General features: G+C 44.5%; 2 protein-coding genes across 4 annotated transcripts; one reads left to right on the top strand and one right to left on the bottom strand.

Moving 5' to 3' along the window:
* Positions 1–5796: 5796 nt before the first annotated feature.
* On the top strand, positions 5797–24778 carry MASP2 (MBL associated serine protease 2). Its single transcript, XM_056865389.1, has 10 exons — positions 5797–5973; positions 7286–7463; positions 8310–8441; positions 15417–15613; positions 17077–17224; positions 18431–18549; positions 19638–19716; positions 21719–21856; positions 22340–22414; positions 24003–24778. The coding sequence occupies exons 1-10, from the start codon at positions 5815–5817 to the stop codon at positions 24776–24778; spliced, it is 2001 nt and encodes a 666-aa protein (XP_056721367.1). The 5' UTR covers positions 5797–5814.
* A 3907-nt stretch (positions 24779–28685) lies between these two features.
* Positions 28686–33438, bottom strand: TARDBP (TAR DNA binding protein). 3 transcript variants are annotated; one of them, XM_056865393.1, is made up of 6 exons: positions 33189–33438; positions 32665–32828; positions 32198–32338; positions 31064–31234; positions 30088–30205; positions 28686–29100 (listed from the first exon to the last, which is right to left on the bottom strand). In XM_056865393.1, exons 1-6 carry the CDS (start codon positions 33424–33426, stop codon positions 29078–29080), a joined length of 855 nt encoding a protein of 284 aa, XP_056721371.1. In that variant the 5' UTR covers positions 33427–33438; the 3' UTR covers positions 28686–29077. The 3 variants fall into 3 exon arrangements, with proteins under 3 accessions (XP_056721371.1, XP_056721370.1, XP_056721369.1); XM_056865392.1 differs by having other exon boundaries at positions 28686–29161; XM_056865391.1 differs by having other exon boundaries at positions 28686–30205.
* Positions 33439–71685: the final 38247 nt, after the last annotated feature.

Consider the following 71685-nt stretch of genomic DNA (forward strand, 5'->3'; position numbering starts at 1 on the left):
GAAAAGCCGGATTCTGGCTTGCCTTCAGACCTGGTAGCAATACTACATTTTCTCTACCAACTCAGCCCTGGAGAAAGTCGATTTTTATATCTAATACATAACTAATACAAACCGAGTAATATTTTTCAGACTATCAAAGGGAGCCCCCCACCAATATGCAGAGAGCTGGACCTTGTCTGTGGGTGACCCAGCTGTGCCGTCTTCCAGACTGGTTTGGATCCAGCAACCCCTTGATGTAAGGAGTGCACATCTATGCCACATTCTCCCCCCCCCCCAAAGTCCCCTTTGACCCCCAGGAAAGACTGATTCTGGGTCACAGCACCCACATGGGCTCACTGTGCCCTCTCAATGTTTCTACAAACTCATCCTTTGCTGATTTTGCTAGTGGTCAAGAGTGATGGTTTGGAATGGTGGACTCTGATCTGGAGAACCGGGTTTGATTCCCGACTTCTCCACATAAGCAGCGGACTCCTATCTGGAGAACTGGGTTTGATTTCCCACTCCTACACATGAAGCCAGTTGGGTGACCTTGGGCTAGTCACAGCTCTCTTAGAGCTCTCTCAGTCCCACCTACCTCACAGGGCTTCTGTTGTGGGGAGGGGGAGGGAAGGTGATTGTAAGCCGGTTTGATTCTCCCTTAAGAGGTAGAGAAAGTCAGCATAGAAAAACCAACTCTTCTTCTTCTTCAGTGCAACTACCCTACCCTGTTAGTCTATGTGGGCCCTACAGCCCCAGGAATCAATTTCCCAGGGTCAGAAGGGACTGCCAGGGGTTGGGATATGAGGCAAAGATCCACAACAACCAGTATTTCCCACTGACAGGCTGCTGGTCCCAGCTTGGTGTGCCTCCACGTGCCCCCTTCATTTTAAAAGCATTGGCTCACTCTTTCCGCTCCATCACCTGACCTGGCACAAAAGAGTTATCTGTTCTTGTTTCACGGCTTCAAATAACTTCCCCCGGCCCTATTTCTCCCGTTCTGGTGTTGCTTCCCACATTCGGGTTGCTCATTCTACATCCTGTCTTTTCAATGTCTAGCGAGCTTTTTGATTTGAAACGGAGAGCTCCTTCTCCTCCTCCCTTACATTTTTCTCCCTTTACTCTCCCGTCACTCCACCTCCCCTGCATTAAAAAAAAAGTTCAACAGCACAGCAAGCTTTGGTAATAAATCTGCAGAAGTTAACAGCCCTGGAACATTGGAAGTAGCCCTACCTGCCCACACAAAGCTACGTTTGCAGCCCGAAGGCACCCTGCAAACCAAGCCAGCTCTCTGTGCATTTTCAAAATGTTTCCATGGCCCGTTTGTTCTTGATTGCAGGCCACTAGATTTGTTGATTCTCAATTGCAGCAGGAGAGTCGGAACAAACAAACGGCTTGCCTGTCATGTCAACAAGTCTGAAGCTGATGAAATGCAGCTCGACAGCACATTGTAAGGGTCCCACTCCTCAGAGCCAACATGGCACCTGTTCACTCCAATGCCATCCATCCTTCCTCAAGAGCTGCTTTTCAAAATGTCAGGAACAGCCTTTTGGCTTGGCAACCAGACCGGTGTCTCCAGTTCAGGACACCTGCCAATCCGCAGAAGGGGAGTATCTCCTGCTGGCTTGCTCATTTGTTTCGGGATTTTTGACTTTGGGCTTGAAACACTCATTAGCACTCCTTCCTGATCTCGGCACCAGCTGGCACTCGAACTGAGAGTTTCCTGTTTTTTGTGCAATGGTGAAAATAAGAACGTAGAAGAACCCTGCTGGATCAGACCAGTGGTCCATCTAGTCCAGCATCCTGTCTCACACAGTGGCCAACCAGTTCCTCTGGAAGGCCAGTAACAGGGCATAAAAGCCGAGACCTTCCCCAATGTTGCCTCTCAGCAGCCATGTTCAGAGGTTTACTACCTCTGAATGTGGAGGTTCCCTTTAGTCACCATGGCTAGTAGCCACTATTAGACCTATCCTTCATGAATCTGTGGGGACAGAATTAAGGAGGAGAGAGCCATGTGTACTGAAATATGGAAAAGTTATCCTAGGAACTTTCAGGCCAAGCCTATTAAAAATACTGTTTGCCTCCAGGTGAAATCCTGTGCAGGCCTACATGAGAGTAAGTCCCACCAAACTCAGTGAGCCCTGCTCCTGCAGAAACACACACAAGATTAGGCCACTTAGGAGAGGAAAGTCCAAGTTTTCCCCTTTAGCATTGCTCTTGGTCTTCAAATTCTGCTTCTGTTTGCTGCCCAACTCCTCATCTGAAGTGCAGTCCCCTATTTTTAATTTCCAACCACTTCTCAAAATGTTTCCACCTATTGAAAAATAATAATTTGAGTCTCAGAACTGTGAGCTGCTACTGATTTGTGGGTGACAGGCGGCACTGGCTGCCTCTGGGAACAGACACCTCAGATAACGAGGGCTGACGTGATAAGACGGCTGGGTAATTACAGGATTTCTGGGCACAGTTCATTTTCAGATGAAGAAAAGAAGAGCCAGTATCCATCAAGGCAAGCTGGAATTCCTCACCCTCGAACCTTCTGAGCATGTGGGTGTGAGGAACCACGGTATGTACAAAAGATTGCAACCAAGAAGCTAGAAATGACAATCACTGTAAGATTTTGGGATGGCGTGAAATTTCGTGAAGCTGGGGTTTGCAGGTTCATTTCAAGCGAGTCTTCCCTGCAGGGTTTCTCAGTTGCTTGAAGAAAAGACAAAATGACTTGCATATAGTAAAAAGCCTACACAATCCAATAAGGTTTGGGAGTGACTGGCAATTCCCTGTTCAAAAACAGCAGGTAGGAACCCAATCAACCCTGCCTTTCTTCTGGCCCAGTTCCTTGTCCTGGCACGGCTTTCCTCAATTACCACTGTACAGAGCTATGGTGGTGTCTCAAGAGGAATACTGCGTGCAGTTCTGGCCACCATATCTCAAGAAGGATAACGCAAAGCTGGGAAAAGCACACAGGAGGGCAACCAAGATGATTTAGCCAGCGTGGAGTAGTGATTAAGAGTGGTGGACTCTAATCTGGAGAACCGGGTTTGAGTCCTCACTCCTACACATGAAGCCAGCTGGGTGACCTTGGGCTGGTCACAGCTCTCTTAGAGCTCTCTCAGCCCCACCTACCTCACAGGGTGTCTGTTCTAGGGAGGGGAAGGGAAGGTGATTGTAAGCCATTTTGATTCTTCCGTAAGTGGTAGAGAAAATCGGCATATAAAAACAAAGCACCAAAACTGTAGCCCAAAATATAATCAAGTATAAAAAGAAACAAAATAGAGAAAATGTGCTGCTCCCTAGCAAAGGCCTTACTAGATCATAGAGCATATATCTTACGTGTATAAGTTCCTGGGTTCAAATCCTGACATCTCCAGCTAAAATAAAAATGGACGTCAGAGTTGGGGAGAAAGCATTGTGTGAGATCTGTCTGCAAGATCTGAGTGCAAGAGAATGGTTGCCAGTAAGAGGAGGCATTATTTGGCTAGCTGGACTGATGGTGTGAGACTTTATTGAAAGGGTCCATAGTTCAGGGGCAGAGCGTGCACTTTGTATGCATACCGTTCCAATAACTCCTGTGCCAGGATCTCTACTAGCAAGGCTGTGAAGACCAACAACATCTGGCCACTTGGGAACCGGCTGCCAGCAGAGATGTCATTTGCCTGCTTATAGCAGGAGGCCTCCTGGTGAACAGGCCCTTTGTGTGTCTAAATGGCTGCCTTCCCCACGTTTAAACACAACGCTGTAAGAGGGCCTGGCACCAATTCATGTTTTTCATAGCAGGAAATACCCATTTAAATATGCGTTCACTGCTCACAGTTGCTGGTGCAGGGTATGAATTCTGCCAAACCCTGGACCAACTTTTGTTTACAGCGGCTGCTGAAAAGGAGCCAGGATTCTCAATCTATTTACACATATTGCCCAAGAGTGGGGAAGACCAAGTTGACAAAGGGGAACTAATATTGCTAAAGGTTCTTCCCTCCCCTTTCTCCCCCACCCCACACTCTCGCTAAAGCAATCATGTCCTTCCCAGGGCCTGACCTCAGCTCTCTTCCTGACTTCACTTCCTATACTACAAGGTCTTATTGCCCAAGAGCTAAGAATTCAACACACGATCACATCCCCTTGTCTTTTTCATTTGTAAAGAGAGAACGAATGGACTGAAGCACGCTCATGTTCGCTGGTCGCGCCGATCAATCGTGCCTCATGGAACTTATCGGCCTGCCAGACTGAGGGGAAAGGACGAGATAAAGATTGGAGTTCAAAATACAGACAAACACTGCTGAGCCAACGAAAGGACAGCCCTTCCCAACAGAACAAATATAGCTGGGAGAGCAGCTGCGTACCAAAATCTTGGTGGAGTTCTCCTGGGATTCTTACAATGATAAGGTGGGTACTATCCAAGATGCCCTCCCCCAGGGAATCAGGGACCTTTCTTCTGACTCTTTCCTTCTGTTTCCAGCCATACAATTTACCGATATGTATATGACTGCCCCTAAAATATTCAGCCATAAGGTCATTGCATCCCCCCGGCACATTGTGTGTCTGTGTTGCTCAGACTGGGCTTCAGAGGGGTGATATGCAGATAGTCTCATGGAGCAGCTAACTCTGGTGGCTTCCTGGTTCCATCCAAACCAGCAATAGACAGAAGCTCCATGCACACAGGCAATATTTCTTTTATTACGAGATGTTGAGGATGAACAAGGGATGAATGTCTTCTTCATTTCCTGCCTGGGAATAGCTGTGGGATGCATGGTACAAATGGTCACTGCAACACTTTTAGTGCTTTACCTGCAATATCTCTTAGATTCTTCTCTGGAGGACCAGCTGTCCCAAGTTACCTCAAAATTTCAGTGCAAGCAATGTTTGGGTGGAAATTCTGAAGATTTGTCTCTCCCTTTATGAACCGGCGCTCAAGTTATGTTTCTTTAACTGGCTTATAGTCCCCACCCCACACACACACACATATGATCCCTCTCTGCCTGAGCCTTCTTAGTTGTGGCACCATTGTTGTGATCTGCTGAAAGAGAAGAGTGACGAGGATAATCAGGGGCCTGGAGACCAAGCCCTATTAGGAAAGGCCGAGGGACTTGGGAATGTTCAGTCTGGAGAAAAGGAGGTTGAGGGGGGACGGGGGTTGCTCTCTTGAAGTATTTGAAGGGCTGTCACTTAGAGGAGGGCAGGAAGCTGTTCCTGTTGGCAGCAGAGGATAGGACTCACAAGAATGAGTACAAATTGTGAGTGGAGAGGTACCGGCTGGATATTAGGAAAAGATGTTTTACAGTGAGTTGTTCAACAGTGGAATTAGCTACCTAGGGAGGTGGTGAGTTCCCCCGCCCTGGCAGTCTTGAAGCAGAGGCTGGACAAACACTTGTCGGGGATGCTCTAGGCTGATCCTGCATTGAGCAGGGGGCTGAACTAAATGGCCTGTATGCCCCCTTCCAACTCTATGATTACAAGAGATAAGGGGGGTTTCTTCACTGCTGACCTTCCAAAAGAGGTGTATGAAAATGTCAATAGATGTGACTTTTCAGCAATGGTTTGGGGTACGTAGCTGGAGAATTGGTGCATGTGGGGAAGGGTGAAATAATTTGGGGTCTTGGGGGTTAAGTGGTATGTTATTATCAGGATTGTGTGTTTATTGTTGTGGATACCTGTCAGGTACTCTTTTGCGAGTTGCCTTGAGAAGGAAAGGTGGGATACCTTTCAAATAAATGGGGGGGAAATGCAAATAAGCTTGGCCCAGTAATCAGCATGAGCTTCATTTTTCTTTTCCACAGGATTTGTCTTTTCTTAGTTGCCTTTTGCCATGTGGTGCTCAGTGACGTTGTCCAACTACAGAAAATGTATGGGAGGTTTGCGTCTCCTGACTTTCCAAACATATACCCCAACAGCAAGGAGAGGACGTGGAACATCACCGTGCCCGAAGGCTACACCATCCGCATCTACTTTACCCACTTCAACCTCGAGTTGTCTTTCCAGTGTGAATACGACTATGTGAAGGTAGATGTAGCTGTTGTGAGATAAGTGGGATGTTTCACGTGGCCATTGAGCCAATCCACAAAGTACATCAAGGGCTGCTGTAGATCTGGAAAGCAACTGGTCTCACACCCATCCTAGTCAACTTCCAGAGGAGAACTTGCAAAGGGCTCATGTTTAATCTGGTGACTCAGTTCTTGCATATTCATCTTATCATGAAAGACTTGGGGGGGGTGGGAGAATCCCACATCCACCAAAGCACTTCTAGAAAAAATCCACATTCTTTAATCACCCACAGAGGACAAAAAGGATGTACTAAGATAAATTGGTCCCAAAGGGCCAGAGGTCTTCAAGGAAACAACGTAGAAGTCCAGCTTCCACAAGGACTCAAGTTCAAGGCCCCTTGAACTAAGAGGACAGATAAGGCCTTATTTTTGCCATCAAGTCACAGCTGACTTACGGTGACTCCCATAGGATATTCAAGGCAAAAGACATTCAGAGGTGATTTGCCATTGCCTGCCTCTGCATCACGACCCTGGGATTCCTTAAAGACTAACAAAATTTCTGATAGGGTATGAGCTTTCGTGAGTCATGAGTCATGAAAGCTCATACCCCACCAGGAAATTTTGTTAGCCTTCAAGTTGCTACTGGACTCTTGCTCTTTTCTACTGCTACAGACAGACTAACACGGCTACCCATCGTCATGTATCTCCTGGTATTCCTTGGAGGTCTCCCATCTGAATACTAGCCAGGGCCAACCCTTCTTAGCCTCTGAGGTATGACAAGATCAGGCTAGTCTGGGACTATGCAGGACAGGGGAGATAAGGCCTAGAATTGCTCATATTGCCCTTTGAGAAGTCGACCGGCTGGTGCCATTTACAGACGGAAAAGGCATCAGTGGTGGAAACTTGAAGGACTATCCAGCTCACCAGTTAAGATCTGCCTCTCAAGCCCTGCTCTATGTGCCCCCACCTTCAGAGGAGAGGTAGGTGGCGACTAGACATAGGGCATTTCCTGTGGTGGCCCCTCGCCTTTGGAATTCCCTCTCCCTTGAGGCTCGCCTGGTGACTACTTTACTTTCTTTTAGGTGCTAGGCTAAAACACATCTTTTCACCCAGTGTTTTAATTAGGGGTTATGTCTTATCAGCTTTTTAATTGGTCTGCTTTTGTTTCATGGATTGTTTTTATGCTGCTTGTGTTCAATGGCTTGTGTTTTAATACTGTGGCCTTTAATTTTAAGTTGCCTCGAGCAGGACTCTGAACAGGCAACGTAGAAATATTCAATAAGTTACTGAATTCCACTTCACCGCCACCAACCTTCTTACCTGCATTACAGATGCAGTCTGGAGGGAAGGTCTTGGCTACCCTGTGTGGTCATGAGAGCACTGACACGGAGGAAGCCCCAGGAAACAAGACGTACCACTCGTTTGACAACAACCTCGCGGTGACCTTCCGATCGGACTACTCAAATGAGAAGGGGTTCACTGGCTTTGAGGCTTTCTACGCTGCTGAAGGTGAGAGGTGAAAGAGGGCTTTCCCTTTTCAGGACCAATAGGAGGAGCAGGCATGCTGACCCTCCGCTATGCTCTGTCTAGATCTTGTTGCATGTGAGTCTTCTGCAGTGTAAATGACACGAACAGAGACTCTGTGCTTGAACTAGTGTGAGTTATCATATTGACTTACCGGTATTCTTTAGATAATAGTTTTGAGTTCTCTCTTCTATTAGATCACTTTGGTGGGATTGATTTTTATTTGGGCTGGATGGGTATTTTTAACTCATGAACCATCTTGTGAATATTTAGAACATGGTAGGAAAATAACAACAACAACAACAACTTGAACTTGCCTAGATTTAAGATCCACTTACAAACTATGTTTTACTGCCAAAAATCAAAATATGTATTTAAATGCACTATCCTATTTTGGTCACCTTATGAGAAGACAAGAGTCACTGGAAAAGACAGTCATGCTAGGAAAAGTTCAGGGCAGCAAGAAAAGGGGAAGACCCAACAAGAGATTGAGTGACTCAATAAAGGAAGCCACGACCCTCAATTTGCAAGATCTGAGCAAGGCTGTCAAAGATAGGACATTTTGGAGGACTTTCATTCATAGGGTCACCATGAGTCAGAAGCGACTTGATGGCACTTAACCCACACACATTTAAATGCATTACTAATCCTGTTTAAGGAAAATAAACCAGATTTCAACATTATGCCTTCACGTATTCACATTATCAACCTAGGTATTGTGCTTGCAGCCACCTAAGGTATTGTGCTTTCTGTAAATCCTGCCCCACAAAATAGCTTCATCTCACTTTGGGCAGGATAAATGTAACCTTCTCTCCCTTTCCCCTCCCTCAGATATTGACGAGTGTCAACAGCTGGTTGACAGCGAGCCAATTTGTGACCATCATTGCCACAATTACCTGGGTGGTTTTTATTGTAGCTGTCAAATTGGCTACGTGTTGCACAGAAACAAGAGAACCTGCAAAGGTGAGTCTGTCCCATGAAAAATGGCAACACGGTTTCTGATGAGAGTGTCAAGGAGTGCAGAATCCAGCATCCTTGACATCTCAGGTTTCATTACCCCCCTCCCCCAAAAAAACAAGCTCCTGCTCCTTATGGCTGCCATTATAAGGTGCAAAACATTTAGGGTGAAGTTACATCTCTGGAGGTTGGAGAAGGGGCCTGGAGATTTCCTGAAGTCTGGGATGAGGTGCCAGTTCCCCAGCACAGCTTTTGGTGATGAACAGAAGCAAAATCAGTTGTATAAAAGGATAAAATAAATGAGAATAAAATTCAGATTTCGACCAGGGTAGAATTTCAGATACCCCAGCTCAGAATGTTATTCTTTTAGCACAGACCATAACCCAGGCTAAAACCTTTGGACCCCAATTTAAAACCATGATAAACCCCATGGTTGCATGCAGAATGCTAGTGGTTACTTTAGCTTGGTGTGAAAGGAAGATGGCATCCCATTTGGGACTCTTTGTGTAGATTTACGCATCTAACAATTTATATGCTTGGCTTCTGCTAAAGAATCATGGGACGTTTAGCTTGTTCAGTGTACTGATTCTGTCACACAATCCCAATGCCACACATTCAACTACAATTCCCAGGGCACTTTGGGTGGGGAGGACTGCATCTTAAAGTCTTAGTTGAGACTGAATCATAGATCTGAGGTTTTTATTTATTTGTTTGTTTGTTTTGGCACTCATTCTGGAAGGCAGATATTCACTGGCCTTTTCTTTTCGGTCCCTCTCTCCTCCCTCCTTTATTTTCCAGCGTGAAATAAATATAATCGCTTCTTCGCAGCTTAGGCAGAGATGGAGATAGAAGCGCCAACACTCAATGCTGAGCCGCCCATCGCTTCCCGCTGCAGTTAAACAGAGGGCTATGCTTGATCAGTTGGCTAGCTTGCCTCGTTCCCCTGCCTTCTAGTCTGCTTCCTGCAGTTAATAAAAAATATGGCTTTACTTGCTTCTTCCCCAAGCTTTATGGAGTCTGCAATATTTTTACTTTGCAGCCCCAAGAGTAAAGTGAATTACCGATAAGGAGCACAGGTTGGATAACGGAGCTGTTTTGCGAGGCCTTGGAAGGGAGGGAGGAAGGTACAATCATAGAACCACAGATAAGGGTTGTGTCATAACTTGGGTCGACAGCCTCAAAATTAGGATAGGATTGGAATAGGGTTGCCTCCTACTCTATTTCATTCTGGGCCTATAGTCTCTTTTACTTAGGGTTGCCAACCTCCAGGTACTAGCTGGAGATCTCCTGCTATTACTACTGACCTCCAGCCGATAGAGATCAGTTCACCTGGAGAAAATGGCTGCTTTGGCCATTGGACTCTAGGGCATTGAAACCCCTCCCCTCCCCAAGCCCTGCCCTCCTCAGGCCCCACCCAAAAAACCTCCCACCGGTGGCAAAGAGGGACCTGGCAACCCTACTTTTATTTCAGCACGTGTCAGAGTTATATACCGGTACTCCAATTTACCAGAGAGACGTCATTCTCTGGGCAGCTAGAAATTCTTGAGCAAATACTCCAGCTCTTTGAGCATGTACTCCGCATGAAGGAGCCGTTCTCAAGGCCTGCAGTTCAAACCAGGAATAAACCTTGGCTTGACAGAGATTGCCACAATATGCTTAGGGAAATCCGCAGATTATACAGGGCTTTTAGGCGATCCAGTTCTGAGAGATTATTGACCTTCCTGGTGGCAATTTAGAAGAGGCAGAGGCCCACTCTTCAACCAGCGTGGCTCCTGATCAGACCCCCCACAGATGCTATTTGTATTTAAAAACTGCTGGGAAGGTCTGACTCATGAAAGCTTCGGCTGGAACGGATTTTGTTAGTTTTATAATGTGCCGCCGGACTCCAGCTTTATTTTGCTGCTGCAGACTAATGCAGCTGCTCATCTGGGAAGGTCTATGACTGGATCCTCTCAGTGAATCATCTAAACCCTAACTTAGTGGATTCCCAAGTGCACAGTCATTGCTTAGTGCAAGGACAGACCAGGCCTCTAACGATGGAGTTTGTCATAATTTCCCTAATATTCTCCTTGCCGTCACCAGATATAATCTGGCAGCAATCGTCATCTTCCACATAGGGTCTAAAAACAGGACAGATTTAACTCTTTTATATGCAAAAAAAAAAAAGCCCAAAAGAAGCTTTGCTTATCTTTGCACACAAATTTCCTGGCTTTGCAAATCCTTAACAGATGTTCTAAGTCCTGTTCTCGTAGAGGACTAATTCAGGGGCATGCAAAACTGCTTCCCGGTTATTCCCCCCACCCCCGGGATTACATTTTAATCCAGGAACTGTGTGTGAGGTACCAGTTGCACCAATATCCAACTAAGAGGGAGAGCAACTTATGGGTGGAAAGAAATGGCACCGCTAGCCCTCCTCACGTGGTTCCTGCTTTTAAGTGCTTAGGGGAGCAATAAAGGGCCGGCATTAGCATACTCTGGTCGGGCAGCTGCTGGGGCCCATGGATTTTGGCAGGGCCCACTGCGGCTGACTCCCTACTCACTAGGGTTGCCAACCTCCAGGTACTAGCTGGAGATCTTCTACTATTACAACTGATCTCCAGCTGATAGAGATCAGTTCACCTGGAGAAAATGGCTGCTTTAGCAATTGGACTCTATGACATTGAAGTTAGGGTTGCCAGGTCCGTCTTTGCCACCAACTGGAGGTTTTTAGGGCGGAGCCTGAGGGTGGGGTTTGGAGAGGGGAGGGGCTTCTATGCCATAGAATCCAATTGCCAAACGGCCATTTTCTCCTGGCGAACCGATCTCTACAGGCTGGAGATCAGTTGTAATAGCAGGAGAGCTCCAGCTACTACCTGCAGGTTGGCAACCCTTATAGAAGTCCCTCCCCTCCCCAAACCCCGCCCTCCTCAGGCTCTACCCCGAAAACCTCCTGCTGGTGGCAAAGAGGGACCTGGCAACACTACTACTTACACATTTCCTCTGATGCCTGCACTCAAACCCTTCCAGTGCCTGCTTGTGAGCGCTTTCTCATCAGTACTCCCGGTTGCATATGCGGCCTAGCCCTGCTGGAGAAGTAGGGTTGTCAGGTCCCTCTTCGCCACCATTGGGAGGTTTTTGGGGCACAGCCTGAGGAGAGTGGGGTTTGGGGAGGGGACTTCAATGCCATTTGCCAAAAAGTCCAATTGCCAAAGCGGTCATTTTCTCCAGGGGAACTGATCTCTATTGGCTGGAGATCAGTTGTAATAGCATGAGATCTCCAGCTAGTACCTGGAGGTTGGCAACCCTATGGAGAAGCGCATGCGGGTGGTGCACAGAGAGTCAGCATTTATAGTGGCCATGGCAGTGGGGCTTCTAGCTGTACCCACTAGTGTGGGCATCTGTGACTGCAGGTGATGATAGAGCTTGAGGGTGGGCAGAAGGATGCACAGGCATGTGGGGGCAACATGGATGGGTGGGCAAGAAGGAGGATTAACAGTCTGCCCCCAAACCTGGAATTGCCCGTGGAGCAATACATTATCTCACTATAAGGAATTGGCCTCATGCTACTGTCGGTGAGATGAACTGAGTCTAAAATGCCATTTCAGACTGCAGGTGTTTAAATGCTTCCCCCAGTAATGGGGGGAAAAACCTCTTCGTAAATAGAAAAATACAATGTCCAGGCAAAGGACATTAGGCTGTTTGTTTTTTGTTTGTTTTTTCTGATAACTTTTTGCATGCATGGAGGGATTTATTTTTAAACATGGGAAAACATTTACATGCAGTCGCCCTCTACCTGCACTTTGAAATGGTAAAGCCATGGAAGCTCTCCGTTTATTTCCATTCTCAGTACCTTTCAGTTGCTCAGTAGTAGGATTTACCGCTTCTTCTTAATTTCAGACCTAATGATCCAGCCATCAGGAGTTCACAAGTTGAGAGGGGCTCATTTCCCCAAGTTCAAGTCTCTAGCGGGCAGTGAGCTGTACCTCGAATAAAAATATAGACCCAGGCATAATTGAATGCCCCTAAAGCCCAGGCGGAGTTTACAGCCAAGGGCTTCATGAAAAATGACCCCATTCTGCTTGTGCAAGCCATCTTTTGACATTTTTTTTATAGATTTCTGTTGCTTGCAGATCTGTGAAATAAAAATACAGACCGTAATAAAAGCAGCTCCCTGTGGTCACATATAGACAGATATTAAATGGCAAAGAAGAACCTGTTCTAAAATGTTCCATTGTTATGATCGCAACTGGAACATTTGTTCTCAATAGCCACAGTGCATTTCCTCCCCTTACCGTCCCACCCCAGCTAACACATTCGTTGTGGCAAAGGAAGTAGACAAGCTGGAATGTGTCCAGAGGAGAGTAACAAAGATGGTGAGGGGTCTGGAGACCAAGTCCTATGAGGAAAGGTTGAAGGAGCGGGGTATGTTTAGCCTGCACAGGAGAAGACTGAGAGGTGATATAACCCTCTTCAAGTACTTGAAGGGCTGTCATATAGAGGACGGTGCCGAGTTGTTTTCTGTTGCCCCAGAAGGTCAGACCAGAACCAACGGGTTGAAGTTAAATCAAAGACGTTTCCGTGTAGACATTAGAAAGAATTTTCTAACCATTACAGCAGTTCCTCAGTGGAACAGGCTTCCTCAGGAGGTGGTAAGCTCTCCTTCCCTGGAGGTTTTTAAGCAGAGGCTAGATGGCCATCTGTCAGCAAGGCTAATTCTATGACCAAAGGGGAAAGCACAAATCCCGAGGCCTCCGACATGTGCCAGCTAATGGAGTATCTGTGGACAGAGAAAACAGAGTTGCACTTATCTGTAACTTCTGTTCATTGAGGTCTACAGCAAACAAATTGAGCCCACGCTGCACTCTTAAATGGCACCACCATGCTCTGTAGCACCAAAGGTGGAACGGCAAGGACTGGCTGTTTAGTTGGGAGGAGATGGGATAAAAGAATAGGCTCTAAAAGAAAAGTGGGGTAACCCAGCTAGCATCACTCTTTCCCTTCTGTCCGAGTTTAGATTGGAAAGCAAATTGTTAAGACAGGAAACCGGAGGGGAGCCTTGAAAGCGAAGTGCTTTTCAGATTTTGAGTCATCTGTGATGGCAAACAAATATTCCAAGGGTGGATTTCAAGGTTTTATCCTCCTCCATAAATTAGTTGAGGAAGCATGCTGGTGCGATCTCCCACTGGCAGTGAGCAACACCCGGGCCCAGTTAGAACCAAGCATGTCAAGAAGCAAAGATCCTCCAGGCGCTCAGGAACTGACTGATCCTGCCTGTTGTTGCCCGCAGGAGCAGCTGTGGCTCCAGGCATACCCAGCAAGGGTTACAGGGGGATTTTGCCAAATGAAGATAATTTCCACTCCTACGTGTCTGACAACCAAGAAAGCAGCCAAAACTGACAAAAGGAAGTATTTCTTCACACAATGCATAGTTAAATTGTGGAATTCCCTGCCCCAGGATGTGGTGATGGCTGCCAACTTGGAAGGCTTTAAGTGGGGAGTGGACATTTTCATGGAGGAGAGGGGCATTCATAGCTACTAGCTTTAAGAGGGGAGTGGACATATTCATGGAGGAAAGGGGTATTCATGGCTGTTAGTTAAAATGGATACTGGTCATGCTGCATACCTATTCTATCTAGTATCAGAGGAGCATGCCTATTATATTAGGTGCTGTGGAACACAGGCAGGATGGTGCTGCTGCAGTCTTGTTTGTGGCTTCCTAGAGGCACCTGGTTGGCCACTGTGTGAACTGACTGCTGGACTTGATGGGCCTGGGTCTGATCCAGCAGGGCCTCTCTTATGTTCTTATGTTGGATACTAGTCATGGTGCATACCTATTCTCTCCAGAATCAGAGGAGCATGCCTAATATATTAGGCACTGTGGAACACAGGCAAGATTGTGCTGCTGCAGTTGTCTTGTTTGTGGGCTTCCTAGAGGCATCTAGTTGGCCACTGTGTGAACAGACTGCTGGACTTGAGGGGCCTTGGTCTGATCCATCATGGCCTTTCTTAGGTTATGAATGACTCATGACTTGGAGGCTTTGGGAAGGAAAGAGGCAGGTGGCTATGATCAGAATTGTGGCACGGCCTGAACATGTAAAGAGAAGGCTTTTGTTTAGGTGCAAGGACATCTGCAGTGTACGTGTTAAAAGCAGCTGGATACACAGAGGGATCTACAGCTATGAACAGTTTAAAGCAAGGATTGGCCGCTGTTGGCCCCCTGAGCAAGCAAGGGATGGACTACTTTCTTCTGTGGAATGGCTAGGGCATGTGGAGAGCTTGGATTCAACAAATGACTGACAGAAGGCACCCAGTGGCTTATAAAAGTGTGAACAGTATAGGGAGGGTGAACATTTACTTCCTTTTGCATAATACTAGAACCTGGGGGTCACCGACTAGCAATAAGTTGAAGTCCTCCTTCACCTAACATATTATTAACTCATGGAATTTACTGCTATATATGTAGCAACAGCCTCTAGTTTAGACAGCTTTTAAAAGGGGATTGACCAAGTCAGGGGAAGACAGATCCACCCACAACTGCTCAGTGATAAATGGAACCTCCACATCCAAAGGTGGTATACTCCTGAATAGTGATGCTAAGCTCGCTTTTAATCATTACTGCACAACAGTTTTCCCAGCAAACTTTTAGAAGTTTAGTAACTATTTTTATTATTGTTTTTATTGTTTATTGTGGGTGGATCTGTAGCATTTTTTGCTACCTATGAGTTATTTGTGCAAGTACAAGTGAAATAATTAATATTGGAGATTAGCCAAGCCTTTCAGATCAAAAGTAACAAGTTCATTGAGTTTTCTTACATAGAACAGGTTTCCCTCCCCTCAGCCAGCCACCTCTGAGTTTTAAAAAAATGGTGGGAATTCTGGACTGAGTAAATATGCATATATCCCTAGAAGTCTGGCACAATTTTGGAGAAGTCGTTTAAGGAAGTAAAAAAATGGGCACATTTGCATTCCTGAAGATAACCGCGTTTCCCCCCTTCCTTTCAGCTGACTGTCTAGAAAAGGTATCGACAGCAAGATTTGGAGAATTCTCCAGCCCACATTACCCCAACCCGTATCCAAAACTCTCCCACTGCAATTATGGCATTCAAGTGGAAGAAGGCTACATGGTCATTCTGGAATTTGTGGGGAAATTTGAAATCGAAACCCATCCGGAAGTGCCATGCCCATATGACATCCTCAAGGTCAGTTGGATTTGCATTCCAGGTCTGTCTAACGTATGTACTAGAGCCCAGACATCTCCTGCCCATTGGACACTCTTATCAACTACTACAAAAGATGGCATTCACAGGTTTTATGTGTGTGTGTGTGTGTGTACATACACACACAGAGAATACTCTGCCCAATATTTCTTGTGCATGTTATGATCTTATAGTAGTCTGGTGTGTTATGTGTTAAGTGCCATCAAGTTGCTTCCGTCTCATGGCGACCCTATGAATCAAAGTCCTCCAGTAGTCTGGTACCAAGGTTAAAGTCGGCCAGACTAGGACTGGGGATATAAACCGGTGTTGTGTAGTGGACAAAATCAAGCAGTCCCTGATTCAAACATTTCCCAAACTATAAACGAAGTGGCTACAGGCAAGTCACTCTCTCTCAGTTCTTACCTCATCCCCATTTTGCACTATAGGGTACCGGATTACTTTATAGTGCAACTGTAAGGATCACAAAGGAATGTATAAAAATACTTAAATCCACTCTGTCATGAAGATCAGTGGGTGACCTCGAACCAATCCCTCCTCCTTAACCTACCTCATAGCATTGTTGTGAGAATAGCACAGAGAGTGGGAAACTGGGATCCTTAAAGGTCAGGATATGAGAGAATGTGTCCATAGTGCCAGCAGAACACAAAAAATATTTGGAAGGGAAGAAAGGATCGCACCAACTGAAGTCGTTTGATGGATCTCTGTCGTCCAGGTCTAGTCAATGGCGCCAACAAGAGACAGTCACGTCCCTTCCATCTGCTCTCTTAAGGATCACATTTATCCTGATAAATTCTTTTATTTGATTTTCCAATCATTTGTTGCCCTGAATCACTGATTAGAATTTCTTAAATCAGTTATCCTCCTCCTCCAAGGAAATCCTTCACTTTGCCCTCTAATTGGCCTTGGGATTCATTACCTGACTCAAGAAGAAGAAAAAAAGAATTGGTTTTTATACCCTACTTTTCTCTACCATAATGAGCCTCAAAGCAGCTTACGATCACCTTCCCTTCCCTCCCACCACAACAGGAGCCTTGTGAGGTAGGTGGGGCTGAGAGCTCAGAGACAACTGTGATTGGCCCAAGGTTGCCCAGCAGGCTTCATATGGAAGAGTGGGGAATCAAACCTGGTTCTCCAGATTAGAGTCTGCCACCCTTAACCACTACACTACGCTGGCTCCTGTCATTACAACTGAGCTCCAGCCAACAGAGATCAGTTCACCTGGAGAAAATGGCCGCTTTGGCAATTGGACTCTATGGCATTGGTCCCTCCCCAAACCCCACCCTCCTCAGGCTTTGCCCCCAAAACCTCCTGCCGATAGGGAAGAGGGACTTGGCAAACCCTACTTTAGGTGCCAAGCAGGGTATAAATGTTCTAAATTAATAGTCACGCCTCATGTTGCAGGAGGGGCACAGCAAGGGTTTACGCTCTTCCTTTCTTTTCTTCAGATTAAGACACCCAAGGCAGCATTTGGTCCATTCTGTGGGGACAGCCTCCCTCCAAAAATCGAAACACGCAGCCACATTGTGGATATCCAGTTCACCACAGACTCGTCTGGAGCTCACGCTGGATGGAAAATCAAATACACAACTACAGGTAGGTCATTTGGAATGTGCAGAAGGCAACGGTGGAGCTCGGTGATTTCCAAGGACAGATCTCAAGACTCCTTTCTCACGTGCAGAATGGGGTGACAGAATCACGAGGTTGTAGGGTAGACTGCCACACTTCGGACCGCAGGTGAGGTGAAGGATATTGCTTTCGTATGCGTCATGTACAAAAAAAAATGCCCCTGCTAGTCAAAAATAAAATGGGGGGATCACAAAGCTCCAGAGGTATAGGATTCTGAGGTGGGTGGAGCCCTCCTTCCCCCACAGCCAAGATACGAGTGGTTTAAATAGCCCCTTGCTGATCCATATTGGATTTGCACCTTTGCTTCCTTATTATCCTCATTATCCCAACAGGATTCCAGTTACTACTTTGTCCTAATAACGGTACACAAAATTTGGTTTTAGGAGGAGGGTCAGAGGTGTCTGGCTGTATTCCTTTTCTGGAGACAGTGTTAGAAGAAGAGTTGGTTTTTATATGCCGACTTTCTCTACCACTTAAGGGAGAATCAAACCGGCTCACAATCTCCTTCCCTTCTCCTCCCCACAACAGACACCCTGTGAGGTAGGTGGGGCTGAGAGAGCTCTAAGAGAGCTGTGACTAGCCCAAAGTCACCCAGCTGGCTCCATGTGGAGGAGTAGGAAACCAACCCGGTTCACCAGATTAGCATCCGCCGCTCATGTGGAGGAGTGGGGAATCAAACCTGGTTCTCCAGATTAAAGTCCACTGCCCCAAACCACAGTTCTTAACCACTACACCACGCTGGCTCTTAGGGTAGTAGTTCTACAGCCTAGAGAGCCTTGTACGAAATAGTAGGATACATCCCAGTGTACGAAACCCACACCTCTGCAAGGAACTATTGGTGTCCAGGTTGGGAAAGAGGTAAAGGAGGTTCAGAAGCGAAATAGAAACTTTGAAGAAGTATGACAAACGCTGCTCTAAGGGAATTCTTAGCACCCTCTCTGAACAAGAGTTCCCAGGATTCTCCAGGGCAAGCTACGACAAACCAATCTGTTTGTAATGTGAATAGGAGGGCCATACATTCTCCTAGCAGCCTGCTATGTTAAAGCTGCAAAACTATCACAATTCCATTTCCATGATCAGCAGGACACACGGGAAAGACAGCCTGTGGCATTTGGTGTGCATACAGAGTTCTGAGTCCACTTTCTCAAATAACAAATGTTTCTCTCTCTGCAGCTTTGCCGTGCCCCATCCCTCAAGCGCCACCCCATGGACGGATCCAACCAATACAAGCAAAATATTTCATGAAAGAGTCTTATAGTCTCACCTGCAGTGTTGGCTATGCACTCTTGGAAGTAGGTAAATCTAAAGCTCCTTGTTTTTCTCATATATACTTGTGGATTGCATATTTACTAAATGCGCCAAAGCAGTCATTCTGAGAATCAATTTCTCTCTCAGAACTCTTTCCACCACCACCCAGCACAAGTTAACATACCCAACAGGCGGACAATTTCAGCCTTGAGTGGGCATGGGAGAATGATCAATGGCATGACAAGACCCTCTTGGATACATCCAGAATTAACTTTACTCTACATGTGAAAAGTATTTTTAATTTCTCATAACACCTAGAAATATAGGCTCTCCTGACAAACAGTTACACCTGAAGTTACCTTTTCCCAGTGTGGCCCCCACCTCACGTTCCATGGAATTGGGCAAGAATTGGGCGGCAGAGGTAAGGCCCAACATCCCTGACAACCCACACCTTTCTCTCAAGAGTCCATGCTCTCACCCCAGCACCTGGGTGGCTGTCGGGAAGACAGCAAACTAGTCGCAAGACAGCACAGCCATCGCCGTGATGGTGGTGACCTTCTTCCCCTTTCTCCACAGCTGGCTTGCTCTCCTCCTTGGCACCTGCTCTCTCACCTGAGCTATTGTAACTCATGCTGAGAGGGAGAGCAGGAAGGCAGAGAAGGAAGCTCCTTCTCCCTTCCCCTCATTCCAGAGACCCAAGAATGGGCTAAGGTTCAGCAGCAGTGGAGACAGATTCCAGCATGCTCAGAGGTACTCTGGTAATTAAGACGTAATTAGGTATTTAATAGCTACATCTTACATGATTGTGTGTGGTTTGGCAGGGTGGTGCACGGAGCATGCAGGAGTCGTGTGGCTCTTCCAGTGGACAGTCAATGTGAATATGGCTCTCCGAGAGCCTCTGGTATAGCAGCTGGATTTCCGCCCTTCTCGGCTCCAGAAACAGCTAGCTCCCTCAGCCTTATAATCATCGTTATTGATAACCAGCGGCAAAGGCACATTTACAGACTGTACTAACCATTTCCCCCCGCTGAGGAACATCCATTCGGGCTGTCAGCCCCATGATTGTTTTCAAGGGGAAACAAAATTAATGGATTTGTGTTTTCCTTTCCGTTCCCCCCACCCAACACTACAGAATGAGCTGATTGTGAAATCCTTCACAGCGACATGTCAAAAGGACGGATCCTGGAATAAGCCAATGGCTCAGTGTACCAGTACGTCAATGTTAACAGATCTTTGAGGAGGGGGGAATCTTTGCATTCGTGATAGCTAGTTAGATTACCAGTTTAATCATTTCTTGTGGGGATCCATATTGTTTGACACCATGAAGCTCTTTCATTTTAGAAAAAGTAGGAAATGTGGGGAGTAAATGCATGTTTGAGCTGAAGCAGAATGAAACTCGCTTTAATGGGAATGTTCTGTGGCAGCTCAGACCAATGGGTTCCCTGGCTTAGGTGCGACAACACTGTTAAGAAGCTGCCACATTCAGTGCCCTTATTAGCTGCATGGCAGTCAGAACCTTTATTAGCCACATGGCTGTCAGAAGTTCAACCTGTGCAGCTTTTCCTAGCATGGAAGTACAACTGACAGGGAAGATTCACTTCTCAGGTTTCTATTTGTCACATCTGGTAAAAGAGCAGGAGCCTTGATGAAAGGAACTAAAGAAAAAATGGCTACCCTAGAAGTATAGGGAAAGCTGTGATGTGGCCCCCACAGTAAACTTGTCATGCTGGGCTGTCTGATGGCTACAATCCCATTGTTTAAAAGCAAAAAGTTACTACCCGCTATTAGAGCGGAGACATTTCTTGAAGGCTGGCGAGTCCCCTTGCTCAAGTTCCCATCCTCGCCCTGGCCTCTCTCCTCATCTGCTTGCTTCTCATTATCTTGACCTGTACTGACTTGACACCATTTTACATTCCACTTGCAGCCCACTTCAACAGCCGGGTCAATGGCTGACAAGCAATACACAGCTGGCCATAGTTGTCTGTATAGCTGAGACCACAACCACAGCTCACACACCCCTATTTTGTGTTTCACTCCCTCGCAATATAACGGATTTACCAACCTCAACATCCTAGCACCATCCTAACACACACACCCAATTACTCTCTCCAAGATTCCTACCTTATGCCAAGAGCCACACACATAACAGTGTATACTCCGATTCCTTCACCTAATCCCATTCCACACCAATCTGCGATGTAGTAAGGGGAACTGTCTCTAGCTTAGTTAAAATGAGATTAAACAAATTCACAGAGTATCAGCTCACTGATGGCTATTAGGCACAGGGGCTAAATTAAATCTACACCCTGAGGTAGAAATCTTTTGAAAACCAGTTGCTGGGGGGCAGCAACAGAGGACGGTTCAGTTTCTTTGCACTTTCTTGACCCATTTGGATGGCCATTGTAAGGGAACAAGATACCGGTATTAGACTGGATGGGCCATTGGTATGATCCAGCAAGGCTTTCTCAGGTTATATCGCTGATGAGCAGGCAGAGTTCCCAAACTGGGGTTGGGGGGGGGGGAAATAACCTTATCCTAGTGGCACATTCCATAACAGTTTTATCTACGTGGTGCTAATATCCTGCATCGGATGCTGCCAAGAGCTACTGGGACATTAGTCACAACTTAGCTGGTGTGCCAGCAAAATATTCTGCTTTAGGTCACAACATTAGCACGCCTTACAGCTCAAGCTGTTGCCATCCCTCTCCACCATAAATATTTCTCTGCCAGAAGAATTACTTAAGAGGAATTTTACAGGAACAAGTTGCAGATCATAATTTTTAAAAAGACACGCACACTCAGGATTTTCATGGCTGAAGTCTGCTGGCTTGACTGAAGCAGGCCCCCATGTTCACACGCACAGCACTGACACACAGCCTGCACTGATACTCCAGCAGTGAACATGCATACTTCAATCTGCCTTGGAGGGGATGCGCATACCCCCCCTTGCAAAACACAGGCACATCCACTCCTGAATACTACTTCTCATGTCTCCATTTGGTGCTAGTGTCAAACTAAAAGTCCACATACAGTAGGCGTGCTTGGCAAATACCCCACGGCAAAGGGTGAAGGTACGAGAATACGCTATTACCAGCACGATGCCATGTTGCATCATTGTAGGGGGAGACTTCCTGAACACCAGTGACTCTCTTCAAGATTTCTCTCACCCAGTCTTGCAGGGTATTTTTTTCAACAGTTGCTCACTCTTTCCAGTTGTGGACTGCGGGCCGCCAGAGGACATAGCCAGTGGTACCGTTGTGTATGCCACACAAGTCGATGTTAACATCTACCAAGCTGTGATTGAATATAATTGCGAAGATTCCTTCCATGAACTAAAAGCAGGAAGTTCTGGTAAGAGGATCCTTTCACAGATGATGCACATGTACACAGAAAAAGCTTTGACAAGTGGTACTTGTTTCCAATTCAATATACATGGGATCTAGTTGCAAGGATATCATATTTACTAACATCCCTTTGGTGAGAAGTGATGCTTTCTTAATTCCAGTGAGGTGGATGAAAATGGTTTAACGACATGTATTCTGCTCCAAGCTCCTTGGAGAAAAAGCAGCATACCAAGGTGGTCAATTTTAAATGTTTGGCGGGAGCAAGACATAGCGAGACCATAGACATGGCTCAAGAACAAAAAGCATTGTTTGCATTAGGGGACTTTTGAGACAGGAAGATGGTATTCACATGAATTGCACACCAGACACAAATGGTAAGAAGATAGAGGTGTAAGGAGGGGTTGGATCTCACACTAATTTGTAGCAACCAGCCAGACTTTGTGGCACTGCTTTGCAATTGCCAGTTATGCTGACTGAATTTTTTATACAGGTCGCTACAGGTGTGCCCATGATGGCTACTGGAGAGATTCCAATGGGAAGAAAGCACTTCCTGTCTGTGCGCCAGGTAATGTACAGAACAGATAAGCCAGGCAAGGCCACCTGCTTCAATGATTTTGTTACAATTGACCAGAACACAGGTATTATTCATTAACAGGAAGAATATTCCAATATTGAATGATAAATGCAAGATTTAAAATATCGTCTCACCCTTTGTGCTTTCTTTCCATGGGACTGTCTTTCATAGGATAAGAGGGAGGATTAGATGAACCGCTCCATCCTTTCCCCACCACAATTCAGAAAACAGTACTGGAACTCAGGGCCACTAATGGGCAGTAGATTCAAGACAGCCAAACAAGAGAACATCACACAACAGTTAATTAATTTATGGACCTGACTGGCACAAGATGTAATTATGGCCACTAGTTTAGACTGCTTTGAAGTGGGGTGACATAAATTCATAAAAGACAGGCCTAGCCTGATGAACCTACAATTTCACAAATGCATCTAATACCCCTGATAAACCTACAGTGCAGTCCTAGTTATACACCCTTCTAATCCAAAATGGCTTCTAAGCCAATCACTTTGCATCTGACAAAGTGAACTTTGACTGGTGAAAGCTTATACTCCAGAAAAAAATTTTTAAAAGATATTTTATTAACATTTTCAAAAGAAAAGATAACAAACATATACATACACTTCCATTCATACATCTTGCGCTTACTTCAGGAATCAATATCATAAACATTATTCTATTGTCATGATATTTAAACATTACTGAACTTGTCTAAGTTTATACTCTAAATTTATCTTTATCTATAACTTGTTCAAAATATATGACTATTATTTTCTATCTCTTTTAAATTTTTATTCTTTCTAGTTAGCATATTCAAAATAGCATTCCTATTTCTTCTGTGAGTCATCGATCGTTCTTTCTTTCAGGATCTTGGTTAGTCTGGCCATCACCGCAAATTCTTCCATTTTTTGTTGCTACTGTTCTAAGTCTGGAACAGTCTCGTTTCCATGATACTTCCATGATTAACAAAAAAAAAAAACCTCCGGAAATTTTTTGTTGGGCTCCTAGGTGCTACCATCTTTGAATTTTGCCCACTGTCCTTAGAAGGGTGCAATTCTATTCTATTCTATTTCTCATAGCCATTGATATACTAAAGTCCTGACATATCTCCATGTTGTAAATGCTTGTACAATAGTCAAGTACACACCCCTCTTAGGATGTAATTAAATGTTGTTGGGGAAGGGGATGATATACTTGAATACTCCAGATCACATTTCATACTCATAAACTGCCATCCCAAACAGGTAAGACAAGGGTCCCTCCTACCTGATAGGGTGAATGACAATGTGTGCGTTTTGTTTTATAGGTGGGGGTGGTAACAGAGAGAGGATCATGCTATCACCCCCTGCCCTAACTGTACATTCTAGCTGTATCTGAAGAAGTGAGCTGTGGCTCACGAAAGCTCATACCCTGCCAGAAAATATTTTTGTTAGTCTTTAAGGTGCTACTGGACTCTTGCTCTTTTCTACTACTGCAGACAGACTAACACGGCTACCCACTGTGAATTATGTACATATTTAGGGCTTGGTTTGGAAATGTAACTTTTAACAAGAGCCTAACACTACAATTCTTCCTTTAGTCTGTGGTGTCCAACATTCGAAACCTCTGAAACGCATATTTGGTGGAAAGAGGGCAAAGCCCGGGCAGTTCCCTTGGCAAGTTCTGATTACCGACAGACAAGGAGTAACAGGGGGTGGCGCCCTTTTGTACGACAACTGGATTTTAACAGCGGCTCATGTCATCGCCGATCCAGCAGAGGCCTCCTCCCTGACCCTGAAAATGGGTATGGTGAACAAACGAGCCACTCTTCACCATCAAGCTGAGGCAGAATCTGTTTTTGTCCACGAAGGATTCAGGAACGACGGCATCAACTTTGACCACGATATTGCTTTGATTAAACTGAAGCACAAAGTTCCCATTAACGCAAACATCACTCCCATTTGCTTACCAGGAAAGGAAAGTAGATTCCATGTGAACAGGAGTGATAATGGAGCAGTAGCTGGCTGGGGAAAAACAGAGAAGGAGAGGCCTTCCGTTTTCCTGCTATACACAGAGCTAGATGTTATTGACCCAGAGAAGTGCAGAGAAGCATTTGCAAACAAGAGTATTGGGGGAAGGCCGCTTGTATTGACCGAAAACATGTTTTGTGCTGGCTATGACCAAGGGGGAAGAGATTCTTGCAGTGGGGACAGTGGAGGGGCATTAATTTTTTTTGATTCTCAGACCAGGAGGTGGTTTGTGGGTGGCATCGTCTCCTGGGGTATGGAATGTGGTGCGGCACACCTATATGGTGTGTATACTAAAGTGACCAACTACATCTCATGGATGGAAAACATAATTGTACATAATTCTTGACTGTGACTTGTAGGATGCTCCATTTCAATAAAGAGAATTCAAAGCCTTCTTTTGATTTTTAAATATATAAAGCAACTTGTCTCTTTGCTAATCAAAGTAGTTGTAACCTTTTAAGCCCAATGAAGTCAATGGGCTTAGAAATCTGCTTAGGATAGCACATTAAGTGCATCTACTTGGGAGTGAGGCCGATAGAACTGAGACTTTATTCTGAGGCCTGGTTCACATATGCAGGAAAGTTGAGGTGACAAAATGTACTGGATCTTTTTGGACTTGCAGATGGAGGATCACATTTTAGAATGCTTCCCTGTTAAACTCCTTGCAAACAGAAAACCAGTTCAGTAAACAGAAGGGGAGGCCTTTATCCCCGTGGTGCTACTTTTCTGTCTGCTTAGAATTTTGATGAAGGAACATTTAAAGCTTCTGAGAGCACCATGGCTCAGTGATAAGAGCATCTGAGGCCCCAGGTTCAATCCATCACCTCCAGCTAAATGGAGCAATGGTATAAGGCAGATACACGTGACTGTGTGAATCCAGCACAGGCAGTCACAAGCAATGCAGCCTATTCAACCACTTTATCTTCACACTATTCTTCCACTTATGCAAGCTAGTAAATGCACGAAAGGTTGAGTTGAAAAAAAATTCCATGTTCAGTCCTATGAAGGTTTACTGAATCCTGCAGAAACCAGAAAGTCCTGTGTACACAAATCACTGTAGCAGATGCAGGACAGAAACCTTTTACTAAAAGATTGCGTATCAAGGTATAAGTATCGTTCTGTTTCTCTTATCCACCTGTTTCCTTTTAATTTATTTTTTTAAAATAGCTGGTCTTTTAAATGTTTTTTCCTCTCTTCTAGCAAGGCAAACCATCTCTGCGTCTCACTGGCCTTGAAAGCCCTTTGTTGGGGTCACCATGAGTTGGTTGTGACTTGGTGGCACTATACACACACATTCCACCAAGGAAATCGTCATGGTATACATACATAAATGCACTGAGCTTGTGATTTCAATTAAAGTATGCTTGATATTTTTCCCCAGATGTAGGGCATGAAGAGAAGAACAAGGAATCTAATGGTGCCATAACAATGAACCAAATGTTATTCCAGCATACTTTTACGGACTTCTTCAGATACAATGAACTAGGAGTAGCCTATGCTTGACAACGAATCTCATTCCTTTCATAGTATATTTCAACTTTTATTTTTCACATGGAGGGAGGAAATCAGAGGGTCTTACTGATCATATGCAAAGTTTTAAACACCAGCTGGCTTTCAAAACCCATAGGGCACCACAGAACAATTACACAAGAACTGCCCTAATGACCAGAGTAAATTGCCACCCTAGACCAGATGGAAATGCTAAATCTAGTCCCTAAATTCACTTGTAGCTTCTCCCAAAGACAGAGAGATGCTCCAAGACTGAAAGGGGCATTTACTTGACTAACCAAACTACCATTAGCAGAATTACCTTGCATAAAAGCCCATAATCTCTCTCCCAAACAACAGACCTTTGAACTCATGTAGGTCAGGAGTTTTGTTAACATTCTTCTACAGCCAATTGTAAGAAGCAAACTTAAGTCAGGTCTGGATTTTTATAAAATTCACAGACGTGGCTACCAAAACTTACTCTAACTGCGCCACTTCTGTAGTAAATGTAGATCCCTCTATGAACTTTGAATAATAATAATAAATATATATGTATATATATTTTATCCACTGTTTTGTTCTTACACGCAGGCAGTACTGACAGCCAAAGAATACAGATGTATGCAGCTCAGAGGAATAGGACAAAGACCCCCCTCCCCCAGTGGTGCTGTTCAATCAGCTGTAACATTACATTTGCAACTGCTGAGACAAAAGTGCTCCAAGCCTCAATCACACCCACGCAAATTTAGCCTGCAAGAGGAAAATTGTCAACATTATATCTATTTGAATAGCACAGACTCAGTAATTAAGAGATGCTCAGCAGGTAACCAAAACATACAACACACTGGCTCACATAGGGCCTGTTAAATCACTACACTGTTTATTACTAAATGAAGCTCATTAGCAAGATAATCCTTCTAGCAGTGTTAAACTGACTGTGTTCCTGATTTCCCCCATTTTAAATCCCATTAGTGCAACAGATACAAGTCTACTGAAAGTCAAGGCAAAACAAGACTCCAGACACTCAAGTTATAAGAACACCTTTTATTAACTCTCTTTGAACACTAAAAAATTATTATAGACTATGAATAATGTTTGAAAACATTTCTAATACACACAGGGATTTGAGGGAGGGGATATTAGGACCCTTCATGCTCTAGCAGCATTAAAAACATCACAGTGGGTGCTCCCCATTTGGCCCTAGACTCAAAAGACAAGCTTGAAACAAGTTACTGAAACCATGCTCGTGATGTATAAACTTACCCTCAAGATCCTTCCCGAGATGACAGAGTTTAGCCTTTGGAGATCCGAGAATACCATTTTAAGTGTTACTCAGCAGCCGTAGCTGGTATTAGTGCAAATGCTAAAATGCAAAATTCAGATGGTACAGAGTTTGGCAATGGATCTGATTTAGGTGCAGAAAAAAAAGCATCTTATGAAAGGATATTTCTTCTCGGAGTAGCCACAGATGGTTTTACAGTGAGAAGCAAGTACTGGGAGTGGGCTTTAGCATTAAATAGCAAAGCTAGTCAAAGCACCCCACAACAATTTAAGAGTCTACGTGTGCTAATATTTCTTTAAGAAAAAACAGGACTCAGCCTTAAAGCTTGAGATCCAAAGAAAAAGAGGTAAACTAGCCACCCAGGACACATGGAAGATGCCACTTTCCACAATCTGCCAGGTGAAAGTTATAGATTTGTATCTATAGGTATAACAATGGGATCACCAAGATGCTGGAACTTATCCCACAAATCTTTAGGTCTGCTAAGTCCATAATCTTGCCACCCCTTCTTCCTTCAGACAAACTTTTCTTTCTTCAAACTTAAGTCATAAGTGCTTTGCCAACTGGCATTCTTTAGGGTGCCAACATTTGGGAAAGCGGCTCTCCTCCATACTCACTGTCACAAAGGGCGATTAACACTGTACCACCAGCTCGGCCATCTAAGCAGAATGCACTAGACGGCAGCAATACCATTTATGTTTAAATGCAATTTTGGTTCTTGCCTCCAACACTCACTAGTGGGAGAGAAATCACTCACCAGGGGAGGGCTATCTCATTTGGTAAAACCAGATTTCAGGTATGTATATTACTAAATACTACAAAGACGGAACTGCCATCGAGTTACTGGTATCAACTGCATCAGTAAAAGATAAAACATAAATAGCAAAGACATTTTACAGCTAGCCCAACTTAAATTAATTGCTATGAACTCTTTGCACTCAGGGGGGGGGCTGTCAAACACACACACACATATTACTTAAATCAGTTTTATTTAAGAATTTCCTACATTGACAAATCTTATAAAAAGCACCCAAACACAGAACTGCAGCAAACAGCATTCATATGGATATCTTACAGGCAGAGAAAACTTCCACCCAAGGGAACCTCCGAGCTTGGGACTGAGCTTTGCTACCAAAAAAAAAAAAAAATCTCCACAAAACACACCTCAAGCTGGGTGTTCCCATCAAAAGTCCATCTTCAGATCACATTACCACACTTACAGAATCATTAACAGAAAAGAACACACACCATACAGCATTCACAGCAGAGTTGACAACGGAGGGGGAAAAATACAGATATTCATTTCACTTAACACATTCAAATAATCGATTAACTAGGTAAAAAGCCCCCCATTTAAGTTCTTCCAGATCGGGATGTCCTTTGAATGCAAGAAAAAAACACTCGTACGTCCGCTCCCAATGCTCTCCGCACACTCTCTCACCAAAGCCACAGGATCGAGGGACATCGCGCCAAGAAAAAAAAATTTTGTTTTTGTTTTTAAATCCCATTAAGCATCACCAGGTCTCTCTCTGCATGCGCCTCCTCCTTTTTCTCGCACATACCAAGCCCTCACATGCCTCGGCACCACCAATCCAATACCACACAAGGTTTTCAAGAGTTCAAACAAGCCTTCCGGTTCCATCTCACAGCCTTGCGTTCATAGCGTTGAATACGACTCCATGAAATAAAAGAGTAGCGGATAAAAATGGAACACCCACCGTCTTAAGACGAAGCATGTGCAGTGTGATGAAGGAGTCTTGGATGAGAAAGCATGGAGACAGAAGTATTCCTAAGGCAGACTTTTTTAAAAAAACTGCACTGCTTTCAATGAAGTGCTTCTTCCATAGACATTTGAAATGAGATGAACTGCAAGGATTAAATGAGGTCTTCATACCGTACTTTAGTATGAGGAGGGGAGACAGTGTTAAAAGGAAAAAAAGCCGACACCAACATTGCATTCTCCACACAGGACATTTGGGGGGAGGGGGAGGGAGAGAAAGAGAGAGAGAAATTCTTATGGCAGGGGATCAAATTAAATTTTAAAAGAAAAAAAACTAACAAGGAAAGGATGCAGTCTCTGGAAAAATGGCTTCCATTTTTGAAACATGCAAAGATCTCAGCTGACTAGGAAATGAGGAATCTTTTTTTTTTTTTTTTTACAAATTCCTATCAAATTGCAGTGCGTTCGTTTACCCATCAGGCAAACAGCAGTCCACTTCCAATCACTCAATACCCCAACTCATATATTCCAACTCATTGTAACAAAACCTATAAAACTCCATTTAACCTTTTCTTTTTCCCCTCCCCCCCTTACAAAAGAAAATATGTCAAAAATACTGTTCAAATATACTACACGCTGAACAACTGATCTGGGATTTTTTTTCTTTTAGTATATGCATCTTATAATATACTTACCAGAAGCTCTAGAAAAAAAAATCTGATTTCCCACCACAGTCAGTATTGGATTGCCTACATTCCCCAGCCAGATGACTTGGAATCCATGCTTGAGCCAAAACCTCCATTAAAGCCACTGCTAGAGCCTGCGTTGGATGAGCCCCACCCGATTGCTGCACCAGAGTTAGAGCCTCCGTAGGAATTGCTCCCTGAACTGAAGCCCTGGTTCTGCTCCCTCTGCATGTTGCCTTGTGGCTGGCTGTTCCCAGATGGCCCGGACTGGTTCTGCTGACTTGCTAGCATGCCCATCATCCCCCAACTGCTCTGGAGCGCTGCCTGAGCTGCCGCCATCATGGCAGGGTTGATACTAAAGGCTCCAAAGTTCATCCCACCCCCCATGTTACTGCCCTGGTTGTTTCCCAACCCTCCACCTCCACCTCCTCCCCCCCGGTTAGGAAATCCACCCTGATTCCCAAAGCCTCCTGGATTACCACCAAATCTTCCACCTCTTTCTAGTTGTCTACTGCTATTATGCTTAGGTTCAGCATTGGATATATGGACGCTGATTCCTTTTATGATCAAGTCCTCGCCACAAAGGGACTGGGCAACCTATAAGAAATAAGGTAGGCAAATGAGTACCTTTGAACAGAATAAAAGCAAAAAAATCTAAAAGCAGAAGCAGCAGCCATCAGGTCTAGAAGGCTTAACATTAATCGAACAGTAGCATCTCCTGAATATCACTGCTCCCCTCCTTGCAAAGGGAAACACAGTTCTCGAATATCTCAATAAAATAAACATTCATATTAAGTATACTGTGCCTCCAAGAGTTGCTGATTAATATAAAAAGCAGTTTAGCATGTTTCACAGAAGCTCAGTTGCTCACAAAGCTTCATTTAAGACTTCTAGATTAGAAAGCACTCAGCTACTCTTACCAGTCAACATTTAATACAATTTACTGCTCTCTTAATTACTGCCTTGAACAGATTTGCCAATAGTCACTCAGCTGGTCACCTGTGGCAAGTGACTTTTCAGGCAACCAGGCAGGGAATTTGCCCACCCCTTCCAGTCAATTTGCTACAGATGATTAACACAGATACCTGAGGGCACTTTTTGGACTAACAATTTTTCAGGACTAACTTGCAAGGCTGACCTTTCGCTTTGTTCCATGACGGCAGTGAGATGCAATTAAGGCCTGCCATGCTGGGAAGGTATTTGCAATACTAAGAAAGCAACTAGCAACTGAGGGTACTCCAGGGCGTAGCTTTTCTGGATCAAAACCTGGCTTAGGGTAAAAGTGCTCATGTACATGAAAGGAGTATTAACTGATCTGTGATTTGTCTGGTATCTCTCAGGCCAGTTGCACCCACATTTTACAAGCAAACAAAGGAAAACAGAAAACTTAACAAAAATATTAGGAACAAGTTGCCTCAAGTTTCAGGGAATAACTAAATGGATAAAGATGGATACCTGATCATCGGCAAATGTAACAAAGGCAAAAGCTCTGAACGGTTTGGGGATGAAGACATCAACCACTTCTCCATATTGCGAAAAAAACTGACGAAGCTCATCTGCAGTCATGTCGTCGGTGCAACGCCCAACAAACACCTTCCGGCTACGCAAAGGTTCATCTGGACTTTGCTGGTGCCAATGCGGAACAAGAGACTTTCATTAATACAAAAAGCTGTTTTGTCTGGCAACTGTAATAATCAAATGCAAGCACACACACACACACGAGATAATACAAATTTCCCAAATGAGAGCGTGAAAGCTAAACATGGAAATCACGGCAGACTCTGGAATGGTGCCTTCCGAATCTTAAATGTGTAGCATGACACATTAGAAACAGAACAGCTGTGGGGCTAGATGGATTGCAGGTCTTACCAAAAAATGGAAGCACATAGAAACAACATTTGGAACAGAACTTGTACTGAGCTTATAACACTCCCCTTCTGTGCTTCAGTTATATATTTTGAGAAAGGAATGTAAGGGCAATGCCATTTAACAGCATTTCACCCACTTCTAGATAATTTAAGTAAAAGTAAAGGTCCCCTGTGCAAGCACCGGGTCATTCCTGACCCCTGGGGTGACGTCACATCCCGACATTTACTAGGCAGACTTTGTTTACGGGGTGGTTTGCCAGTGCCTTCCCCAGTCGTCTTCCCATTACCCCCAACAAGCTGGGTACTCATTTTACCGACCTCAGAAGGATGGAAGGCTGAGATAATTTAGTACTACATATAAATACTGTCATGGTACTTAGAATTTCAGCCAAAGCACACATCTCTGAAAGTTCTACCTGGAAGCTTTTAAGTGACCAGGACCAAAGATCTACTTTAGCCATGGCTATTGAGACTGATTTGCCCTTTTCTTTTAAACAGTAGCTCTTCACGGTACATCACAATCTACTTTTGAAACTCCCCTCATCTTAAGTTGGTCATGTGGCATGAAGAGCTGCGGTTGGATTAATTGCCCAATAACTTGGATCCCTGCTATCATTCAAAATTGTAGTGTTTCTCATTCTTGGCAATCAATTAAGACAAATATTTGACAACAACCTGGCTTGTACATTAGCAAAAGGCTCTACCAAGTCACCCAAAGTACCTTAGAGTTTGGAAGTTTGCAGTCACACCATCTTCCATCTATCATGTGTCGCTGAGACATGACTTTCACCTGGGTTTCATAGTCTGTAAATCGTACAAACCCAAACCCCTTTGAATGACCGGTTTTGAGATCCTTCTTAACCTGGAAATAAAAGATTTGACTGTTAAGAGCTATAAAGGAAATAAAAACTGGCATTTGTGAGTTGATGCCACAATATTTCTTGTAAAGATTAAAGATGTGTAAAGATTTTGTTTGATGTTCATACAAAGCTTTCATGACTCAAATTGGCCCACCCTGCCTATACAGCATGCTTTTGACATCCCCCCCACAAAAAAAAAACAGTAAGGACGTGAAAAGTTTCATTGCTGAAGTGGGGTATTAAACACTTGGACTGCTCCTGCTTAAGAAGCTTCTGAGCTCAACCGCTGAAAAAGCCGAGACTTCTCACATAAAGGAAAGCCAAATACCTGCACCATGAGAACCTCTCCAAATGTACTGAAATATTCCTTCAGATCTAGTTCAGTTGTTTTCCACGGCAGTCCCAAAACGATGAGATCAGAGGTTTTCTGCACTGCTCGCTTCACTTTCACAGCTGATGAAGCATCTGTTTCATCCATTTTCCGCTTATTGTCTGAAGAGAGAAAGAGAGGGAAGCCTATCACCAGAATACTTTCAAAAATGAACTTAACAAAATAAAGCAAAGGCCTTACAGGAGACAGTTCATTTTTAAAGTTTTGTGCTGTCAAATCCTAGGCATGTTTACTCAGAAGCAAGCCCTGTTATGTTCAAAGGGGCTTACTCAAAACATAAATGTATACAAGATTGTTGTCTTAGTATTTATTAAGAGTAGAAGATATTCACTTCTATACCTGTATCTTCACCATTGAACAAAGCATTATCATCCATCCAAATAGATTTTTATGTCCAAACTTCAAACCACAATTATTCATTGATAATATTTTATCCATTTAAAATGATATGTAACACACACCTTTGGGATAGTTAACAACATAAACCAGATTTCCCCAGCCATTATCTGGTGCATGCAGAATTCCTTCCACTAATCGGACTCCTCTCATACATTGAGACACAGGGTTTCTGTAGCGCAGACCACAAGCCCCTGGGAACTGAGCAGTGACTGTAGATAGCAACACAGTCCCATCATCCTCTGAGGGGATTTCAATGGGTTCTTCATTCTCATCCTCGGTGACCCGGATGTACTCCGACATATCTGCCGTGAGGTTACTAATGGAATAAAAATATTAAAGGAAAGATGTGAGCCATATTAAAAGAAATGATTGGCTGAGATTGTAGCAGTATCTAGTCTCTCTTCGTGTGCCCCACATTCCATTTAGAGAAACTACCAAAGGTCTTGAAATGAAAGGGCTGCTTTTTTAAAAGTAATACCGTAGCTGATACTTTACTGACTACTACATACATTCCTCAGCACATAGGCAGAAACCCAAAAGGGAGGCATGAAGGAACCAGCCTGAACCTTTTGTTTGTCCTCAGCATATGGAATTTAGAGGATTTGGAAGTGCTAATTACCTATTCATGGATTTCTCTAGTCCTTTATAAAAAGCCATATAGATTACTATCATCACATCAGGCAGCACTAAATTTCTTAAAAGAATGTGTTGCATGTGTAATCCAATTTACCCAAATAGTAGCTGCATCTATAACACCTCTTCTGAGCAGGGCAAAATAGAAGTTTCCCCTCGGAGCAATGACAGGAGGAATACTGCCTCAAAACATGGAGGTTGCATTTAACTGTCACAGCTAAAAACCTAAAATTCAGAACCTAACTTCTGCTGAAGAACAGGCTGCAACCTGTTGAGAAAAGGCACTCTGCCCAAAAGTGCTTCTTCTTCTTCTTTTTTATTATAATTGCACATGCTCCTGGGCTGTGCCTTGGCATTCCACACCAATGCTGGACAGTTCATGCCCTTGGTCAAAATCAGCTTTGACAAAGACACAACACAGCCTTGCCCTGGTGTTTGCTCCTCCATCTGGCAAGCAGAAATACACGGCTTCTGAACACCAGCGTTAAGAACTCAGCTGGATCAAACTAAAAGGTCCAATATATGGATTCTCATAGTTGCTCACCAGCATCTCCCAGGAAACATGAACGCAACATACACTCCCACAAACCCCTTCTGTATTCAGAGGTAGACTGCTGCTGTAACTGGAATTCTTTTTAGTTATCAGGGATAAGGGCTGTTGGCAGACAAATTTGTAGAGAAGATACTTAAAGTCATAAGTCAGTGGCAATAATTTCCATAATCTCAATAAGCAGTTGTGCAAAGAATTGCTCTTGTAAGCCCTGAATTTACCACTCTTCAATTTCATGTGGAGGGTCAACTTAGCTATGACAATATAAGATGAGCCCAGCTGGAGGAGACCAAACGCAGGTCCATCAAGTCCACCACCCTGTCTCCAACACTGGCTAACCATTTTCTTTATTACGTTTTAACCCCACTGTTCTTCACAGGAACTACGGGTGGCCGACACTGTTCTTCCCCAATTATACCCTCGGTACAATTCTGCGGGGTAGGGTTAGGCTCAGCAACCGGAAACTCAGTCAGGACATGAAGGCAACAGCCCCTATCCCCTGTTGTTTTTTCTCTCCAGCATTTGGCATTCACACATATTCAGCTTCTTGGAAACCTTGGATGAAGGTTCCATTCAGCTGTCATAACCAGTACCAGCTAGTAGCTAAGAACAAGACTGGTTTCACAAACAAATTCTCCATCTCGTCCAACATGCGGTTTCCAAGAACGGCCAGTCAGATGCTTCCAGGTTTCCAAGAAGGAAACCTTCTTGCGATTTGCTACCAGAATCTTGTGTTTACAGCTAGACTGCCTAAACATGGAGGTTCCAGTGAACCGCCACAGCTAATAAGCATCTAATACAGGGTTTCCTCAACCCAGCACCTGCAGACACCATGATAGAGAGGCGCCATTCCTAATTATGTTTATCATCGTCAAGATTGCCTTGGGATTGCCTATTCTCTCTAGTATCAGAGGAGCAGGCCTATTCTATTAGTTGCTGTGGAACACGGGCAGGAGAATGTTGCTGCGGTTGACTTGTTTGTGGGCTTCCTAGAAGCACCTGGCTGGCTACTATGTGAACAGGCTGCTGGACTTGATGGGCCTGGGTTTGATCCAGCAGGTCTTTTCTGATGTTCTTATGCATACTGGTCTATTCTCTCCAGTATCAAAGGAATATGCCTATTATATGAAGTGCTGTGGAACCCAGGCAGGACAATACTACTAGTCGTCTTGTTTGTGGGCTGCCTAGAGGCACCTGGTTGGTCACTGTGTGAACAGACTGCTGGACTTGTTGGACCTTGGTCTGATCCAACATGACTTTTCTAATGTTTTTATGAATACTGGTCATGATGCATGCCTATTCTCTCCAGTATCAAAGGAATATGCTCATTATATAAGGTGCTGTGGAACCCAGGCAGGATAATGCTGCTGCAGTCATCTTGTTTGTGGGCTTCCTAGAGGCACCTGGTTTGTCACTGTGTGAACAGGCTGCTGGACTTGAGGGGCCTGGGTCTGATCCAGCAGGGCTTTTTTGATGTTCTTATGAATACTGGTCATGATGCATGCCTATTCTCTCCAGTATCAAGTGAATATGCCCATTATATAAGGCGCTGTGGAACACAGGCAGGAGAATGCTGCTGCACCTGGTTGGTCACTGTGTGAACAGGCTGCTGGACTTGAGGGGCCTGGGTCTGTTTTATGTTCTTATGAATACTGGTCATGATGCCTGCCTATTCTCTCCAGTATCAAAGGAATATACCCATTATATAAGGTGGTGAGGAACCCAGGCAGGATAAATGCTGCTGCAGTCGCCTTGTTTGTGGGCTTCCTAGAGGCCCCTGGTTGGCCACTGTGTGGACAGGCTGCTGGACTTGAGGGGCCTGGGTCTGTTTTATGTTCTTATGAATACTGGTCATGATGCCTGCCTATTCTCTCCAGTATCAAAGGAATATACCCATTATATAAGGTGGTGAGGAACCCAGGCAGGATAAATGCTGCTGCAGTCGCCTTGTTTGTGGGCTTCCTAGAGGCCCCTGGTTGGCCACTGTGTGGACAGGCTGCTGGACTTGCTGGGCCCGGGTCTGTTTTATGTTCTTATGAATACTGGTCATGATGCCTGCCTATTCTCTCCAGTATCAAAGGAATATACCCATTATATAAGGTGGTGAGGAACCCAGGCAGGATAAATGCTGCTGCAGTCGCCTTGTTTGGGGGCTTCCTAGAGGCCCCTGGTTGGCCACTGTGTGGACAGGCTGCTGGACTTGCTGGGCCCGGGTCTGATCCAGCAGGGCCTTTCCGATGTCCTTCTTATGTTCTTATGGGGAGGGGCCGTGGCTCAGTTTGCAGAGCCTCTACTTGGCATGCAGAAGGGTCCCAGGTTCAATCCCCGGCATCTCCCGTTAAAGGGGCCAGGCAGGCAGGCGATGCGAAAGGCCTCCCGCCGGAGACCCTGGAGGGCCACCGCCAGTCTGAGCAGGCAATACTGGCTTTGATGGACCTTGATGGTCTGATTCAGTACGTGAACCAAAGATTCAGCATAAGGGCAGCCTCGTGGGAGATAGGCCCGGAAATCCTATCTGGCCCAGCGCCGCGGCCCTCCGCCCGGGCCAATCAGGAGGGCCCCAGGATCCGCGAGCGCCTCCGCCCCCCAAGGAGCGCACCCCGCCCAGCAACAGCCGCCGGCGCCTGGCGTTCACCGTCACTCAAGGCCGCCGCTCCCTCGGTGGACCCGCGCCTCTGCCTACGAGCGCGGGCCCCGTCCCCTGAGCGCGACGCGCGCCTTCCCTCCCTGGCCTTCTCGCCACACGCTAGGCCCGGCTCTCCTCTCCTCTCCCGGCACCAGCGCCGCACGGCTCCGGGCCCGGACCGAGCGGAGCCGCCGTCCCCGCCCGCTCGCCGTGCTTACCGGTGGCGTTGGCCCCGAGGGCGTCGGTCACAAGCGGCGGCAGCGCCCTACAAAGGCTCGGGATGAGCTTGCCTGTCGCGCCGACAAAATGGCGGCACCCACCTTCGCTCAGAAGCGACAGGTTAGGGCGAGCCTTACTCGACCCGCGGGGGGGGGTCTCTTAAACGGAGTAGGGTTTTTGTTTTTTAAAAAAAGACGTTACAGAAGAAGAAAAAGCTCAGGAGGGAACGCTATCAGTGTTGCTTTGTGCGATTCTTTCTTGCTAGGATTTCTCCCCTCTCATTTTAGGAAAAAAGGATATTTGCCTAGGGATGGTTTCCCCTCACGCATCGACCGAGAGTGGTACGGTCTGCCCTCCAGCGTAATGCGCGTGCGTCGGAAAGGATGAGCTAAGAGAGGGGAGGGGAGGAAAAGAAGATCGTTGAAAGCGCGTCGGGGGCGTGCGCATGCGCCAAAAACCCTTTTCCCCCCGCCGGCGATATGGGGGGGGCATGAGGGGAGAAAGGGCGGGAAAATCCGTTGCCTGGTTCCAGAAGCCGGAGTCTGAGGAGATTTCGAAAAGTTGTTTTATTTTCGTTTGGTTATTATTGCCTCCTGTTCGGCCAGTGTAGTAACCCAAACGTCAGCTTCCCTGTCTGCTTCAGGTCAAAGCCCAGCCCTCAGTGAGCTGCGCATGAGATCAGTGCCTCTGAGAGAGTGCAGAGGGCGGTCCCATACACACACACACCGCCCCGCAGCTGCTCGCGGGGCTTGCTGACAGATGGCCATCTAGCCTCTGCTTAAAAGCCTCCAGGGAAGGAGAGCTCACCACCTCCCGAGGAAGCCTGTTGTTCCACTGAGGAACCGCTCTAACTGTTAGAAAGTTCTTCCTAAAGTCTAGACGGAAACTCTTTTGATTGAATTTCAACCCGTTGGTTCTGGTCCGACCTCCTGGAACAACAGAAAACAACTTGGCACCATCCTCTCTATGACAGCCTTTCAAGTCCTTGAACATGGTTCTCATGTCCCCTCTCAGTCTTCTCCTCTTCAGGCTAAACATCCCCAGCTCCTTCAACCCTTCCTCATAGGACTTGGTCTCCAGACCCCCTCACCATCTTTGTTGCTGTCCCAGCTTGTCTACCTCTTTCTTAAATTGCGGTGGCCACAATACTCTAGGTGAGGTTATGTTCTTATGAGAAGGACAGCGAGGGACAGAGGTGGCGCAGGGAGCCCGGAGAGAGCCAAGCCCGAAGCTGGCAGGTGGCTGGCAGCACAAGAAGCCGCTGAGGCAGCTGCTGCCACAGCTGCTACACTCTGCCATCCATCCCTTGCCACTGAGTGGGGAAGAAGGCTTCAGCAGCAGATGGCAGCCTAGCCCACAGCAAACTGGCAGCCTTCTTGTGGCCTTCCATGCCTCAAAAAGGCAGGGGGTGGGGAATAGAGAGGGAGAGAAAACAGGAAAAGGGGACTTTTAGGGTGCTGTCACATATGCCAAACAATGCATTTTGTATTCACTTTGCAGCTGGATTTAACTGTGGCCTTTTATGCAGGGACGTTTCCCCGCGGTCACCCCTGGTGACTGCTTCAGGGCTTTCTTTTGATTATGCATGCCTTTTCCGCTCGTCGGAAGTCGCCTCAAGAACATAAGAAAAGCCCTGCTGGATCAGACCAAGGTCCATCAGCCTGTTCACACAGTGGCCCAACCGGGTGCCTCTAGGAAGCCCACAAGCAAGGCGACTGCAGCAGCACCATCCTGCCTGTGTTCCACAGCACGCCTCACTGTCCCCGCGTCTTGTGTCCTTGTTTTCCGGAAGCTGTTTTAGCCAGAATCTGGAAAATGTGGGCAAAACGTGGGGAGAGCGAGGTGGCTTCTGACGGGCGGAAAAGGCATGCATAATCAAAAGGAAGCCCCGAAGCAGTCGGCAGGGGTGACCGTGGGGAAAGGTCTCTGCATTAAAGGCCTGTGTGAAATGGCAAAATCCACTTGCAAACAATCATTAGAGTGCGTTGAAAGTGCATCATTCAGTATGTGTGAGAGTGCTCTTAGGCTTTCTCCTCAGGGAAAGAGCTCTTTTTCTTGCAGGGGGCAGTTCCAAGGGAAGCAAGGCAAGCCAGCAGCCTTCTGGCAGCCCTCCACACTTGGGGGGGGGGGGTGTGAAAGGGAGAAAAGAAATGAAAAGGTGATTTTTAGGCTTTCTCCTTAGGGAAGGAGTTCTTTTTCTCACAGGGGCAAGGGAAGCAGCAGTCAGACATTACATGGGAAAGGGAACTCGAGGGCAATCTCTCGCTCTGCCACAAAGCATGCTGGGTTGCTTCATGGCCATGCCCCTCTTCTTGCAGTATGGCCCATCCTCACAGGACTATTGTGAGGAGCGAGATGCAAAAACCGTTGCACAGCGGAAAACACCACCGACAACTTGTGAAACCAAGGCTTTTGTGACTCTTCCCCGCCCCCCCCCCCCCGCCTTGCTCCTTTAAAATCAGACTGTTCTTATGTCTTGCAGGTAAGCTGAATGCAGTAAAACTCTCCTCATGGAGTTGCCAGATGAACCTTCTCCCCTGTCGCTATGTCCCGTGATTTTTTCTTTTTGTGGACTAATGGACATGGCCTTTAAGCCCTGTTGGATATGGGACTTCCAAGTACACCTGCTTAGAATTGTTACCAAACAGTGCAACCCTAAGAATGCTTTCCTGGGGGAGGGGTAAGTAGGATTCTGAGTACACCTGGTCAGGATTGCACAGTTAGTCACTCATCAGACAAAAGTGCTAAAATTTATTTCAGGTCAGGTAAGAATGGGCAATCCCCAGTCTTCTTTTTTTAAGTATGAAGAAGAAGAGTTTGTCTTTATACTGCGATTTCCTCTACCTTTAAGGAGTCTCAAACTGACTTACAATCACCTTCTCCTTCCCACAACCGATACTTTGTGAGGTAGGTGGGGCTGAGAGAGATCTGAGAGAACAGTAGCCCAGGATCACCCAGCAGGCTTCACGTGTAGGAATAGGGGAACAAACCCGGTTCTTCAGATTAGAGTCCACCGGGCTTAACCACTATACCACATAGGATAGTTAAGCATAAGAAAATACCCTTTTAACTCCATTGAATGAGGAGATGCGCTGCTAGGACAGGCTTCTCTGTGATATGACCAGTTCTCCATAACTGAGGTAGAAGCAGGCTGTGATAACATTGAATATAACTTCTAAGGAATTTTGGAATGGAATCTAGTCCAACTCTTTTAAGTACTACACCACACTGCTGTCTTGGAGGGGGTGGCAGAGAAAAAGCAGGTTGATTTAGTCAATGGCCACTCAGGTGGGTGAATGGCTAGTTTCTGATTGGGATGCCAGAAAGGACCCAGTTGGAATGAGATTTATCCATGCTTCTTACCAGCAGTATAAGAGCAGAATACCTCTTTGCTGGGAACTTTCATTGAACCACAGTGCTTTGACAGGGAAGAAGGCAATGTTTCCCCCCCTTCCCTGTCATCTCAGTCTAGTTTGGGAAGAAAGCTTGCTTCTATGTTCAAATGTGTATTTTTATTTATTTAGGACATTTTTATGCCACTTTCCCACCCAATTTGGGTGCCCTAAGGTGGCAAATAATCAAACCCGCTAAAACAGCCTTTTAAAACATTGCATCCCTGATTATAATTTTAAGAGAGTGTGGGTGATGCTTGGGATTATGCACCAAGAATTTATGTGCTGCACGTGCACAATCATACACACAGAAACACAACTGTGTTTGAGGTTTCCTACAAGTTTATTGATGGAACAGATGGCTGGAGCTACCAGCAGCAGCAGAAAATAGTGTCAGTTTCAAAGAAGAACCTGACTTCAGGAAGTTTGGGAAGGAAAGCAGTCTGCTGCTTGAAATACATTAAAGGGCGTTTTCTGATGCAGGCTAGCTCTCTGGATGTAATAAATCTTCCCATTTTGTAGTTTATAATGATAAAACTATAAAACAATCAATTAAGAGCCTTTCCCTGTTATTTGTTAAAATCAATCTTTTTTATGTCCCCAGATAACTGCCTTTCCATGTTTCTGTACATTATTATAAAAATATCAGGATTACGGATGTTAAACCCCCTTCATCATCAACTCATCAATCAAGAAAGCCTCATTAGCTGCAAGTCATGTATAGAAGGGACATCTGTAATGCTCTGTCAGGTGTTTTTTTCTTCTTCAAATAACCATCCTGCTGAAAATTCTGTAAAGCATTCATTGCTCGGCTGATGGATTTTCTGTAATCCCAGTTATCATGGGAGAAGTGGGTAAAACTGAGTGATTTTTCTTTCTACGGGCCATTATGCAAAGGCAGTATTTTTTCCAATTTCCTACCTACTTGGGTTTGGAAACTTTTTGGAAACCTTTTTGCTCTCTTAACGATCCTTAGCGTATTTGTCACAGAACTCCCCAATACTGCGGAGAATTCTGAGGAATATTCTAGCCTGAACATTCATTTCATGTGAAGTATTGGCCAGAACTGTTAGGACTCACCTTCGCACTGCCTGAACTGAGAATGCAACTCAAATTTATGAGCTCTGGTTTGATTTGAAAGTACATTTTAACAGTGTTGCCACACTTGAGATGAAACTATAGCCCCCCTCCATCATATTAACGAAATCTGATAAAAATATTATTTTTGCATTAGCAGGGTAAAAATGGCATATAGCATAAAACGCCCCAAGTAAATGAAAAGTTGGGCAATTTGCCTGTCATAGAAGTGGGAATCTTTTGGATGGGGAGGGGATCTGAAAAGCACCCCCTCCTGGTCAGCAGACAAATCTGTGTCCCCTCACTCCCCCTCTTTTCTGCCTGCCCGTTAACCTTTGCAGCAGAACGTGTACTTGCTGCCATTCAAATAGTTTAGGAATTTTATTATAATTTGGGGAGAGCCAAGGTTACCCCCTTTCCTTTCTAATTCTTTGGATAGCACCTCTTTGCACAAGAGGAGTTATGCCCGGACATTCAACTGAGCTTGGCATGTAAAGGCACCAACAGAGTTCTTAAAAGATTTATTAAAGTTTTGTATTTAGTGTAAAAGCAAAGAAGTGCAAATAAATAAATAAATTTTATTTGCGGCTAATATGCCAAATAAAACAGAAACTGACAAGAAGTGCAAATAGTTGCGTATAACTTGCAAATAACAGTTTGCACAAACATTGGTCTTAGAAAAATAACCCAATGGGCTAACAGGATAAAGGGAAACTGGGCAAAAAAAACAGCAATTAAGTCCTTAATGCGACTATCATCTATCTTCTTGGCTCCATATGCTGGATCAAGACAAATAATCTACTCAAAATGTCCTCAGGCATGCTTTTTATTAGAATTAACTCTCATGTTCCAAGGCTGAGTCCAGGCTTCTGGTGCTTAGCCTTAGCTTTCATTAAGACCTGCTAATAGTGAAGGACACTCAAGATGTTATATTATATTGTACTTGAATGGTGCCATTACCAGGAAAGTAAAAAATGTGGTGAGGGTCTGAGAAGTTTTGCGAACTCTGTTATAGTTGTTGCTGTGTACAGTCCCCTCATCCCTTCAAATCTGATTATTAAAAGAGTTTCTTTCTCTCCATAGCGTGTTGATGTAGCAAGTTCTAATGAACATGACAGCAAGAACCCTTCTGGTGAGCCAGAAAATACGGACTGGGAGCAGAAGGTTTCACATAGGTTAGCACTCTGCAAAAAGTTACAGCTGCCTGTCAGTGCATGTCTCATCTGTGGAAATAAAAACACAAAGGGAGATTAGTAATAACAGAAGGCTTCTTTGGCTTTAAACTTGAACACTGTTTGGTGGGTTATAAATTCAGGACTAAACATAATTTTAAAAATCCTTTTAACAATTTACCTATTGCTGATTTGCTTTCTTTCACAGTTTTCCTCTCGTGGTTTATACCTGGAACCTTAATTTTTAAGCCAGGCATTTCACAAAAACTATTTCCCTTTACCTAATAGCACTGCTGGGCATGCAAATGTGTGCTTTGCCAGCTACCCTTGTGCCATGGCAAGAGTTCAGAGAGTGCCCACCGGGGTATTAACTGCAGAAATACTTGTAGCCGCCAAGTGTGCTCAGCTAAGTGCACCTCTTAACATAGTATATAACACAGTGCGCTAATGATTTGTTGCCCCAGGTTAAGTACACCCATGTGGGCAAGCAAACACAGCGTAACGATTAGCCGCTGGCCCTCATAAAGGTTTCACTGGAGTGGGGCACTAACTGGCATCTAAATATAGTCTTTACTATGGCGGTTAGCTACAAGTAACTCTCTAACATGGCATACTTGACCTTCAGTCCAGTTTTGGTTTTATTCCTGTGTAAAGCTAGGATAACACTCCTGCGAGAGGTGATTGGCATAACTGCTTTGTCCGCTGTATGCTACAGTCTCCTTCCTGAAATATAGGCTTCTGAAAGGCTTTATCAGCATTAAAGTTCCCCCTCTTTCCTCTGCACAATGATTTTCTCTTAAAGCAAGCTTCTAGCCCTCATGGTTCAAAACCCAGAAGTAAGTGGTTTCTTTTCTGCTACTTTCTCCTGTGGCCACCATGCCTTTTGACTGACCCTGCTGGCCTATTGTGCCCCATCAGCACCTAAATGTTTCCAAAAAATATTCCACGTTCTGCAAGACTTTCAAAGAAGCAAAACAAATGGGTTGGGGTTTTTTGGCATTAATTAATTCCGAAGGAAAAAATGTGAGTATATTGATATATATTAGACTGAAGAGACCTGAAGCCTTTGAATTGTGAGGAACGGGACAGAAAATGAGTTTGGGAGCTGCCACCCTATTTTCACAACATTGCTTTATTGTTAAAGCTAATTTAGTTTGCCTAAAGATGACACTTTTCTTGTAAAAATCCATCTGGCAACAGTTCAAGTTAGTGTGTCTTTTTGACTCAAACTACTTTACTACAGGCATAAAATGTCAGTTCTGAAAAACTGTTTAAAAAGTTCTCTTCCTTTACATCAGAAACTAAGGTTGACATTGGGACACTTCAGCCTAAGGGCCGAAATAGACACAGTGAAAATCACAGATCTCTGTTAGTTTGTAAAAGGCAAATTGCGATTACACAGAGGGGAGAGGAAGTGCAACCCCTGCATGGTTTAAATGAGAAAATATTCGTCCTTTTAAAAAACCTGTTTTTCTTCCTTTAAGTGCTGATAACAGTGCCAGAGAGAGGTGGTTTTGATTACCAAGCCATGTGGGGGTTTAAGGGTTAAATTCCCCTCTCTGTGTGGCCCTGATCCAAATGCCTTTTACAAACAAACAGATAATCTGTGATCTTCATCAGGTCTTTAATAAGGGAGCAACTGAACTTGTGGAGAGAGATATATCCATGAGGGTGGGCGGGCAAAGCAGCCCTCACTGGGATTGCTACGAACTCACTATCTTCTTCAGCCATTAGCTCCCTCAACACAGCAAGATGTAAGCAGCTAAAAGGTCCTCGTCTAAATAACATACAAGAGCTGGCAATTACCACAGCAGGAGACGCCTGCAGAGCTGCACCATCACAGCTGTTTCCTCATTAAAACCAGAAAGTCATTTGTACTCAGGGAATTGCTGCAGCAGCATCAACGGAATGAACGGGAAGAAAATGTCCCTTAGTCTTCCCCAGAAGTCAAGGGGAGACGTGATGTTGTCCAGGGGATTACTGGAGATTTTAGAAATGCCCTGGGCGGCACCCTCATTTCTCTCACACGAAACACTGCCTTTGTGCGGGAGCACTGATGGGAAGCGTTCTGACATGATATCTTAAAGCTTTGTGGCAGTAAGGGGCTGGGACAGGTAGCACAGGTGATGGTGGTTGTGGCAGCATCTCCTGTCCCTTCAATTCAAGCTGCTCCGCAGGGATTGGGGGGGGGTTAAAGGTGTTCTGAAAGAGGAGCCCTTTCTTTAGCTGTGTTCATGTCTCACTGCACAATATCTGGTTGAGGGGAATAGGGTCAGAAAAGCAGTTGTGCCTCCTAATTAAAACCCAGCCGGCACCAAACATTTGTGCGCTGCATTGGTGCGGAATGTCTGTGCAGATCTTCACACATTCTGAGACTTTGACTCCTTCTCAGGAGGAACAACGCTCCAGATACTCAAGCAGAGAGCAATTTCCCCCAGCATCTCCTACCTGAGATGCTTTACCTGACAATGCTGGGGATTAAACCTGGAACCTTCTGGAACAAAACAGTAACAGAAACATATAAATTCACTGAAGTTCCATATGTACTGAGGTAATTTCTGCCGTGACAAAGCTCCAGAAGTCTGCCTCTGTCGCTGGATCTTCGCCCTGGAGCACCAGAGACTTGTGTAGTATTTTTATAATGTTTATTTAAAATATACAGATAGACCACAGATAGCGGCAAGTTGCAAATTTGCTACCCCATTATCAGATATATACCTAAAGAGAGAAATTCTGTACCCCAGGGGGTGCTTCAGCCAACTCACAGCAGTCTTTGCTTCTCTCTCTTTCTGTGTTTCAGGTACATGCATGCCTACCCCTCTCCCCTCAGTTGTAAGGGGTCAGCTCCCTCCCACCAAGCTTTCATGTGTCAAGTTCTGATGGATCAAGGCTATTGGGGAACCATCTCCTGACAATTATCTCTCATTGAAAAAATATCTACTGTAATTAAAGAACATTAGCATTATTTTGTCTTAGGCCCTGGCTCCAGTCCCTTTTGGCAAACAAACAAAAAATCCACACTGAGTTTTGGAGCATAATGAAACTCCCTTATAACATTGGTCCATCTAGCCTCCTATCATCTGCTATGATTGGCAGCAATACTCCAGGGAGTCAAGCAGAGAATGATTTGTCCCAGCATCTTCTCCTTAAGATCCTTTAACTGGAGAGCCCAGGGGTTGAACCTGGAACTTTCTGCATGCAGTGCTTTACTGCTGGCCACTAGCATGTGGAGAATGACTGTCCAGTAGTAGAAAAGAGCAAGAGTCCAGTAGCACCTTAAAGACTAACAAAAATATTTTCTGGCAGGGTATGAGCTTTCGTGAGCCACAGCTCACTTCTTCAGATCTACTGCAGGCTACCCACTGTCCCTCTCCAGAGAGTGACATGTATAACATAGGGTTGCCAACTTCCACATGGAGCCCGGAGATCTCCCAAAATCACACCTGATCTCCAGACTACAGAAATCCCTTTCCTTAGAGAAAATGGCGGCTTTGGAGGGCAGACTCTATGGCATTATACCCTGCTGAGGGCCCTCCGCTCCCTAAACCCCACCTTCCCCAGGCCGTACCCTGAAATCTCCAGGAATTTCACAACCTGGAATTGGCAGCCCTAATATGCCACCAGCTGTAGGGCAGGGCTTCCAGATGAGATGATACAGCATCCAAACAGTCACAAGCTTTTATTTTTGGAATTAATCCCATGTTCACATCTCCTTGAGCAACTACTCAGACATATATTATAGCCACAAAAGTTAAATCCTTTTAAACATACGCAACAAGAATGTATACAGATCATAGCTACTATGCAGTCCTTTTGTCTAATAGCTGTGTCTGTAATCTTCCCAAGTTAGATATTTATGGATACTAAACAGTTATGTTTTTCACCATTCCCCACACAGCTATTGCAAGAAGGTAATTTTAGCATCTCTCTTGGAATCGAATTACAGAAGCCATTACCTTCTTTTTTCCCCTAAAAGTGTGATGATGGCCCCCATCTCTTTGAGGAGCAAAAGAGTTGCTGTCTTCCAACCTCCATAAAAGAGCCGCAAGGAGAATAAATACATCCATACAAAGAGCAAGCCTGACCCCTGGAGGGGAACTGGAAAGATGTGGCGAGCCAGCCAGGTTTTGAGATCAGCCATTCACACAGTAAGATGCCAGCTCAGTTTGAGAAATGTTTCCTGGTTTGGGGGTGGGGGGAATCTTTGGGGGGAATTTCATTTTTAAATGTTGAAAAAGAAACAAAGTTTGTTATGTTTCTGTTTTTCTTCCACGTTCATTGTTTGTAGCAAAATACAAACACTTGCCCCAAACCCTAAAACAGTGACGCTGGGTAAAGTTCCCTCTGGAAATAGGGTTGTGCTGAATATTTACCCCTACAATCTTCAAGAAAAAGTGTGGGGGTTCAGGAGGCACAAAATATTCCCCCCCCCCAAAAAAACCCTTTACTATGCTTTTCACACTTTTTAAAATTGTTTTTCTTGTGTTGTTGTGTCTGCTGCTACAACTTGCCTCTCAACAAAAAATATGCCCCCTCTCCCTGGTTTTCTTTAATGTTGCTTTAGTATTATCTCCTGGCATTTTATTCATCTAGTGTTTTTTTATTCTGCCAATAAAAAGTATCTTTCATTTAGGGATTGGGTCACATCATTTTGATGTCTTAGACACTTTCAGAGCTTGGTCCTTGGATTGTCTGATGCGATTTATTGGTGCTTCCTGGATGTCTTATCTGCCCTCTACAAGCTGGAAATGATAAGGCTTACAAGGGGCAAAAGAGGTGGCATTTTGCTTTGCAGTCAATAAAAAAAATTGTCTGTAACGTTTTCAAAATGACTTGGAGGGTTTAACATTGTTGGACAACCAACAAATTCTGCCCTTAATCTAGGTAGTGCACTATATTAGCAACTTTCAATAGTTGCCATGGATAATTTAGTTGCTTGTTATTACTGATCATAATTTTGTTGTTGATTATAATTTGTACATAGCCTTTACTGTATATTGTTCTTTACAAAGTTTTATGAGTAAAGAAGACAGATTCCTGCCCCCAAGGAACCTACAGTTAGTGAACAAATGACAATATTAAACAAGTGATGCTTCTCCCATCTCCATGCAGTGATATGAAAAGTTTTACCTGTTCAGTTTCTGCATGCTATGCTTCTGTGGAAAGCATGTCCATGCAAAGTTGGCGGTCCCAGATATAGCTGACCTGGTAGAATCTTTGGTGCACTAGCTTAGCTGTATGCCCTTTGGGGGTAATCATGGTGTGTTCCTGTGTGAGGAAAGGCCATTTTAAATGCATTTGTTCATGTGTGTAGGCAATTTTAAATGGGTTTGTACAGGAGTGAAAATCAGGAAGGCAGTTTTAAATGCACTTATGCATGTATGGAAAACAGAGGCAGTTTTAAATGTGCTTTTTCACCTTTCAGGATCGATTGGTGGCATAAAAGAAAGCTGATTTACAGTCGTGTTTCACCCTTTCTTTGCTTCACGATGGATGTGTGATTTTTATCTCAGTTCCTTCATATTATCACAATGTGCTAAATCTAGTGGGATTCACAGTTCTGACATGAGGGGGCAGTGTTACCTGTTATATAACTTCCAGTGGGGGGTGTTTTTACCCAATCCTACTATTGTAGAAGGAGTAACCTGTCTCTTATGCTGATCTGAACTGTCTGCATGGTGAAGCCTAGGATGCTATTCTCTGTGCTGAAATGAAAAATCTCACAGGTGTTTAATGTCACCGGGGATGAATCAGTGACGATGCTGGCTTTCTGAAGACACAGGGACAATAGCACCCCAGACTTGGGCAGGGCCTCTTAGAAAAGAAGTATGATTGCTGTAGTTATGAATGCAAATTTAAGGGGCTGCTGCTGTTGCTGCATTGAGAGCTTCATAATAAGTTTTAATATTCACTGAGGGGGTTATAAAACATAAAGGATGAGAATTTCCATATTTGAAAATGTCCTCGATTGGCAGTTTTATTATCTCTGAAAGGCGCCTGGCATCCAACACAATCAACTCGTGGGTTTTTCTTTTATTTTAAATAGAGAAAATAATCTTGCTGCTTAAGTCATGCACTCTGCTAATTGTGTTTTAATAAGTCTCTTAAAATCTTTCTGTATATCTTTTAATATCTTAATATTAGACAAAGCTATTGCTCAGAGACACTAGAGGACAGTGAAATTTATGAAAGAGAGAGCATTTGAAATGAGGCCATAGTGGCAAAACATTGCAATCAATGCAATAGTAATACTTCTCAGCCTGAATGAGCCCCCAGATATTCCCCATGGACCTGGACTCGAGCACTAACACACGTTTCCAGCTCATAACTGACTCAGAAAATGGACACTCTCTGGTTCATAACATGGCTTTTCCCCATCTTATCAGGATTTTCTGACTTGGAACACATTCATAGCATCTTTCAGACTTGTAAATACCCACTCACCTGGTTGTCACAAGCAAGAATTACTTCCAAGTGATGAGGCATGGAAGCTTTTACTGGAAGAGAATATGTTTGTCTGAAATTTGGAACGCCTTTGTCTCCTGGTCCCCCACTCTTGCTGCTCATAGCACCACCATGAATACAGGACTCCAGTTTCAACCTAGATTAGGAAGCAGTGTTTTCCTTCACAGTGCACGTTGAAAGCTGCATCTTGTGCATGGCAACAGGCCTCACAACCAGCATATCGTAGGGTGGACAGGGGACCTCCATGTGTAGGCTTTTTCTGTGGGTACCACCCTCCAAGATGTGTATATGAACAGCCTCTTAAAAATGGCTTAAACAGTTTGCTATCTGAGTTGGACAATTTCTCATCCAGTAGTTGATTCTGAAATGTATCTTCCAAACAGTACTTGTCAGCAGCCACATCTTCTCATAGGTATTTCTCACTGAAGATGACCAGGCAGAGCCAAAAAAGGTATGAATGAAAATATTTCAAAGAGAGGTCAAATTTCCTTGCATTTACATATGTATGGTCCAATAATTCCCCTTCAATTCAGACATGTTTGAAACTGTATTCAGTATCTTCTTCTGTATCTTTTTTGTTCTGCTTGAGTACTGTTGTTATCTGATGTGTGCTCCCCTTGTTCTATCTTGACTTCTTCTCATTGGACGTTTGCATGTGTGAACATAAATATTGCAGCTTGTCAGTTTCACATTCCTGACATGGGATGGCTCACTACCTTATAGACAGAGATCTTGCAGATAGTGCAGTGTACATGTGTCTTTGTACAGAGACACATTGCTCTACCTTCCCAATAGGCAAGCACACTTTCCATCATTGCTGAACTGTCATATTGTTGGTTCTTCATGCATTTCTATAATTTTATCAACACAATGCCCAATTCTCATATGGACAGAAAACTTTAGAGATAATATGGTCCTTTCCTCATGGATTTGGGAATTAAGTCTGACAGCCTTCTAAGGATGGGCATGAATAAAAAAGGCATATGAGTATGTATAGAGATCTATGACAACTCCCAAACATTTTTCCTTGCCTACACACAAAAACCGAAAGATGGAGATGCTCACAAAAGGTCCCCTTTCCCCCACATCAGGCTGGAAGGCACATGTTCCCCTCTAAGTTTTGTGTAGGAAATAAATGTCCAGCTATTTATCCTCCTTTTCATGTGGTCCCTTTAATCCCGCAGATTGGGTTACAGAGCCATTTTACAGTTTCGATTTTACAAAGCAAAAAACTTCCTTTAATGTTGGCATTTTGGAAGAAAAGGGCTTCAAGTCAAAACATGTGCAGCTTAGTTTTTTTCTTTTCTTTTACATTAGCCAGATGTGACATGTGGAAAGGGAATGAGCTAAAAATGTGGCATCCAGGTCCCACCACAGTGATGAGATAGGAATGTGGAGTCTCAGTCAAAGGGTCCTTAGATAAGCTTTTGTTTCCATGGTTCATCTCTCAGACTGCGATGCTATGAACATAGGAAGGTTTCTTAAATTGAGTCACAGCATGGATTAGTTTAGACAAGCACAGTCAGCTTTAACTGGTAGTGGTTTTCCATGGTCTCTTGCAAAGGTCTTTCCTGGCCCTTCCTTGTACAGATCCTTTTCAGTCAGGAGATGCCAGAAACTGAGCGGGGGATCTTCTGAGCAAAGTTGCTGACCTCCAGGTGAGGTTTGGACTCCTGCTGAAACTACTACTGGTCTCCAGTTCCCCTGAAGAAAATGGCAGCTTTAGAGGGCAGACTTTGTGGCATCACAACCCCATTGAGCTCCCTGCTCTCACCAAACTATGCCTTCTTACAGGCACCACCCCCATATCTCCAGGAACGTCCCAAGCCACAGTTGGCAAAGCATATGCTGTCCACTGAACTATGGCCTCATCCCATATGCTAGCTTTATTCCCCAGGGATAAGCTGCCTGGAGGTGCGCCTTCAGTGTTTTACATAGCCCCTTTCTTCTCTCCAGTGTCCTACAGAATAAGAAGTGTTGTGATGTGAGCTGGTTCAGCCATGCCCACCAGCCTGCTGTGCCAGAGATTGTCATCTGCCTTTACATCTGCTGCTTGCAGCTATTGCTGCAGCCTCATCCAATTAGGGCACCCTTTCACTCCCCGCATGTTAATGGCTGCCATTTACTTCTTCCAATGAATAAATAAAGCACTGCACTTTGGAACACATTTTTGGTAGAGTAAAACCTGCCTGCCATCCATGACTGTGGGTGGCCTGACCTCCCCAGTCCAGTGCATGCTCTGAGAACAGAGCATGGTATTGCCATATGTGTGTGCATGCAGGCACATATACTGCCTGCACGCACATATACTGATGGTTCCTGTGGTCTACAGGCCCCCTATCACATACCCTGCCCCTTGAAATAAGGAGCTTTTCACTGGTGAATGATAAAAATAGGTGAGACTGTGTCTCACACACTACAATCTCACTCCCTCTTCATCATTTCTCTACTACAGCCCTGCAAAAAAACTTAGAACTCACTGTATTTTCTCTGCTATTTCAAAAGCAGAAGAAACACACACAAACCCTTCCTGGAGCCTGTTGTGGTTTGAGGGCAGGGAGGGAATTAAAAACAAAAGTGACACTAGTCTCCTTAGGGTCCCCCGCCTTGTCCGGTCTCCTTTGCATCCACACTTTTCTTTTTGTTATATTTCCTTGAAGTTAAGCCTCCCCAGAGAAGTGGGGTGATGGCGGAGTTTTGCAGCACTTGGGGAGGAGAGTGATGCTCAGAAGTAAAAGCCAAAGAGAATTGCAGCTGCATTGTAAAAATTGAGGAGCTAATCAAAGGCAGCCCAGGCCTGCACGGCTTTCATCTCCTGTCTTCAAAGAGGCACAAACAAATATTGACTGTGCGCCGTGCAGCAGCCTCGGTGGCAGGGCCGCTGACAACCTCCCCATTCGCTTCATGGCATCTCTTCCTCCCCCCACTATTATTAACAGTAGTCTTTTATTATATGGTACCATCAGTGTCTGTGGCACTTTATGTAGTAACATGAGGAAAAGAGAACTTTCCAAAGGAGCTTACAATCTAAATTGGTAACACAAGGGATAGACAAGAGACGTTGCAAAGGGAAGGGTACCTCAACGAGGGGAACAGCAAAATGGATGAACCAAAGGTAAGCAGGGAGGGATGTTAGCAAGCACAGTTTCTTTTGTGCATATAAGCACTGTTTCAGTTTGCTTGCTTAAAATCCTTCTGACCTATTTTCTTCTACAATGGGAGGGACCCCAAGTGATGTACAATAAACATCATGGATTCATAGCAATAAAACAAAAGACAACCAAGAATAAAACAAGAGACCAAAGAGCATGAAACACCACTGTCTACCTTTAAATACCCTCCTAAACAGCTGTTTTAGTTTCCTGAAGACCAGGAGGGTTGGCACACTGCTAACAACCTCAGAAAGGCTATTCCTTATAATGGGCAGTACCCCAGAAAAGGCCTGAGAACCGGCTGCAATGCATCTCCCTTTTCTACGCGAGAGGACAGGCAGGAGGAACTGAGGGATGATCAGAGTGCCACTTGAGTTCACAGTGGGAAAGATGGTCCTTCAAGCATTGGAGAAACAGGTTGTAAAAGGCATTAAGGGGAGTAACCAGTACTTTCAATTGAATTTGGAGCAAACAAGACACCAGTTCAGGATCTCAAGGTGGGAGTAATATGTGCAAAGTGAGCTGCTGCATTCTGAACCAATTGAAGGTTCTGGGTTGTCTTTAAGGGCAGTGCCACACAGAATGTATTAAAGTAATCTAGCCTCAAGATTACCATAGCCTTGATCAGTATGGCTAGATAGGCTGAATTTGCAAGGGATACAACCTCTTTGCTAGGTGAAGTTGAAAAAAGGTGATTTTTGCTACCATGCGGCTTTGTTTTTCCAACATGGGGCTGGATCAGGACTTTCTCACTTCCTAGGTCACTTCTGGTATTGGAGCTGGAATGGAGAAAAGTGCAGGGAGGTAGGGCTTTGAAGAGGGAGGGCTGAACCCAGGTAGAAATGGGGATAGATAATCTGTTTCCTCCAAGGCTGCTTGAAGCTGTGTAGCAGCCACCTGCTCAGGCACCATGCCTAAGAATGGAATGCCAGCCCTCAGGCAGTAGTTGTTTGGAACTCAGTGGAGTCCAGGGATGCCTTCTTGAGGAGGGGCTTCATGTGATTGGAACTATATCCTTCCTCAGAGGGGTGTTCCTGGACCCAATTGTCCAGCCCAGCCTGGTTTGATACCCACAGGAACCAGAGACAAGGGTCAAGCCTAGATTTGGTAGGCCGTGCACTTCTAAGCAGCTTGTCTGCTTCATTAGGCCTCACCAACTGAAATTCATCCATGCAGCTAGAACCAGACAGCTTTCTGACAACATCCTGAGATTTAACTGAGCTAACTGTATCATCTACATCATAGTGGATGCAATTTTCTCCACAAAATGTGCTGCAATAGAGACACAGAGGGCCTGCATGTTTTCCAGGTGAGCATCCTTGGGCCTGGGGTAAGCGAAAAATCCTGTAAATCTCTGCTGGACAGCATGGTGTAGACACAAAAGTGATGGCGAAGTGACCTTGTTTCAGTACCCTCACCATTGCAGAGTAGGCGCAATAATGTGCTCTCCGCTGTGTTCGGTTGCATTCACTCTAAGGGATTTTCCCCCTTCCACTTGTGCTCCATATGCCCAGCTGTTTCATAATCCTAAATTCCTCCGTAAACCAAGGGGCATTCGAAACTCCACACAAGAAGGAAGAGGGAACTCATGAGCGATGTTGTGTATTGTCCAGGTCAACTCTGCATCCCACAGTTTGATTAGGTCTGTAGCAGCCACCAGCTTTGCTGACTGGAAAATCCCCAAGAGACATCCAGAAACCCTCTGGATCCATCAGCCTGCTGGGGCAGACCAGCTTAACAAGTCACCCACCCTTGCGGAGGTTCCAAGTGTCCGTGATTCTAAACTTCACCAGGTAATGGTCAGTCCATGACAAGGGCAGAGTGAAAAATTCCCCCATTACCAAACCACGTACTTCGTCCCCATTGAAAACTAAAGCAAGCATATGCTCTGCTATGTGCGTAGGGACCAGAATGTCCCTGTGGTTGTCATAGTGGCCATGAAGTCCTGAATTATTAAAAAGCAAGATGCTCTGACCCTGGTTTATATGTCAGCAGGCCAGGTACATCAACATCTACTTTGGCCTTTAGAATTAACCCCCCTCCCAACTTCCCTTGTTATCAGGTTGGATTTCTACAGCTTTTCTACAGCAAAGATGGAACAGGCTTGCTCTGCTGTTATCCTTTTAGGTGTTTCCCTAGCTCTGTAACTTACTGGCAGTACTACTAACAGTAGCTGCAGTGGTCTTTTCCCAAGCCAGGTTAGCCACCCACAGAAGCCTCTAAGGTCTCTGTACAAATGAATATTGGATCCATGTGCTGGCTTCCCCAAAATGAGGAAAACCTTTTCTTAGCCAGGGAAGAATTCAGTTAGGAGACTGGAAGTCCTATTGATGGGGGTGGAAATGTGTACTGGAAGCTGAAGAACGAAAGCTGCATTTTGCACACACATGCACACACAGGATGCAGTAATCTGGGAAGGGAAATCTGCTCCCATCGAGTAGTCATTCTGTCTCTTTCACTTTCAACTCTTCCCCCTCCAGCACACAACACGGCACCAATTAGACCATTATATGTGTGGAAAGCCACAGCGTCAGTCTCTCTTCATCATGGACAGTAGCAGGAAACTGGCAGATTGGAACCAAATGGGAGGCCTAATTCAAAACAGATGCAGCCTTTGTGGCAGGGATGGAGAAAGAGGGGGGATTAAAAATGTAGATATTTCATGTTGGCACAGTGCTGCTCAGGGGAAGAGGAAGAGGACGCAACAGCCTAGCAAACATAGGTCATTCCAGCTGTGATGTAGGACTGGCAGCAGCCAGACCTCTGCCAAAAATACAGGCAATGACAAGGAATCTTCAGGAACTGGGTTGTCTTGTACTTGGGTAGTGATTTGCTAGCATTTGGAAGTTCAAGGGAAACCACTTCTTTGTGGAGTGAGCAAAACTGGCAAAGCTAAGAAGCAAGGTCGTACACTCTTAGGTGCACCTACACTACATATGAAAGCCAGTTTCCAGCTGATTTAACGCTTACTGTTTTCCTCCAAATAACCACAGGAATTGTAGCTTGGGAGGGATAATGAGAACTGTTTTAAAAAACTCCTCTGCCTCACCCTAGCTGTTTGTATAGTTTCAGGGTCACCATCTAGACATTAGGAAGAACTTTCTAACAGTTAGAGCGGTTCCTCAGTGGAACAGGCTTCCTCAGGAGGTGGTGAGCGCTCCTTCCCTGGAGGTTTTTAAGCAGAGGCTGGATGCCCATCTGTCAGCAATGCTGATTCTGTGACCTTAGGCAGTTCATGAGAGGGAGGGCATCTTGGCCATCTTTTGGGCATGGAATAGGGGTCACTGGGGGTGTGAGGGGGAGGTAGTTGTGAATTTCCTGCATTGTGCAGGGGGGGTGGACTAGATGACCCTGGTGGTCCCTTCCAACGCTATGATTCTATGACAGTTAAAACAGGCAAGTCCAACGTTCGGTGTTTCTTATTTCGTTTTCATGTCTTTATCCATCCCTTCATTCAAGGAACTCAGAGCAGTATTGAGCTTATGTATGAGGTAGGACAAAAAAAAAATCTTTCCTCATCCAGGCCCCACTACACTGACTTTCAGTACACATCAAGAACAATCAATTCCCAAGGATTCCAAGGCTACTCCTGGTGCCTCTTTATTCCTGGAGCATCCATGTCACAAAGAATCTTAGGTAGGCTGCAGATAAGGTCTGTAAATTAAAGACATGGCAGAATATCAATAAAGCTATTAGAGAGGGGGAGGTACTGTCTAGCACAAAGAGTCATTCCTGGCCTCTTATACATCCACCACCAACCAAACAAGACAGTAGTTCAGGAAGGATCTATTGGAAGCAATTATGGTGGCCACCTGTCCCTGGAGGGGTAGTGGTAGGGCAGACGGGCCCCCTCCCCTTTATTGAAATTTATGTTTAAAAGTGCATTTTCTGCTCAGTCGGGGTGAATCCCAGCTAGTAATTTTAGGACTACTTAAACATTACCTGCTTGTTACATGAGAAAGTTAGTGGGGGGGGGGGTAGCACACGTGGTGATCACTGAGGTGACCGTTTTGCTGCGTGCCTTCGTCCTGGGAAAGCTGTCGTTTCCCCAACACAACTTTCTCTGCAGAGTGGAGAGGAAAAATAACAACAGCTTGGTTGGAAGGGCAAAGTCGGGTGAGCCACTCAAAAGATGTATACACAGCAATCCTTCCCATCCACTTGAGAGCGGGCTGGAATGTGAGGAACATGCAGCCTTAAAGCTGCAGCCAGAGCACGTTGTTAGATACCCTGTCAACACCCTTGTGCTTTACAACTGTATTTGAACCTCCTGGGATGGGAGGGTTAAGTTTGCGGCATGTTTTAGATTAAGCCAGTTGGGAGGTGGTGTTGACAGGACTCAATGAGGCACACTGCAGAACCGTGTTAGTCTGGCCTCCCAGGCGCAATCCCACCCAGCAGAGGCATTTGCCTATCAGCTACCTGCAAAGAGAGTTGAGAATAGTGTATCCTGGAAGCAAGCAAAATTCTTTGGATACTGGTCCAGGGATTTCATTGCTACCACAAGAAGCATCCATGTCTTCCTCTCACATCCTACTAGGCTGTGACTATCCAGGGCCTGTTCACCTGATATGGCCAGACTGCTTTCCCAGTGTACACACTGAGGGGGAATGTACCAAAATAAATGTACTAAATTAAAGTTATGCAATGTACTAAATGATTGACTCTACACACAAGCATGCACTTTCAACTTCCGGTTTGACTACAAGAGCAGAATACAAAGTGTTGTTGTTGCCTAGCAATGGTCAGGAAGTCATTCCCAAGCAGAGGTTTGAACTTGAATTTCCTGTAACCAAACACAACACTTTATCCCCTGCATCACAGTGACAGGAATAGGAGTCTGTTGCCTAGAATTTTTAACAATGGCCAATTTCTGAGTGTCAGGCATTAACATTCAAAAGGATCCAGGGAACCCCCCTGACAGTAAGACAGATCTGAGCAGGGATGGTAGTGTCAGAAATTTTTAAAAGACTTGGATTTGAGGACTTTTACTAAAATAGGCAGTCATGGGATCTTTGAGGAACAAAAGAGCCAGGGCTAGGGAACTGGGGGTGACAGCCAGCTAATTCACTCGTCAAATTAATTCCTCTCTTTGGAGCAAAAGCACATTGCATTTGTTAAAACATTTCTTTGGTGCTTTGTGAGGTCTTAGAATTGAAACAAAACAAAACAATCAAAACAACCCATTCCCAGTTTTCTAATATGAAAGAGACAATGATATACCCTTTTGTGATTCACTTAATAAGGGTTTTTATAGGGAGGATGAAAATGGCTAGGATTATCTCCAAGGCAGGAGTGAATCTGTGTTTGCTTACATACTTACAGCCTCATAGGACTTTAGTGGGGTCTTGCATTTTTCTGTGGTGATGCCAGCAAACCAGCCCCACGACCAAACTTCTCGGCGAGAGAGTAATTGGGACAGAAGCAAATTCCAGTCAGTTCAGGGGAAACACGTCTTTTTTCTTTTGGTTCCTGAAAACATGCTATTATTAATTAAAGAGCACAAATACTGAGGGGGGGGGGCCACCCGCCTTCGTTCTCTGGCCTCAGCCGTGCGTGTCTCTCCCTTCGTCTCCTCTTGCTAAATTTTTCAGTGTTTTTAACATCAGACTGATGTTAGGTATAATTACCAACTTTGCACCAAAATTATATTTGACATGGCTTGTGTGGGGAAATTAGAGCATTTCAGAGACTGCAAATTCACCTGGGAAGACGAGCCAAGCAAAGACAAGGCAGCACAGAGTGGAAGTAATTTGAATATTACATGTGCCCTCCTGAAAATGCCAAAATCATTTAAATTGCTAGAAAGGATATTTTCCCTAATTAACTGTGTGTGCTGGAGGGTTCATAACAGCACCAGGGAGATGGAGGGTGGATCAGCCAAGTGGAGATGGTGCGTACACTGCAGGGGGCAGCAGAGTGCTGGCTGTCGTGGGAGGAAGAGGCCCCTCCTGCAAAATCGTGGTGGGTTAATTGCCACCCCTGCAGCTGTATGATCTTCCAAACAGACACTTGTTTCTTCAGGGAACATGTCATACTTCGAGCAACATAGGCCAGTAGGCTTAGAACAAAACTGAAAGGCTATCATGACTGACCTGCCTGCTACGATGCAGAACCATGAATACCTCCAGAGTAGGGTTGCTGACTCTGGGTTGGGAAATTCCTGGAGATTTGTGGGGGGGGGGGGTAGAGCCTGGTGAGGGCAAGGTTTGGGAAGGGGTGGGACTTTAGTACCCCCCTCTCTAAAGCAGCCCTTTTCTCCAGGGGAAATGAGCTCTGTTGTCTGGAGATCAGTAGTACCGTAATTCTACAAAATCTCCAGGCCCCTCCTGGTAGTTGGCACCCCTACTCCAGAGGCAGTTCTGCCATAAGTCTGTATATGGTCTTCTCAGATGGGAGATCTGGGGCTCCCATAAGGGTAGCAGAGTGGGGGATGGACTGAGCTGGCCTAATCTACTAAGAAGTTCCCTGTGGCGGCTACATCATCATACTCTGCCATTGCCACCTTCTACTGTGACTAAAATGCTGATAGGCTTTCTGGAGGTTTCGATGCTTGTGGCTGTGAAAACCACACCGGTCTTTGCATTCCCTCTAATGTGAGGGCTTCCACCTGCAACAAGCTCCATCTCCCCTCCTGCCATTGCAGCTCCTGTGGTTTCGGCTTCGTTACATATTCATCCTTCTAATGCAATTATTAGCTTGTGGGGAAGGGAAAAAATTAATAAAGATGCTCTGATTATCTCCTTACAGTGTTTTTTTTAAAAGGCCTTGTTAACTGAGTTTAGGAAGATTATTGTGGGCAAGGAGCGTTTCTTCACAGTTGCTTATGCTGTCTGGAATGAGCCTCAGTAAGAAATAAGCAAGCTTAAAACTTTAGGGTGTGTTTACATCAGCACTTTTTTTCACAATTGGGTACTAGAAAATGCTAATTCAGTTTGCACCAAATCTCAGGCAGAATCACTGATTAGTGCTCCACTTCTAGATTCGGCATTCTCCACAGTGTCTGAACCGACATCACAGGGACATTGATAGTACTATCATAAGATTTTTTCCCTAGGAGTAAGCCCCGCATAATAGACGTATGGTTGCCAGGTCTGGTTTGGGAAATACCTGGGGATTTTGGAGGTGGAGCCTGAGGAGGGCGGGGTTAGGGGAGGGCAGGGACTTCAGTGAAGTATAATGCCATAGAGTTCACCTTCCAAAGCATCCATTTTCTCCAGGTGAACTGATCTCTGTCACCTGGAGATCAGTTGTAATAGCGGGAGATCTCCAGCCACCCCCTGGAAGTTGGCAATCCTAAATAGACATAAGTAGGTTACATGGTCAGCTTATCCCAGCTTGTCAAGTGAAGCAGCAGCCTGAGATGTTTCCATGCAAGGACCTTCGCTAGCGAGCAACTTGCTAGCCAAAAAACTGCTCCCGATGGAGAGCTGGGGCAAATCCATGCGTTGTGAAGGACTCTGTTTTAAATAATAGGCTGGCGCCTTCCTTACTAATAGATCTACTCACTAGGAAGCACTGCCACTCTGTTGCTTCACACAGCATGATCACAAATAATTCTTATTCTGCTCCTTGAGGGTATAATCTGCATCCATTCAAAGACCAGACTGTTCGGAGAAGAGTAAGGCTTAGGGTTAGTGTAGTGAGGGTTATTCCCCTCCCAGAAAAGGGAATAATTTCATTGGAGTTGGTACAATAGAATGTCTATTCCTGGGCTCTAAGTAGGTTCATACAAAAGTTCATGCATCATAGTACGTGGCCAGAGCATCTCATTTTAGTTTGCCTAGTAATATTGCCTCTGAAAAGCAGCTACAGTTGGAGCACCTACCACATGGAACACAGGCAGGATAATGCTGCCGCATTCGTCTTGTTTGTGGGTTTCCTAGAGGCACCTGGTTGGCCACTGTGTGAACAGATTGCTGGACTTGATCCAGCATACGCTTTCTTATGTTCTTATGGAAGTCCACATTTTTGACCTGTTAGATACTCCCCAACACAAATACAGGTTATGCCCAAACTGTTGTATCCGGATTATTTCCCATTAAAGCACATTTAAAGTCATACTCGACTGAAAAGCATGGCACCATTCATATATTCTTAAAAATGAGCAGGGCAGGCTTTGGGGGCTTCCTGCCCCCCTAAACATTAAATTAATAGCAACCACCATGGATATGATAAAAGTCTGTGTCTTGGATACAAAGACATTATCACATCCAGCCAAAGGATAGGTAAAGCTAAGGTACAGGAAAGTCCAGGCATCTCTTGTTTACAAATTCCTCTCCCCCCACCCCCCCACATAGCAATTCACGTGACTGCATGCTTCCATCCCTGTCATGTGAGAGAAGGGGAGGTGGGGAAGAGTGACATTTCCCTTGCTTGTGAGATGTGATTATTGGGTGCTAATTATACCCTTTGCCATGCTGGCTCCCTAACTCCCTCCAGAGCAGCATCTTTGTTGTTTCATGCTTCTTCCTATAAACAAAGGCCTTTCATCCCACACCTGCTATGGGTCATGAAGGTGTGGAGATGGCTGTGTTTTTCTTGCTGCCTGCGTATTTTCACTAACCCCTTGTCCTTCTGTCCTTTCCCTACTTTTTCTGTAGTTCCTTCCCACCCTAACAAGCATAGTAATCTAAGGCAAACAACAGAACAGCTCAAGAAAACCAAATTTCAAATGCAAGCAGAAGAATAGTCTGCAAGATCAGTCATCTGAGTGCAACTCCTAGTTCTGTGGTTGTGCTGTGTGGTCTTAGACAAAACGCTCTGTTCTTCATCTGTAAACTGAGTATGATGGTGTCACCATTACTGTTGCTGTTAATAATGCTGTCTTCTTTCCTCCCTAGCACAAGCTCTGTGTCTTTAACAGTGACACAAGAGGCCAAATATAGACCAGCTGAATGTCTGCATGTCACTTATATCTCAGGCTGTAGACTTAATTTTTTTCAGAGCACAGGAGGTAGTTTGAAAGAGAGACCGTCACTTGTGGTCCAGACCCTTAAGCCACATTTGCTTCTGATCTAACAGGTCTTTGTGTTGTTTCAAAAACATGTTTGGCTAAAGGGAGAAGTTGGGCAAAAAGAAAAAATTTGTCTGCACACCATGGGAAGCAAAAGCTCTCTCAGAGCTTCTCATTGTCGACAGAGCCTTTGTCAAGGAAAAAAAGTAGAAACAAAGATCACTGGGAACACTGGAAGAGGTATAAATTATCAACTATTTATCACCCTCATAATCATGTATATTTTACATGATGGCAGCATAAATAATAATCATCGACTTATTGTATAATTATTGTTATTATTATTCAAACGTGCCCATTGAACGGGGGGGGGGGGGTTCTCATGCGTTGCAAGAGAGCTCTGCAGTTTTCCATTCATGGCACTAGATGGCACCAGGAACCCTTCTGCGGCCAGCTAGGAGAGGAAGAATATTCAAGAGCTTCCTTGCAATTTCCCCCCTCCCTTCCAGGTAGCTGGCAGTCAAACAGGGAATGAGAACTGTGGTGTGGAAAGGCATAGTTTGTGAGGAAAAGAAGGCTTATTTCATTGGGCACTTCCTTTCCTCCACCCTTTTTGCTTAACTGTTATTGACCAAAAGGAGGGCTTATTGAATTAAACCAAAGACAAGGGTCTCTAAGGTCAGTAGGCTCGGAGGCATCTTCTAAGTCTAAAGTTATGTGTGTTAACTTAAATGCTTGCAAATTTTAAAACTGCCCATTAGTTGTGTGTGTAAAGTACCACCAGGTCGCAGCCAACTTATGGCGACCCCAGCAAGGGGCTTTCAAGGCAAGTGAGAAGCAGAGGTGGTTTGCCATTGCCTTTCCTTGCAGAGTCTTCCTTGGTGGTCTCCCTTCTAGGCGTTGACCCTGCTTAACTTCTGAGATCTGACAAGATCAGGCTGTACCATGCCGCCTTCCCTCCCACTCATTTGCTGCTCTTGAGCACAGAGGTTTTATCAACTGGTAGTATTTTGACCCCTAGTCAGCCCAAACAATGGCACCTGAGGCAGCTTACAGCAATTAAAAACCAATACAAGCATCCAGTTTGAAATATGATTTAAAAGGTACTTGGGGAGAGGGTTCTTGGTGAAGCCTCAGTCTAGGCACAATGGCAGGATGCCTGGCTGTTACCTATTCTCTCTCTGGCCTCAGCAGTGGCAGTTATGGCTAATAGCCATATGAATGCAGAAGCAGGATGGCTGAGTAAGGCAGACAGAACTGGCCGGCCTTACTGAGAGGCAGAATGTGATTCAATACTGCATCTTTTAATGCAGCACTGGTGCTGTCTTTGTGGGAGGTCAATGCAGTGCCTATATAATGCCATCTATAGATTGTTCCTTCATCTAGTCTGTCTCTGCCTCATAATAGAGTCACAGAAATCTGCTATACTTCGGGACAAAACATAATCTTAAATGCACTTGCTCCCATATAAAGTTGCCCATTTCTTTGAGAGGGACCTGCTCTCCACTTTCTCATGTAAAATGGGTACCAGAGAGGCATATAGGCTTTTTATGTGGAGGTGCCTCATCCATGGGACTCCTTCCTGGCATCTATCCTCTGTGGCCTCATTGTAGTCAGTCAATGAAGATGTTTTCCTAAGCCTTTCATAATAATGGTTTTTGATTCTTTTCTGTCGTATGCTGTTGTTGTTTTCTGTAATGATTATTGCTGCTGTGGTTGCTTAGTTATTTGTTGCTGGTGGTTGCTTATTGATTTTTATTCTCTATTTTATTGTATTTTATTTATTTATTTATTTAAAAACCTTTCTATGCCACCTTTCCACCCAATTCAGGGTACCCTAGGTGGCGAACATGAAAAACATTTATGAATATCATGTGAGATGCCACTAGAACCTGCATACAAATAGTTTAGAGAAGAGCCATCATGAAATAGATCACAATTCCAACATGAAAACAAACCCTAAGTAATCTTGGACTAGCCTTTTCAGCAATACAGGTGGGATACTTCTCCTGCATGCCAGGTTCACGTGATGTTGGCTAATAATAGCATACTTTCTTCATCCCGTGCTTGTTCATCTTGTTTCTTGATGGAAGAAGTGGGTGGTAAGTGGACTGGAAGTGACCCAATAATCATCCAAACTGGTTCGATGCTCTGAAGCAAGATCCTGCATGCCGAGACATTCCCAACAGAATATTAATGATGTCAATTTGTGCTACACCATGGAGAGCAGGAAGAACATTCTTGATGCGTTGTTCAAACGTAGATAAGAAATATAATCAGGGATCCATGCATTCCATGACTCTGTTGTAGAATTTGGTACTGGACCCAAAATTCCATGACCCAAGAATCTCACTGCTTATTTTTTAAAAAAACGTTTCTAGCCCTTATGGCTGCCAACACAGGCTTGAAAGAGTGTGGCTAATATAAGGAGAAATTTCAGAAGCTGACTGGACTGAAATAGGAATTCATGGTCAAAGAGGTGGAGCTTCAGTGACCTGCATAGATCTTTTCCCCATCCCATGATGAACAGAGGCAGTTAGAGCTTTATAAAACTGTGGACAGTGCAGAAAAAAGTGGAGAAAGAGAACTTTTGCTCTTCCTCCCATAATATGAACACTCAATTTTGAAATTAATGAAATTTGTCAGCAGTAGACCCAGGACAGACAGAAGAAAGACTTTTTCACATAACACATAATTAATTCATAAAATTTGCTGCCTTAAAACATGATGACCACTGGTTTTTACAGGAAACTAGACAAATTCATGGAGGACATCAGGTCTGCTGATGATTAGTCATCACGGCTAAATAGAGCCTCCATGTTCAGAATCAGCATACCAATAATACCAGTTCTGTAGAAGGGGAATGAAGGTGGCTGGCTGTTACTTTCCTTCTTGCCCTGCTTGTGTTTCCCAGGAATATTTGTTGGCTACTGTGGGACACAGGATGCTGGACTAAATGGACTTTTGATCTGATTTAGCAGTGGCCTTCTAATGTTCTTAGAATTAATTTATGTGAAATAAAAATATATAGGCAATGGTGCTTGTTTACAAGTATACACAAGTCACAGAGTTGAGTGTTTTGTGGTACAAACTTTGAATTACCTTGGTGCAGAATTTTGACATTTTAGTACATGGTACATATGGCCCTGGATTCAATGAGAGGTTGAAATATATGGTGTGACCAAAGTACATTGTTTCTTTTTGCTCAGTCCTTTGGGTCCTTTAATTATACTTTCTCCATGTTTCATCTTCTTGACATACATTCTTCCTTCCCCCACTCTAAAAAAACTACTTATTCAAGCTCAAGCTGTCCTTCCTTCACCGTACTCTCAAAAAGTACTTATTTAAGCTCAAGCTGTTCTCTGTGATCCAGCCACATTAAGCTGTGTGATTTAAAGTGACAAATCAGAGACTGCCATGTAGGGAAATAGAGGGGTAAACCTTCCCCCCTCATCCCCAAGGATACCTGGAAATGGTAGCAAATGAAAGGTAATAACTGTCTGTTGTAGAGAAGAAAGTGGATGACGGCTTGAATCCAGATGTTCAGAAGGGTTTGAATCCAGATGCCAGCTAAAATATTTAGCATGGATATTCTCCATGTAAAAAGAGGAATCTTGCTGATGGGCCCAGGCCTCTTCTCACTGTATTTTCAAGCCTTGTAGATGCTTAATTTCTCCATATTTTGACAAAGGGTCTATGTATATAGCTCTAGACCTACTCAAAAATATTCAGTGCCAAATTTCAGTGCATGAGGTTGGAAAGTCAAGGTCATATACACTGACCACAGGATAGCCTGCTCATTCAGTATATTCCCCTGCCCTGCCACCATCACCTTTACTCTGGTTTCTAAGACTTTGCAATGTTCAAACATTTTGAACTCCTCTGCACAGGGCTGGAAACATGCTTTTCTAAAATGGAAGCAGAACGTCTTGAGATTCTCATGATATGCCCAGCTACAAGTAGACCATTGTTTCATGGGGCTGGGAATTCACAGTACCTTCCTAAGCAGCGCTGCAGCCTTCTAAGTCCCTTGACTTAGAATGGTGTAACTCTGCTTAGAATGACTCTGTCAGAGGAACTAGTAGGTTGTTGAAATAGAGTGTTATGCTATAGTGATATAGCACTTACCAATTTTTTAATGCCAGAGGACATGGGAGGGAAGGGCTGCTTAGGCCAGGAAAGTGGCACATATATGGGTGGGACCTTAAAAATGTACACCTCCCTGTCCATATAGCATGCAAGCGTGGTTTGACTGTGATCCTTCCAAAAATAATGTATCAGACCTAGTTAGGGAAAGACTGGAGCAAAGGAGGAGAAAATCTGGAAATTGGATGATTAGGAGACAGAATCAAATGGGCGCTTGAAACAAACCTGCTTCTGTTTGGTTGCCAAACCAGGGCAATACCTCCATGTGGAAGCGACCCTAGTTCCCCAATCAAATCAGAGACTGGCAAGTTGCTGTCCATCAGTCTGGTCTAAATGTCATGAGTTTCCCATTCTGTACAACAAGTTTAATTGTGCCACATCTTGTCCACTCTTTTGCCTTTTGGAAACATGTTGCTCAACTTTGTGCTCTTATCCACAACTGCAATTTTTTGCTTTGGGAAGCGAAAAACCACAGGCGTTCACTGCATGCATTAGGCGTACAATACCCCTCCCCCCGACCCCAACAATTTTTTTCTGATCATATGAGAATTGTGTTAACTTCCCTAATATTCATACAGATAATTCACACAGTCAAGACTGCTTGAATTTTGCTTTGGATGAAATTCAGCAGCAACTGGAGCTCTAGCTTTGTTCTTTTTTATTTATTTTGTGGGGACAGTAAAAAAAAAGTGTTGTATATCACCTTGGGTGCCAGTCAGGCAGAAAGGTGATTTCCTAATAACATTTTCCTCATGTGGGAAAGAGTGAGAGTTTATCTTGTTCTCCTGAAAGTTTTGCCCTTTTTAATGCAGGCTTCTCTGTCTCCTCCTCTACCGCCAAGTTGAGAGAAGGCAGTTGCTAAAATGCTGAGGAGACCTCCACAGGTCTCTAGTTCCATCATTTGCTGTAACACCTTTTTGATTATCTTGGTGTCCAACATTTATATTAGGGCTCCTCCAGCTCACTATCTCCATATACTCTATTTGTTGTGTTATGTTGGGGTTTCTTTTTGTTTTTGCATTTTCTTTTAAGATAAAAATGACTACTGATGTTTATGCCCCTGTAATACATTATGTATTATTTTGTTTTAAGCACTGTCTTTTGCCGGCTGACAGTAACAATAAAATGTGAGGATGGGATTCTTAATACAGACAGAGTAATGTTTGCCGTGCATGCCACCTCTATCATTTTCCCCCCTTTCTGCTCTCCTAAGCACTTTTGTAAAGGCTCCCTTTTATATTCCAAATAAAATTAGAGCAAATACATCGATTTATTGAGAAAGGCGGGGAGTTTTCCTATTCCTTCTCTCTCCCCCACCCCTAGCATAGTGGCTTGTTTGTAGAGGGTATTTTACCTCTTTAAAGCACATATATGAATGTTTCTTTAAATCACTGAACATGAAATATTTTTGTCATCTTTGACCAGTATTTCCCCTCTGTATGTGCAGTTGGGATCAGTGCCTCGTTAATTATATGAACATACCAACCTGCTTTATACTGAATCAGACCATTGGACCATCTAACTCAGAACTGTCCTGATAAGAAGCAACTCCCCAGGGTCTGGGGTCTACACTCCCCAGATTGTTAACTGGAGACGCCAGGGACTGAACCTTGGGGTTTTTGCATGTATAGCTTGTGTTCTAGCATTACCTCCATAACAAAAGACCCAGTGTATGTATGTAGCAGCCTTGTGCCAAGTTGCTCCAAGTAGCACCAGCTCTCCAGGCAGAGAACACCTGAGGCCCTTTCTGAACACCTGGGACCCTTCTAACAGGAGATGCCACGGATCATTCTGGGATCTTCTGTATGCAGCTCATGTGCTCTGTTACCGAGACTTTGCCCTTCCCTAATACCCCTACATAATAATAATACATTGTGCATTGTGTTAAATATGCTTCATTATTTCAGTAATCCTTACAACACCTCTGCAAGGTAGGTCAGCACGTTTTCCCCCTGTACTTCTGCAAAATTGTGGCATCTCTCAGCTCTCCCCGAAGTGCACTGCTATTCCAAGGGATATGGTTTTTCCTAATCTGGCTCCCCACTCCTTTTCTTTTTCCTTATTTTGTCACATAAGGGCACCTGTGTTTCTTCTTAAAAGCTGAGAAGCATCTGATTCCACTGAGGCCACTCATTCTCTGTGTGATTTGGAAGCTTTCAAAATCTAGTTGCTTGTGCTTTGGGGCTTTTAAATTTCCAGGATATTCACTTAGTTAAGGAATAAAGTCTCATCACGCTAATTTAATGAGAGACTGAGAGTGGGAGGAGAAGAAGCAAGGTTGAAATGGCAGAATGAGTTGGAGAGGGCAGAAAAAAAGCAATTTTCCTTGTAATGCTTGTGTTAAAATATTGATACTGATCCTTGTTTAGTAGTAGGGGGGAATTAAACTATGTTAGCTTTGGTGGATGAATTTTCTGCTGGGGAAAGAGCCACCGAGCCAAAACACTTGTGCTGAAGAACTGATATTCAGTAGCTGTTTTGGGTGGATACAAAAAAATTGTGGGCTTGGTTTCCAAAGGTGCTGAATAAGAATAGCTGCTGGAGTCTAATATAGACTCATCTTCGGGTCAGGCAGCCCTGGAGCCAATCCCCCCTGTGCGCGCCCCCATACACACACCAATTTTAGAATGAAACAATCTGGGTATCTGCACTGACTTGGATCTGCTCCTCGCTTCCCAGGACCTTCCCTGACTTCCTCGGTTCACATCCTCACAGGCAATGGCATCTTAAACCCATGTGAAGTGCTGGCCAGAACTTCTGGTTTCTCCACTTCACTCTGGATGCATTTGCACCTACCCTTTCAAACAACTTTAGCTTACTTCAGCAGTAATTTCAGCAGAAAAGTGTTTCATCTCATCTCAGCAGGTGTGATGATCTGATGTGAATAGGGCTAGTTTACCACCTACTACAATACCAGTGCACATGGTATTGAAAAGAAATAGTGTGCTACTGATGTTACTGCTGGAGTGAATTACTGCTATTTGAGAGGACAGGTGGGAACTGATCCTCCGATTGTTGAGCTAGTGGCCGATCTTTTCTCCCTTTTTTTCTTAGAGCATTCCCAGGTCAGAGGAAGCAAGGCCAGCCTGCATTCAGACCCTAGCCTTCCATTATAGAGAGGCAAAATTTTGTGCCTGAGATTGCATTTTGTCCTTTCTCCTAACTATTGTCTTGCACCTCCTTCCTCATTATTGCAGCCTCCCCCACCCCTTTTTAAAAGCAATGACTTTTCACCATAGTTCCCCTCGCCTTACTCAGTAGTTTCCTTTGGCAGAAGCTTGATGTGTTTCTTCATGATCTCACCTCAAACACACACACACCCTGTTTTTGGCACATGGTATTACAATTCCTGCTGAGGATGCATGAGTATAATTGTACAAGATGAATCTTTATTAAGAAAATATTTAAAATTCCAGTATCACAAGTCCAAGAGACGGCCATACATATTGGAACAATATGTGGAATTTATGCATGACTGTTTCCTTGTGGTAACTCCGCCAACTATTTTGGGGCTTTACCTTGATTATGCATGCATTTTCCGACTGTCAGAGGTCACCTTGCTCTCTCCTTGCGTTTCCACGCCTTTGCCCGCGTTTTCTGGATCCGTGTTTAGCTGGCATCCAGAAAACCCGGGCAAAACACATGGAAACGCACAGGGAGAGCATGGAGACCTCTGAGGGTTGGAAAATGCATGCATAATCAAGGCAAAGCCCCCAAGTAGTCGACAGGGTGACCGCAAAAGAACAGCCATGCATAAATGGACATGGAAACAAAGTGCAACAAATGCAGATTTAAACACAAGCATAATGTTTCTGAATCTGAACGTTACACTTTCTGTTGGCTGTTACTTATCAGTAGACATATCCTCCATGAATTTGTCTCATCACCTTTGAAAGGGCATTTTTTAAAGCCCACCATTCCCTTATCCTAGAACACAATATAATATCTTGCAATTCATTTTAGTACTGTGGCGCAGAGTGGTAAAGCTGCAGTACTGCAGTCCAAGCTCTGCTCACGACCTGAGTTCAATCCCAACGGAAGTTGGTTTCAGGTAGCCGGCTCAAGGTTGACTCAGCCTTCCATCCTTCCAAGGCTTGGAAAATGAGTACCTAGCTTGCTGGGGGTAAAGGGAAGATGACTGGGGAAGGCAATGGCAAACCACCCCGTGAACAAAATCTGCCTAGAAAACATCAGGATGTGACGTCACCCCATGGGTCAGGAATGACCCGGTGCTTGCACAGGGGACCTTTACCTTTACCTATTTTATTTAAATGTAAGCTTTTGTTGTCTTTTATATAGGTTCTTTTAATTTTTGATTTATAATGTTATAAGCCACTATGTGGACTTTTGTAAAGTTGAAAGGTAGAATACAAATCTTTCAGACAGTTAGGCAGAAGCTGCATCTGCTACCTAGAAGCCACTTTGCAACCTTTTCCAGCTGGCTCCAAGCCTTTGATTCTCAGTCCAATTTTAAGCCTAGTGCTGAGGGGCACCTTTCATGAAAAACCCTGTGAAAAAGCATATGTTTTGGTGATTGTTTGAGGAGGATAGGAGGTATGGTGAAATTGTTCATGCATTCACAATGAGAGCAGACAGCTTTCTGACATACTCATGTAGCCAAATCTGATTAACAATTCTGTGGTATCAGGAATTGTACAGGCAACATGATGATGAAATATCACTCAGACAATCGCAAACAGGTAGCAAATGCCCCACCAAAGGGTAAGCAAGTAGAGGTTGAATTAGATTTTTTTGTCCCCTCTCCTTTGCCTATCAAGATGTTTGTCCTATTGGACACCACCAGAGCTACTTCTTTTAGCAAGGCAAAAGGAATGGGACACAGATTACAGTGCCTGAGAGTGGCTTCAGGTCACCAAAGGGCATTAATCAGAACCCCTTCGTCCATGGTCAAGTGCTAGGCTATGCAAAAACAAAGTGTGGGGGCATTTTGTACAATCAAAGAGCATTTTAAGAACACTAATCCTGTGTGATCTACCTTGAATACCTAGAACTTGGTCATTGTGAATTCCACACAATATTCATAAGTGTGATTAAAATATAGACAGACCACAATTAGAATTTGCCTTCTACCCATTGGGACTCAAACTGAGATTGCGATACCCAAGAAGGTCTCTTCTTCAGATGAAAACAAAAAAGGAATTTTAATGAATTGTGTTTGCATGGCTGTTTTGCCCCAACCATAAGCTGTCTGTGGCGTGTGCACAGCATGATCCTCCGCTGTGTCATTGCTCCATGATCAAGCTTCTTCCAAGTGGGGATTCTTTACAAGCATTTCTGTGTCAGTTTGAGAGTCCCCCAAGACCTCTGCCAATCCATTAAAAGCCCAGGAAACTGCACTGGGAAATAGCAGAAAGAGAAAAGAAAAGTGGGCTGGGTGAGGAAATGGTTCAAGAGGAAATGGGGGAGAGATTAATTTGAGTCGCAAGTCAGCATCAAGTAGCAGTGTTTCATACAGCTAGCTATCCAATTCGGTGTAAGAAGCAAAAAATGTCAGAAAATGGTTTATTTGCAACCAGCACCAAAAGGGTCATCCCCCAGGCTGAGATAAATGTAAAAATTCAAGGGATTCTTCCACATGTAAGGCATCAGTGTGCCTGACAGCCACCAGAAACAGATTAGCACATTCACCGTGGATGGCACAGTGACTTTAATGCCACAGGACCAGTAGCTGCTATGCTAATGTGTCCCTCATCTTTGGGGCACTTCCTGTTTTGACACTGCTATCAGTTGGGGAAGCTGTTGTCTGGAAGCTTTGTTGCCAGCCACACCGCATTTTTGGGGTAATAAGGTACCTCAGCTGGAATTCTCTGTTGCCAAAAACAGCTCTCTAAGTGGAAAGAATTATTGCGTCAAAAATATGAAAGAGAAAGCCTGTTATTTCTAGTCTCTCTCACCTTCCATGAATTGCCTTTCTGGGTCATACCAGTTGCAGGGCTCCAGTGCCCAATGGCATGGCATGTAAAAATGCAGCTTTTCCTGTTAGGAAGGTGCAGTGATGGGGAGGGGAAACATCATCTTAATTTCTACTGGTCGCTCAACTGTTACAGTCACAGGAGCCCTACCAGAAAAACAGATGGCAACTAAATTCTGATTTTGGTTCAGTCTTAGGGTAATTATTTGAAGACCTAGGGGATACATTATTTGTAGACC

The sequence above is a fragment of the Euleptes europaea genome, chromosome 19, assembly GCF_029931775.1.
Source record: "Euleptes europaea isolate rEulEur1 chromosome 19, rEulEur1.hap1, whole genome shotgun sequence".
NCBI lineage: Eukaryota > Metazoa > Chordata > Lepidosauria > Squamata > Sphaerodactylidae > Euleptes > Euleptes europaea.

Coding starts and splice junctions, on each gene's coding strand:
- TARDBP (XM_056865391.1), bottom strand. CDS start 33,426: ATGTCGGAGTACATCCGGGTCACCGAGGATGAGAATGAAGAACCCATT. Junction 32,829..33,188: donor TGTTGTTAACTATCCCAAAG/GTGTGTGTTACA, acceptor TTCTCTCTTCAG/ACAATAAGCGGAAAATGGAT. Junction 31,235..32,197: donor GCAAACTTCCAAACTCTAAG/GTACTTTGGGTG, acceptor CATTGGCACCAG/CAAAGTCCAGATGAACCTTT.
- MASP2 (XM_056865389.1), top strand. CDS start 5,815: ATGTATGGGAGGTTTGCGTCTCCTGACTTTCCAAACATATACCCCAAC. Junction 17,225..18,430: donor AATCAAATACACAACTACAG/GTAGGTCATTTG, acceptor CTCTCTCTGCAG/CTTTGCCGTGCCCCATCCCT. Junction 21,857..22,339: donor ACTAAAAGCAGGAAGTTCTG/GTAAGAGGATCC, acceptor TTTTTTATACAG/GTCGCTACAGGTGTGCCCAT.